General features: G+C 38.9%; 2 protein-coding genes across 4 annotated transcripts; one reads left to right on the forward strand and one right to left on the reverse strand.

Annotated features, from left to right (window-relative positions):
- Positions 1-3,429: 3,429 nt before the first annotated feature.
- On the forward strand, positions 3,430-22,488 carry LOC139737880 (uncharacterized). The gene is made up of 8 exons (XM_071648548.1): positions 3,430-3,764; positions 12,363-12,657; positions 14,133-14,295; positions 16,471-16,630; positions 17,686-17,836; positions 18,834-18,913; positions 19,809-19,868; positions 21,598-22,488. Exons 2-8 carry the CDS (start codon positions 12,618-12,620, stop codon positions 22,486-22,488), a joined length of 1,545 nt encoding a protein of 514 aa, XP_071504649.1. The 5' UTR covers positions 3,430-3,764; positions 12,363-12,617.
- Positions 22,489-29,234: 6,746 nt separating this feature from the next.
- LOC139737877 (uncharacterized) lies at positions 29,235-56,482 on the reverse strand. 3 transcript variants are annotated; one of them, XM_071648546.1, is made up of 8 exons: positions 56,466-56,482; positions 48,543-48,959; positions 34,501-34,672; positions 34,046-34,205; positions 32,910-33,078; positions 32,277-32,389; positions 31,857-31,916; positions 29,235-31,358 (listed from the first exon to the last, which is right to left on the reverse strand). In XM_071648546.1, exons 2-8 carry the CDS (start codon positions 48,598-48,600, stop codon positions 30,372-30,374), a joined length of 1,719 nt encoding a protein of 572 aa, XP_071504647.1. In that variant the 5' UTR covers positions 48,601-48,959; positions 56,466-56,482; the 3' UTR covers positions 29,235-30,371. The 3 variants fall into 3 exon arrangements, with proteins under 3 accessions (XP_071504647.1, XP_071504646.1, XP_071504645.1); XM_071648545.1 differs by having other exon boundaries at positions 56,461-56,482; XM_071648544.1 differs by lacking the exon at positions 56,466-56,482 and having other exon boundaries at positions 48,543-49,422.
- Positions 56,483-60,948: the final 4,466 nt, after the last annotated feature.

Consider the following 60,948-nt stretch of genomic DNA (forward strand, 5'->3'; position numbering starts at 1 on the left):
AAAAGAACAAATCTCTTTGACCGAATTGGGCCCCACATGGAAGTATAGCATATTAGTTAAATTGGATAATTCAAGTTAAGGCAGTTACAACATTCTGAAAGCAAGTCGTCTAATATGTTTTCTCGAAAGACGTGTAAAATACATGACCAAGAAGGCTATTTTAAGTCCCTGTTTAATAATATGTTGGACGTTCTGCCAACGTTGATAACGGTCATATTATTGTATACCTTTCGTAATGCTTGTTCCGTTTCGCAAACTGTTTCATTCATATTATCTTTCTTCTTCATAATTGTTTCTCTTCGGGATGCATTTCCACACAAGTCGAACTCATTGTGATGCTCTGGGCTCCTATACATCTTCCACAAACACAATCAGATACTTGGTCAAAAATATCTTGTCGTTTCTGAGACAGCATGTTGATCTTGATTGATGCATTTCAACCTGGGGCTAAGATATACTGTTTGTCACCCTTCCATTTATTTTATTTCTTTAAAGATAATAAAGTCAGTAGAATTACACTATTCCCGACGAAGATTGAGCCATTTTACAGCACGTTATGTGGTAGACACAGTAGGTTAATGCCCTCCACAAGGAAACGATAAGCGACGATTTGAGTTGCTAATCCTGCAGGAACGGTATTTTTTTAGTCCCGCCTATACCAAGTGCAGGCCAATTTAGTCAATGAGTGCATAATCCTTTAAGAGAAATTACTAAATAGGTTCGGGAAGCGGGGTATTATGGCCACTTACCATAGTAACAAACTTTTCGCCAATAACTTAAATGTGACAAAGGGGGTATACATAATATAGCACCGTCTGTTATTATGGGTTGTATAAGCTTCGGCACTGATTGGAAATTTGACCCATTTCTTGATTGGGGATTTTCAATTATGTAACCGTAAAAGATAGCTATACTGTACTGATCAGTGTAATATTATGGGGATTGATTGATTGATTGATTGATTGATTGATGTCTACCATAACAGTTTTAATCTATGCTGAAATTGGCCCATTTCCGAGACACCCACATTCCGACGAGTTGTTGAATAGAGCGACAACCGAAATCGACTCTAACTGCAGTTTTAATGGATGACTCATTCAAAGAGCAGAACTGTGACATGAACTGTCATATTCATCATCACACATTTCGTAAAGCTTTGAAGTTTGGAGACTACTCTTTTCGTTTCACAGTGACTCGCATGAGAAGTGTAAAAGATTTTCAAAAACACGAAAATAAATCCGATGAATATACTTTAATTTTGGTAGAGTACGTTGGTAGAGTAAATTACTCATATTTTGATATTCATCACACAGTTTAGTTCATATTTTCTTTTCGAGAAAGAAATCATATGGAACAAAATAGCAATAGATTGAATGTATAATTAGGCCATCAACAATCACATTAATATTTGATTTAATTCTCCCATAGGAAATCTGTTAACAATCTGTGCAAAAGGCAATCAGAAATTTTAAAGTTATTTCATTTTAAGATTTCCCCTGTTTTTTACTGATAGTGATGCTGTTAACAATCAAAATCAGCCACGGAAATTAATTATGATTATGTCATGCGATTGCTTTTTAAAGGGCAAATCTGATCGATATTCAAGTTAACTTGAAAAATCAAGTGAAAGAGACAAAGAGAATGTTGTGAGTTTTAAGATACTTTCAGTAGTCAGACATAAGATTAGAACACTCGGGGAATTCAAAATTTGTTCATGTTTCAACATGTTGCTTTGGTCACAACCACTTATGCAAATTTGACTGAAAGTGATGCACAGCTCTATCGTTTACCGGTACCAAATTGTTAAAAATCCTTTTTCATTTACATGAAATGAAAACGGTCCTGTACTAACCTAGCAACGATGGTTTTAAATGATGGGAAGTGTTGCAAGTGTTTTACACATTTGGATGTTTGCACGATATATCTCGGTTTTTATTTTTTTGTTTTGCAACTCTAATTAATCAGCTATTGGTCGACATTAACTTAAATACCTATATATTCTTCAAGTGTTTTAGCTGTTGGTGTTCCAATGCAATGCTGATTTATTTGTAAAATTCTTTTTAATATGTAATTCTAAGTTTTAAATTGCATCTCAGATTTCAATGTATGTAATTAGGGTATATAGAGGGTATACTTTTCCTTCTGTTAATGCTTGTTTTTTCTGTCGTTAGAATTGGTATTATTAATTTTCATGATTAGTTAATTGGTATTCACGATATTTCTTTTTCATTCATTTTCATAGTGTGGTATTTTTTGGGGGGGGGGGGGGGGGGGAGGGGGGGCTAACATGAAATATTTGTGTGTTAAATGTCAGCTTGGTGTCTTTTCCTTTTCTGTGTCCCCTTGCTGTAAAGGTGAATCATTAATTTTGGTTTCAAATTTGATGTAAACGAAACATTGCTAGTTTTCGGACTTCATTTGGTGTTTTTTAATCAAACCGAAATTGAATGGAATTGAATTGAATTGAACTGAATGGAACGGAACTGAATTGAATTGCATTGAATTATTCATCGATGTACTTTTGTGTCAAACCGGCGGGAGATTTGTTGAGGTGATGACATCATAATCTCAAGTAAATTTCCATATAATCTCATGGTCGCAAACAATATCATAGATTGGTGAAAGTACGCAAAACTTTGAACGTTCCTTAAATTCTCTTTACAGTTGGCTTGTTTAACGCTATTAGACATGATTTATTATGTAGTTCATTCAGTTAGCGTTTCGGGTAATTTGATTTGGAATAAGGTCCTATATACCCATTGTTTACTTATTTAAGTATTCATGTGGCTTTGCCAATATAAATGAAAGGAGAGACAAATTATTAGACGCAATTGCAAAATTAATTGAGCGTCATTCCACAACGAATTTGCAATCCTTATATCTATGGTAACTTTTCAAACTCTAGTATGCGACACCTTTACTCGCTCTGCATTCTTCGATGACTTATAAAGTTGCATGTATAGGTTGCCACTTTGGATTTTTCTTATTGACGTCAAATAGCAATTTCGCCATACGCGTTGTACCCATAGCCAGATACGAGTACGTGGCCAGGTTCTTTTAATAACTGGAGGGACACAGCACTTTCATGCCGCGCATGTTATGATTTCATATGAAATATTGTATACTTGATATGCAGTCAAGAAAAAAAAAATCGGGCTGTAGCGAAATTGGCGGCGTTCTCATTTTATGCATTCAAAGTGTATAGAGTCAAGCCACAGCGGTCAGAGAGCGGCGTGCGTGGAAGCGTATTGGTGCATCTTCAGTAATCGCAAGAGATCGGGCTAAATTATACCGGCGGCCAAGAAAACAAATGCGATTCTACGAGCGCTTACTTACCCCTGCCCTCGCATAAACAGCACACAGTGCGTCGATAGAGAATGGGGGTGTGTGTGACAATACTGTACGAACAGCAGTGTCAGCTGTGTGGGATTCTCAGCGCGGCGTCGACGAGCTAGCTGCAGCATCTGTAACCCTGAACACGTTCGATGTTCTTTTCTTTCCCCGTTTGGCGGCTGTGGGCGGATAATTTCATATTTTTCACACACTACCCGCTATTCCAGCGGGAAAAATATCAAAGTGAGGAGGAGAATACGAGGAATAGTCGATGCTAACTGATCTTGTGTTATTGGACTGTCTTTTGGCACATCAAGGTTGCCTCAACGTTAGCCGTGCGAGGACTCTACGGGAGTCACGCCAACACTCCTCCCCCGCCTCGGTTGCTCCTGTGAATACGCTACGAAAATGATAGTACGACTTCACTGATGGTATGATGAAGGATTTATTGTGAATTCTTGTCGCTACATTGCATTGTTGAGTATGATTTCATTTTCCCTACAATATTTCTTTACTTTAGTCATTGGCTATAATTCTTACCTGAACAGATCGAAGCGATAATGTACAAATGACTGCATAATAATAAGTATGTAAGAACGTAATAGACTTATGAAAATTACAGTTCTTCTCTAACATCCGTGAGTGCAGCAATCTAAACACGATATCTAGAATCTCAATATTGAAAGTTTTCCTGTTATTTCCGTTACCACTAAAAGACACAAGTCATCGTGAATGGGTAGATAAACATCGAACCTCTCTCTCCTTTACACTAACATTGCTGTATCCCGGAAGTACACATAGAAATATCATAATACCGATTGAAAGTAGACCCGTTTCAGCAGGTGGTTGTTTCTCACGCTTCGTACTTGCTGTGATGGATTTCTACAACATGCAGTCTTTTTTTTTTTTTTACCAGATTCTTAAACATTCGATCAACGTGGATACGTATTGATACACCACTTAAACCGTCCTGTGCCACTAGGTTTACAAAATGGGACAAAATTTATGCGTCATTCTGCCATTTTTGCGTTCTTCTGAATCACAGAGGGGAAAAAAGTATAAAAGGCACATAGGCCTATACACAATCTTGAATGCACGTGTTTAGAGGCTTAATTTTTTGGTCCCCCCCCCCCCCTCCCCCCCCCCAAAAAAAAAAATAGATGAATGAATAAAAATGGTTGGTTAGTCAATGTTTCGATTGTTAACAGATTATTTTATGTTATATACTTGATTAGAACTCATATAGGCCTACGTAGCGTTTCTTTCATACAATACATATAAATGGACTATTTTATAATGTGAAATCTCGCCATTTTTTCCTGGTCAGAAGACAAAGGCAAAAGCCATGTGAACGTCTAAATTTTTCACGTGTGTGCCTATCGAAGTACAGGGCTTTCATGACTCATTCATTGTTTCCTCTGTAACATTTTAAACGAACGAAAGAAACAAAAATATTGAAAATTGATTATTTTCTGCATCGCATATCATTTCTCTTGTGAAGCGATTATATGAATCTAAAGAAATTAAATGTTACACGCTCTGGAAAGGGTATATATACGTTTGTCACCAATGCATTAAGATAATATTGACACTTTGCTCGTTCGTGCATAGTCAGCGCATCGAGAAGGTTTCTTTTTATGGCTTGGGTTTGTTTGGGGCAAACGGCAAGATAACACATCCACAAATGGGAATGCATGCCACAAAAACAAATAAGTTATGCCGAGAGTGGGCAGGCACAAGAACTATAGCTGTTTAATTAGTCTCCACCCCAGGGCGCTTCTCGAATTGTTTGAGGATGCACTCGTGGCGCACCATCTCTCTCTCTCCCTTCGCATTTCGTTGTTGACTCCATAGGTGACGAACGTGAACTTGGCACACTGAAGTTCAAGTTTTCACTGTCACGCCTGGGTTGAAGTCTATAGAGACCCATCGGAGGTTGTTATTTTAGGCGAATCCAAAATCTCTGGCAAGCTATATTACATTCAGCATGATCTCTTTTTTTTCTCTCATCTCTTTTTGGAATGTCTTTTCCTGTCGACAATAAGGACTATCCAACACAGAATTTACCATGACGGTCTCTCACCTTTTAACTGTACATGTATTTCATTTCAACTGCATTATGGGGAAATTAATCTTTCCTCGGGCTTCCACGAAGACTATACTATACTTCTCCTCTTTTCTGTAATACGGAGTGTTGTTTGTCAAGATTCAAAAAAGATCTGGACTTTGACATCGCCCCCGATGAGACTCACTGTTTATGACGCCACCTCAAACGACCAGAATTGCAAGATCTTGTATGAGTGACTCTCTTGATAATGGTACGTACGTGTGGAATCAGGAGTTCTGTTTTGTCATACACGATAAGGGATTATCGCGCTCATGAACCAGCTATATCTCCTCTTGGGACCCGCTGCACTAGAATGTATTCGATGTTTCACATTGTGGAACATGACGTGAGCTTTTTTTGGGTCTCTAGACTCACGATGGCAACGATGAGATTTATGTTTCGAGGTGGAGAGAGAATGGTCCTCTGGAAAAATGTGTATGTCTTCCCTGGGTATCTTCCTTGAAGGAAGTTGCAAGTCCATGATCGAGGCGTCTTTTGAATATAAGATTAAACCCCTGAAATTAGAATTTAAGTAAACAACAGAATGGTGGAAGGTTTCATCGAAATCGGATAAATATCAAAGCCCCTAGCTAACATTTGCAGATGAAAAAAATATATATATATACACATATAGCTTTAGTGCTTCAAAATACTTCTAAATTATGAATTAGGGATAGAACAACCAACATGAAAATGTTAATCAGTGTTATCAATGTTAAGTGTTGTTAAATATACAAAATGTGACCAATAGTTTTATGGAAACCCATTTCTTAAATCAACCGTTACCATGACCGAGAACAATACTCCCAATATTGAATAAGCTGACAAAGTCAAATCAGCGGTCAGTATCTGACCGACTGTCAGAAAATCTTAAATTTATCGTTGCTCCAGGAGACAACACACTGCACTCGATTATTATGCATAAAATATTCAAGGAGGGTTGACTAATGAAAACATTAATTGCAGAAAGATATATGTATATACAAATATACATTATATATTTTATGGCTTTTATCAGGGGAAGACGCGGGTAGAGTTAAAGGGGATGTACGCGAGTCAATATTTTTTATTCTCCTTTCAAGTATTAAGCAGATACTTTATGCATAATGTCAACAATTACAACTTCTCGACGGTCCAAACAAACGCCTGCATATATAGCTCGCATCGAAACACTCCAACAGTCAAATCATTTCGGCTGTCGTGAAATGACACGTTCGATAAAAGGCTGTTAGAGTGTTATGTATTGTGACTATTCCATTCTCGTCAGCTGCTCGATTTCGTATTATTCTAAGCCCCTTCGAGCAAGAATCATAATATGTGTTAGTAATGCATACTAAACGAATTGAGGGGATGGCCTGAAAGGACGTGCATGATTATGCAGTTTGTTCTCGATCGTCCTCCTGAGCGCGTGCCACTCACATCTTTCTCCCGGCTTGTGCATAATTTCCCGGCAGTAATGACGTTTGCTTGGTTGAGACGGTCTCCATAGGGCTTCATTTCAGGTGACAGGAAAAAAAAGGTAATGATGGTAAGTGCAGACATTATACATGTGAGAAGTACCGATTGATCGCTTACTTATATGAACACCATGGCTTTATACACTGATAGTCAACCCTCCTTGAATCAATTTTATGCATGTATCGAGTGCAGTGTGTTGTTCCCGGGAGCAACGATAGATCAGGGAGGTGGAACCCTCCCTGGATAGATATAAGATTTTCTGACAGTCAGATGCTAACCCCTGATTCGACTTTGTCAGTTTAGTGACTTCTGTTCTCACTATTACATCAATGGTTGTTATTTTGTTATTATTACTGTAATACTATACGGTGTATTACCGTCATCATGATAATGATGATAATAATGATTATAAATATTATCATTATTATCTTTTTATTGTCGTTGCTGTTATAAGTGTTTTGTTATCTCTATTAGCATTAGTCCTCATAATCCTCATCTTCATCTTAAAACATTATGGTTACAATCACTGTGATTATGATAACTGTAACAATAATTGTTGCGAACCACTACCCTCCCCGTCATCATTGAAGCATAGTGATAGTATAGTCACTTCAAAGTAAGACAGACAATTGGGTGATGTTATCAATATACTTATTATATACTTATTATATACTTATCATATACTTATATTATATCAAGTATAATAATATAATATTAAGTATCATATACTTATATTGATTGTATACATTCCATTCGGTTTACTTGTATCAAAATGTATCAAATCTATATAGATCAATATATTACTTTTCTTGCTGGTGTCAATACTGCGTGTTTGTTCTCCGAGGGAATATCTCACTCTACATCAAGAAGGCGTATATAAGAATAAATAGATAAAGACAACATTATACGGGGGTTGCAGAATTTCTGTTCGGTAATTGCATTTATAACCGCCATCAGAGAGATGGGAGCATGTCTATACTTAATGGAGAGATATAATTACCCGGAATGTTAATGGCACATTAATCGCTTTTGGTTGGTCCTTGATAAACGTGAATGTCAAAGTGGTTATGACGGATGTCGAAGGGTGATTCACGGACTATGAATGTGTCAACAATGCGACTCGAGACTCAATGGACTTTGATAAGGCGCGTAATCGAAATAGTTATTCACTATACTTCTTACGTTTTAAAGAATGTATACACAGATAGTCAAAAAATGTCATGTTTGTCTAGCTGATTTACATACTCACATTGATAAGTGCTTTTATTTGGAAGCCTCATGCAGTATAACACTTCCTTAAAATCGTCAATTATGTACTATTCGCGTTTCCACAAATTTTTAACTACATGGCGATCAATGTGCTGGTACCGTATTCAGAGCGATCCTCATTCATCTTGAGAGTCAGACGTCATAATAGCGCTCAGAGAGAGAAGTTGGATTTGGAAACAACAACAATAACAACAACCCGATGACATTGTGGGTCATCATACCCCCTGTTCATTTCATACGCTTAACTCTATCATGGATAGGTCAGTATCCCGTTGTTACATAAATCGCACGATTTATAGCCAGGCGTGGAATGCTCAAGTTCATTCACTTTCTGTAGTCTTCTCCTCTATCTGTCGTTTAAAAGAGAGCAATTTCTGGCTCGAAAGCAGCTAAGATCATTATCACAGTCATGTGCAAGAGAGACCACATGAAGAGAAAATGAATTGTGACAAATTGTCCTGACGAATCCTGAGGTTGTTGTAAAACTGAAGTGTGGAGGAGCAGGCGATCATTACTAAGGATACTTTTCAGCCAGAAAATGACACATTTTCTTCTGGATTCACGGATTTTTGCAGTAGTGCATATTGTTAGTATTTACCACCTGTATCGCCTGAGTATACTTATGTTTTAATTAGCACATAATAATAAATGATAATAACAATACGTTACTTTTATTGCGCATATCACTACAATTATTGTGTGTCTATACACTTTAAGCAAGAGAAATAGGACAGAAAGATAATAATAAAAAAAAATAATAATGATAATAATGATAATAATAATAATAATGATAATGATAATAATAATGATTATAATGATAATAATGATAATGATTATAATAATAATAATAATAATAATAATAATAATAATAATAATAATAATAATAATGATGATGATGATGAAGATAATAATTGCATTTATATTGGGCTTGGTACGGGTGTTTTTATATAAGCGCACCGGCGCTATTATACAAGAAATCTAGAAAACACAAAACACAATAACATAAAGACAATGCCAAACCGAAATAACAGTAACGACAGGAGAAAAGATGCGATCAAAATAATGCAAACACAACTTATTCGAAATGCATTATGAGTAAATACTAGTATGCTTTCAGAACGATTCTAAACTTGGATGGAGAAGATGCGTTCTTTAGATAGGTTGGGGTACTTTTCTAAAGTGAATAATATATCATCATCGTACTTGGGATTGTGTAATCAAATATAAAGGACAATTTATGGTTATTGAAATGCATTTGTAGAATAATCTCATAAAGGGGCGAGACTCAGTTACCATCTGTGCTATTTTTGCGTGCTTACTTTTGTCGAATGCAACTTATAATTGTGATATGCGCTTATATTTTCAATTCATGTTTATGCTATAGTTCAAGTTCAAGCACTGAAGAAAGGATTTGGTAAACACAAAATCATGCATTCGTGAAATTGTCGTATAAACACTACTATTGATGGTTCTATCTGTAGCATCAGAGATGTAGATCATCCATTTATTGATGGATTTATGACAGTATCTGTTCTATCTTCAAGCAGCTCATTTTGACGATACAATTATAGATAATTCATGCCACGACGCATTGTAAATATAACGATAGGCCTGGTAGGAATACAAAATTTTACATTTACATTTATTGGGAAAGATATACAGTTGATTTGACGTTTACACTGCTTGATGTAGGACACGAAAAGCGAATTATTTTCTGTGTTTACATATATACCCCTCAAAAAGCATTTTATAGCGGCATATAAGTTCTAAACAAAATAATGATTTGTGTGGTCTTTCTCAATTCTGTCACGTTGTGAATGTTTTAAAAATCAATTCAAAGGCCGAAACAGAAAATGTAGCGTGGGACCCCGTTTGTGAAAGTAATGAACTAATAGAATGACCATCTATAGTATCATTATTGTCATCTTGTTGTTGTTGTTGTTGTTTACAGACAAACGTAATTATAAAATCTCACGCCCGTCGATGTTTTACCCCAGGCACTAATTCTCATAACGCAGATAATCGATATAACACGAAAAGGGTGTAAGTTTTGAAGCGCATTGTCCATTTCACCCAAGTTCAGCAGGTGTACAGCTCTCCCAATGCAGACTTGTGCAGTGCAGTGAATCTAGGTCGTAGTCCATCTTGCTTGGAAGGAAAACTTTTTAGACCATCGGGATGGGAGATGGTGGCATTGTAAAGTCATACACTCGCACTGTATAAAGTAATATGCCATGTTTTTGTGTACAGTGTATTCATTTTTCTACAGTTTTCCACAATCCGGTGATTGAAACCGGAAATGTCTATACATGTACTTCATGAGATGGTAATCCATGTTTAACAGCGGAGAGAGGCACACGTAAAAAAAAAAAAAAAAAAAAAAAAAAAAGTTCCACACTGCTAAACTCATGTGTAAAATAGACAGTTATTGTGACTGTGTCACAAACATGTTGACAATAATATGTTGTTAATTTCGCCCCTAGATTTCATTCAATAAAGTGATGCACACACAAAAAAAAAACATAATTCATTATGCTTCGCGTTTGCGTTTTTCTCACCTTACTTGATACATTATTGTACAATGTGGTTAAGTCCCCAAGTGCCGTCATTTTCAGCAAAATGGTCTCTTGTCGACTTTTGGCACTAAAAGTGTCGCGGTGAAAAATGTATAGGACAACTTCCTGTACCTTGCTGAGCAAAATAAGGATTGCAGGACTTCGCGGAATCCCTGATCTTCGCCCCTTATATTCACAGGGTTTACAGGGTCTCGTTAATTATCCGTTTTGTCATAAATAGTGACTTCGCAATAAAGTCTTGTGAATTGACGTTCGCCAAATGGGCTGTCGTTTTATCCCCATTATCAAGGCTACAACCTGTCAAAATCGGTCTCATCACTTTAAAATGAACCGAATTGAACTATTACGTCATTGAAATATTTCTGTCAGTGCGTCACCAGTTGCTTTTTTTTTTTGAGCGCTGCTCCCTTTAGCGAAGAAGTGAAAGGGCACTGCACGTATCTTCATTTTGTTGTCATATCAATCACATTATGTACTGGACTAAGAAAAGATTGTCATTATTATGCTTGTATGGATTCCCCTAGAATATATATCGACTTGTAGATACGTTTTGTGAAATTTATTTGAACCATTCAAAAAAAAAAGACAAGACAAAAAAAGAAACAAAAATCCCACTTGTCCTACTTTGGCTCTGGAATTTCATCATTCCAGAGTTGTATACGATAGTAATACGATAATCGCTATGATTTTGGTAGAGCCGCTATATTAGTCAGAAGTGAAGAGGGGAAATATCTTTCCGGCGTTATTTCTTTTTCTTGAGCTTATCATAACATACTCTTATCATTACGAATATCATCATTACTGCAAATTCCCTCTCTATGTCATAGCGATGTGAAGGGGGGGGGGGGGTTGCTGAAAGGTCCAAAACGGGCAACGCACACCTTGTCAATTTGCTCCAAAAGAGCGTTTTATAAATCCAATGTCAGTTGGAAGTTCGCCAGGATTTCATACGACGGAGAACATTCAATACCGGTTGCCGAGTTTGATTACTGAAGAACAATCTGTAACTAATCCTCCCGGTAAGATTATGATCTCTGAAAGAAGTGGATCGGCAGCCTCCTCGGGGGGATTACGGGGAACGAAACGTAAGCTGACATAATTATAATCGGCAGACGACGCAAGAGTCGTCGCATGATCGACGTGATCTGTCAAGTTGAATACTGATTGTGTTTCTGAAATGTATAGGCAGCGAAGATTTCGAAGAAAGAACTTATTCACAACTGCACAATCGTTTACGAGCATGTTATTATTGTGTGTTCTTGTAGTATATAGTGGAATCCCTGTTTGATCGTCTCTAAATGTCGTCGTTGAATAAGAAGCGGGCGATCTAACGTTGCTTTTTGCCTGCCATTTGTTATTATAGCTATTCGAAAGATATATGTCTCAATAGATGTGATCTCCAGGCACCATCATTATGCGACAATGATAAGCGAAGCCTACGTTCGCGACAGGTTCAGCTGATCAACACACTAACGTGTCTAACTTGACAATGGAGGAGACGAAATATGTAGGTTGACTTAACGGTTATCAGCCTTGGGATGTTACAGTAAATGACAACTCCTAAAGCTTGGAAATGTAGCGTATGACAGAACGTTTTTTGTCTGTTTCATCACATGCAGTGTAAGGACAAAGGACATAGGCCTGGCCCTGTAGGTTCGTCTGGATTGGGGGACATCATGGCTGAGCTCGAGGAGTAGCTCGCGGGCTCGACAATTTCACCGTAGTTCCCGCCATCTGTGGTCAAGTCGTCAGAGAGTGCCGTCGTCTGCGGCTGACGCGGAGGGAGGGCTGTAGGAGGACGTCAGCCGGTCAAAGGTCAGAAGGTTGCCAGGGGATACGGAGGCGAGGTCAACAGCTCCCATCATTTTCTCGACATGGAGGAGTCCCGACATCCCGACGAGCTCGAGAAAAGCTGTAAGCATTGAAACAAATCGATGTAAACACTTCTCTAGAGATTGAATGAGGGTTGGAGAAGGGGAACGCAAAAACAAAAACAAAAACAACACTGCACCTGTCGTTCGTTTCTCAGAAATATGATCTCAGAAATATGATATTGCCAATCATTTTATAGTCTTTTACACGACCGCTCGATTCCAATTGCTGGGGCCCGATAGCGGGCTATTGACAGCCACTATACTGACAAATATATTTGTCATTGCATATCATTCCACCTCTGTTTCCATCTCTTGTCATGAGCCAGATGAACCAGTGGTATCCAATCTTCGCGTAGTCTGATTTAGTAAAAGAAAATATCTCAGACTGGCGAAGGACAAAAACAAAACAAAACAAAACAAAAACACTAAACGTGTAATCTCCAAATTTCATTTTGTCAAGTACTCCTGAACAAAGTAAATTATCAAATCGCTTTTTGTCATGATACTGTTGAAAACAGCCAGAAAATAATTCTTTCTCTGTAGACGGGTGTAACCAGGTTGTTGGGGTGCAATGGGGGTGGGGTGGGGTAGCAGGAGTGGCACAATGATTTACAGAGGAGACAGAGACTGAGGGCGTGGAAGAGAAGATTTTAATCGTTTTGCCAGTCTCAGTGGTGACACGATTGGGGGCGACATTCGGCTCTTGTCATTTTTCATAGTTTCTCTTAACCGGTCTCCCTTGTCATGTAGGCCCCTATGCATATAAAATTATATATGAATACATACATGTATCTTTCTCACCCTCTCACTCTCCCTCTGTAACCTTCAGTCAATTGATCTCAACAAACTATTTGATCTACTTCTATTTATATCTCGTGTTTTGTGTGTGTGTGTGTGTGTGTGTGTGTGTGTGTGTGTGTGTGTGTGTGTGTGTGTGTGTGTGTTTGTGAGCCTGTCCGTCTTTCATAAATATCTATAAACTTATTCTCATTTCAGCCTCATTTTCTCAATGTCTCTGTCTATTCCATCCTTGGGGAAAAAGACAGAATGGTATCATTCACGAGGCTTTCCTTCGGCGCAATCTCATGTAAATCTTTTATCTAGAAAAGGATGGTATAGCATTTGAGGAGGGGGGGGGGGGGGGGGAGGTGGGTCACACTCAGCCAAAGCTCTGTAAGTAAATACAACAGACGTGTTGTCACTGAAAGATACGTGGTAACATCGTGATCAGTCTGTTGGGATTATGACGTCAGAGGTAGCGTACACCCAATGCTCATGATGTCAACGATCTCTCCAAAGATTACGATTTACCCCATTTGTAGAGGCCCACTATATCACGCATGTCCGCTGACCCAGCCTATTCTTGGTCGTGAAGCAGACGCCATTTTGATTATGTCATCCAAGGACTAATTAAAAACGACCAAACACCGACCCCGTCTTAATTAGTCAAATCTTCCTCGTACTGGGTCAATGTCGTCTAATTTCGTCATGGTTTGCTTGGAATTTCGTTTACAGCTCGCTGCACGGACTGCTGCGAGAGGGTGGCCTGGTCGTCCCTTCTTGCCACAACTTTGACTGTTGCAGGGGTTGTCCTGGTTGTGGTCATGGTAGCCCTGATCAGCCAAGTTGTAGATGAACTCTTCAGCAACTCTTACATCGAGGATTCCGTCGCTGTCTGGTGAGAAGGAAACCGTACAATTGTTTTAGTGAAAGTTGGGAGGGAACAAGACAAAAATACATTTCTTAGTGCTTCTCTTGATCACCCTCTCTTGAAGCACTACTGTGGATGTCGTCTGCTTAGTTTGTTTGTTTGATTGTTTTGGGGCGGGGTTCCCTCGTTTGGAATTTAGCTCATGCAGTATTGGTTTGGGAGACGATTCTGATAATAATGGTGCAATTAAAACAAAATCACAGTGTTAACATTAAATTGTATTTTAGCTCAAATGAAATTTTCATGATAATCATTTACATGACAGTATGTATTCATATCAATTACGCACTGCGGCTTTTGATGATATTTTCATGTGTGGATATAAAATACCCAATGCATGTAGATGTGTATGTTGTTTTTATAAGACAAATGTTCTCTGTTCCTCCCTTTTTGATTTAGCATTTATTTTCATTTTACTTATTCAAAAAAATTGTGTCGCTAGGAAATTGTAGGGTCCTATATTGGGGCATTTTGATTTGATTTCTTTGTGTCTCTAAAGTCACGAAAAGGCCATCCCTTTCTTTCCTGATTTCCTTTTATTTTTTTATTTTTATTCTTAATTTTTTTTTTTGGGGGGGGGGTAGTTTTTGGTGTGTGTGGGTTTTTTTTTTTTGGGGGGGGGAGGGGTAGAGGAGGCTGTTTGAATTAGTTGAAAAATGAGAATGCTATACAGATAGGGCTGTTTTGTATTATCTTCATGGGAATTTCATATGAACTGAGCCTTTACTGGAAGTCTTTTCATTATTTGGGTTCTTTCCCACATCTCTCCAAGAAAATGTAGACACCTTGCTCTCGTTAATTGTCCTTTAGAATGATGTGTAGATGTCCTTTTCCTTTAATGGTAATAGTTAACCTTCTTTGTCTTTATTCTGGTTACCTCAATGAATAGGAAACCATTTGTTTTCTTGAAATTCAACACATTTTACATTGTTATCGGTATCTGCAATATCATATCATATCACGTTGTTTTGATTTCATCAGGAGGGTTTGGAAGGATAGCCTGAGGATTACAATAATCACTGAAATGCAATTCAGGATAGCTTCAACCAGTAGAATAATACCAGACGAATAGAGTCGCAGCGTTGTCATCAAAATCGGATATAGTTATGGAATTTTAAAGTTTCACAGGTTTTCACAAATCAGTGATATTTATGTCGCAACCACAACACACTCAAAATGGCGGACGTGATGATGTCATCTTTTAACAAGTCTGTCATTGATTTTTGACGTGAAATCAATAACTATGTTAGATTATATATGATTCTTATCAAATAATCATAACTTGAAATAAGGATGACTTTGAGGGGAAAGAGGTTACAGTTGCTATAATTATGGACTTACAATGTGATCTAATAATTTATTAATTTAAGTTTTTGTACAAACCAACCAGAGGAGAGTTGTAAGGTGTTGGCATCATCACTTTATGATACTAATATGAATTAGAAATAAATTTGATTTGATAATAACAAACGCAATATTGAATTGAAGTGAGCTATGTATACTTAGCAGCAGCGATGGATGCGAGGGTATTTGTTACAACCCTTTATACTGACAGCTGTGTTTTGATGGATGGACTGTTTCTTATTTATGTGTATATCTAAGACACATGCCAATGATAAGTTGGGTAAAAACACCCGGCACTAACTACCAATAGTAAGTAGAGTAAAATAAATAGATAAACAAACAAACACACACACACACACACATACACAAATTCTTCCTCTCACGTATCTGAGGTATAAGTATGGCTTACAGGACCTGCAATCAGACTTCAGGTTGAAACATCTCCAATAAAAGTTTTTTTCTTAATTGCATTTAATTCTTCTCATTTATAGCCGCCACGTCGACATTATGGTTATGATGACGAATATCACATTTATTAAAAGAATACTTCTTAAAAGCATAGAACCTACGTGAACAAAATGTGAATACACAGATAACAGATGATGGTTCTGCAGTTAGTACATTGTCTTGTTAAGGGAGAGCTTTAATTCGAGAAGAAAAGATTTTCTCCGTCGGTATGTAACTTTAAAAAAAAAGATACAATAGGTGAACCGAGAGGATACTCGGATTACCTAAAAAGTCCTGCTCATTTATAAGTATTTCACTCATTTGTCACCTCGATGTCGGTCTCCGTGTCAGGTTCTTCTTTCTAGAAATAGCTGCCTACATCGGTCTCGTCGTCATGGTCGGTCTTATCATCCTACTGATGACGATGGGGTGCATGGCAACGGGCTACCAAAACGCCTCCTCCTGGTGCACCTTTGTCAAGGCGCAGACCGGCAGACGACAGCTGAGCGCGGTAAGCAAAATGTTTGCCTCTGGTAAGATACATAAATCCCCGCACGGAATCTAGAACGTACAGTATGTCCTCAAAAATATTACAAGAGCGGATTTCCGCACTGATATCCTTCAAAATGATTAAACAATCTGAATACTATTTCAGGGTATAAAGCTATAACTTCTTTCCTACATCTTGCAGAAAATCCCTTGCGATTTAGTTAAGAAGGTCACAGAGAAATGCTCATCGTTGAGAAGCATGTCATGGGTCCATTCTTCCAAGTTCAACACTTGGATGCTCTCAGCATTTTGTAAGGAGTGAGCGTAGTGGACTGAACTTGGAGGGAACGGATTCCTGACCATGCTCTACAAAGATCCAAATTTCTCCATGACCACTGAAGCAGATCTAGTGGGGTTTTCTGTAAGATGTACGTAATAAGTACGTTCATACCTACAAATTGCATCTTTATTGATTTCACCATTTTTAAAGTTATTATGGCAGAAAGTCTGATTGTATTTTTTTTTTTTTTGTGGGGGGGGGGAGGCACTCGGTACAAGCTCAATAAGCTTGTCATTTTGCAGTATAATTTTTCTTCTTACCCTGAAGTTAGAGTGTTGATATATTGTTATTGTTACTTTTGCAAAATACACTGTGCGATTGGTTCGGGCTACATCGTCTGTAGCTTTACCGCACACGCATGAAGATCAAATTCTAATGATCTTCTTGTGTCTTGTAATCCTTGTATAATCTGTTGTTACGGTTGATTGGTATTATTTCGCACCCTCGTAATGAGAGTTTTTGTGTTTCTCATAAGATCGCAAATGCGTAGAAATGGCGACAAAATTTGGTGAGAGAAACGCCTACACATCTCAACTCTTTGCTCAGTGAACTGTAAGTCTGTAACGATTTCCCTCTATTTTATCAGCTTGTCAGAACTGTCAAGTCGTGTTCTGATTTCTGTATACCAGGTATAAGACAACTTGCCATCCAGTCTCAGATTGCTGTGATATCTATGATAATATTCAGTACTTCAATGATAATAGTTATGCTGCAAACAATTATCTCTCCAAACACAGTTTATGTGCATAACATACGTCATCAACCTAGCGTGGTATGCAATCTTGGTCGGGGCCGCACTGCCAACGGTGTTCTTCTACATGTTGGATAGCGGTGTGTGCACCAACGAAGTCTTCACATCCCTAACCTGCTTAGACCTGAGACAGTTTGGTGAGACAAAGTTATCGTGACGGTCTCGAAGTAATCAAGTGAAGAATGATTGAAAGGGGAATTACCCCCACAATCAGGGTTTCGGGGGATACAGCAATATTAGCATCACCTATGATAGAACACATCGCCAAGTTTGAGGAAAGTCGGACAATCCGTTCAACAGTTATGAAATTTTTAAAGTTCGGTGCTACCATCGCTGGGCAAGAAAGCTACCACAGTTCGTAATGTCACATTAAGACAAATATATAGACAAAATGTTGAGAGAATTCCACAAATTTTAATCGATGACAGAGTGTATATTCCTTTCATTTGTTACCAACTTATGTTAAAGGTTCTATTGTTCCGTCTGCCCTCTGAAAGTGAGGTGCTCTTTCATTGCTTGAAAACTGAAACATGTTCAATTTTCGTTTTCCGTTATATAAATTATATCTGTAACAGAATAGTAGAAGTCTGCTCAAAATTAGACCTAATTTAGAAAGTGATTGAAATTCCACACATTTCACTAGATTATTTCCACCAATTAGTGATACATTAAATGCAAATTAGCTGAAGTGATTATAATTATGATCAATTCACAGCTCTCCCGTGGCTCATGCTGAAAGTATCACAAAATCACAATTAGTTAGGAAGCTTGTATCATCTTGTTTATTTGATTTTATTCTACTAAACGAAAGCCATCTCGAACATAGTGCAGAATTCATACACTCTTATAATTTCCAGTGGGAGAGTTGCCTTGCTTTATCCCGCCGTTTCATAATATTGTGAAAGCATACGATCACATTTCACTCATTTCCTGTTTCGAATCCCCCAAATCCTGGGGTCTGTGTTTTGTATTAACCCTTTTAACGCCATTGCTGCATGGAATCTTAATACGCATGCTTGATTCTTTCACCCACGACGTACATCACATTGCAACACTTATTGACAGACTTTTAAAATTTCTTTTGATTCCCCCCCCCCCCCCCCCGGTCCTCCCATTAACGGTCATTTTCTGCAGGCCTGGCACCGCAAGATCTTTCTGTTTCATCAAACAGGACATTAATCTGTGGACCTGAATTGGAGGCTATTTGCACCAGTGTAAGTTATGATTTAAGATACATATCAAATTTAAGTTTGAATGGATGATGCAACGGATCACAGACTGTTGTGATCACCACATAAATCTTATAAAGATAGTCCCTTCATATAATTAGAAAAACTAATGGGTATTGAAAGTTTTCAAAATAATAAAGAACTTCGAATTCAAGGATAGATAATCTATGTGCATATGATGACTGCAATGTGTGATCACTGATGATTCGAAAATGCATTCTGTAAAATGATTCTATGAAGATGATAAGGTCTGACCATCAGAAAAAGATACAGACAAAAATAATGCCGTCAATGACTAGATATTCTTTTCGAGATAAAATATGCTATCCTTGTCATGGTCAGGAAGGTTGAGATAGGGGTTTCACACGTTAACTTTTTGTGAGGTAATTAGAAACCACTTATAAAATATTAAAGAGCATACAATTTTTAGAGGAATTAAAAGTTTATTTGATGAATATCAGTTTTGATGGCTGAGATATTAAAAATCAAATAAAACAAAGTGGTCCTAATTAAAGGTCCCGCCTTTTCTTAGGACCTCGTTGCTTTTGGATATCTCAGACATTTCCAAAACCAATTTTCATTAAATAAACTTTGAATTCCTCTTAGAATTATAATATGCTCTTTCATGTTTTGTAAGACGTTTCTCATCTCACAAAAAAAAGTTAGAAACCTGAATTCCCACCTCAACCAAAACTATAAATACACGCCATGTTTCCCATGAGGAATTTTAGGTCGAACTGTTATATTTACATTTTCGTTTCTGTATTTGAAGTACGATTTACTAATTAATGACATCATCTCACTCTTATCACGTTGTTTACAACAATAGGTCAATAAGTTTTGTTGTCCTCTCATTCCTTTCAATGTTATTTTGTTGCAGGATCTTTTAATATTCTTCTTCCTGTCCCTGGTGGGTTGTATCTTCGTTCTCTTGGGCATGGTAAGCTTGTAGTCGACAATTTTCATGTTCATGTTTGTGTGTACGTGTGTGTGTGTGTGTCTGTCTGTGTGTCTGTGTGTCCGTATGTATGCAACGTATCAAATAACAGTTCAACATTTTTACAGTCGGAGAAATGTAACTAGTTGCGTTGTCTTGTAGAGCAACGTGACAATTTCGGCAGGTATACAACAAGGCATAATAGTCTGTATAAAAGCGCATGAAATCTTTTTACAAGTCTGAAATGCGCTGAGATAAAACTTGCTATTATTATTATTTTTTTTTATTACTATTATTATCATATTGTTTTGTTTGTTATTATCAATACCATTATTGTTGTTGATGTTATTGTAGCAGGAGGTTTATAACAAAGAAGTCTGAGCAAGCAGATACAAACTCATTTCGAGAATATGTGGAGAAAGGAGGGACGCACTATACAGGAATCGTGACATAATATCCCAGATTTGCAGATAATGTATTACCCTGGTAGCTCTATACTCGGCGTGCTGTCTGTTTACACAAAAGCCAGCTCAAGCAAAGTTAAAAATCTTGAGTATGGGTTTCCTGTTTGAGGCTCTCTGTTTTCTGGAAGTGTAGTTTTCCCCCTACACAGGAATAGTGATGAGACTTTTTAATACGAAAGACTTGCGACTTGATTCAATAGCAACGTCTAACTAATTTTAGAGCGGCCCTGAGTTTCATTTCCGTGTGTACATGAACTACCCAGTGTTTCATAGAGATATTATGGCGCCAGGGCTCAGAGTCTGTGCGGTTTTGCCAATACAAACTCTCCCGTAAGTCATGTCGTGACTTGAATAAACATTTTGAAATTACGATCTGCGAAAGATTAGAAGCAATCGCACCGCAGCTTCGGCGAAAACGTTAGCTCTCGTTTGGAAGATCGATGTTTGTAGGTTTCTCAAGCAGAAATGTATTCACTTTAAAGCAAAACGAACTCGCCGGCTGGAAAAGATAATTATACAACATTGTCTAATTTTGGAATTATGGTGATAATGTACTGGGTTCGCTTGTATTTTCTTTTTGGGGTAGGGGTGGGGTGGGGAGGAGTTGTTTTTGCTAGACGAATTGAGTTTTGTCATTTTGCCACCACAGTCACTAACCCATTGTGCCCCTTTTCTCCCCTTCAAAAAAGCGTATGCATGTACCATACTGCCATATATACATATTTCTGTTGTATATAAACGTGTATAAGTTGAAGAGAAGCGATAATACAAATCCCGATTCCGTCATGTAAGGCTCAAAATAATTCTAAATAAACCTTAGTCATACCAAGTAATGCAACAACGAGTAGAAATCCCAGAGACTTATCGGTTGGTTTGTTGTAAAAGTGATAAAGTTATCACGAGGTAGAACAATGGCATGTACGTTTTCATAATATGCAAGAGCGCTGAGACATGACTTTCATCTCTTTCTCGCTGTTTTGATAATAATGGTATTCCCGTCGCTTGATTCCTTTCGTGTAAGAAAATCTGATGTACTTGCTTCATGTGGATGACGAATTAATCTACTTCAAAGTGGATCAAGCGAGTGATGTTACACGTTCAGAAACCCAACAAGTAAGATGCTGTATTTCAAGTTTAGCATCCGTTGCTTTGACTGGATATGAACTTAACAATAATTGTCAAAAATACTATTCATCCCAAATATATTGAGGCGATATAAACTATCAGGGAATTTCACACACTTCTTTGTGACTTCTTCCTATATACAGAACCATTTCCTAATGAGCCTGGCGGGTAATTATAACTGGCTGAGGATACGAAAGCGGCGAAAGAAGCTAGCGGCGGGAAAGATGAGTCGACGCGCCGGCGCTTACGACCTCAACTCCCACAACGGCCTCCCGAGCCCCGATCGACAAGAGTCGCAGGACTCCAACGCCCACCTCAGGCGCGCTAACCTCCATTACGATGCTTCATCCAACATCATGGCGTCCAACTCGTCCATCCCCACCGTGGCAGCGCAGGTGTCTGCACCGTCGTCGCTCACCTTAATGACCACGGTGTCCACGGCAGCTCCCGCCAAGTCCGCGTCGTCATCGTCGATGTATTCGTCGAAGATCTCGAATCAGACGTACGGGTTTGACGACGGTGGCTTCGGACAGCAGCAAAGCGTAGCAGGCACGCGTACAAGATCGCCGATCGTTCCTACCAGCACTGCTAGCACGTTGGCATCTAAGCAGGACAGTATCGACTACGGTCGGAGAAGTCGTTACGATCATTACAATCCCGCATTTGACGAGAACTATTGGGACTACCCCAGCCCGTCGTCCAAGCAATCGGCGGAGAATGACGATTTCTTTGACCACGACGAGTATGAAGATGCAACAAGCGTCCCCCAGCAGTCGAATGGCAACGCGTTCGGCTACAACCAAACTCATGTGGGGAACTACAATCAGGGCTACTACAATTACGATTACGACACGACACATAACGAGGGATATGAAATACCGGTAAACTCCAGTCCCGCAAGATATAACATGAACTCCGTTCCCGCACGATACGAAATGGATCCAGTTCCCTCGTCGCCACACAGCCAGCATATTGTCTCGCCAGCTTCGAACCGCACATCGGTTGGTAACAAGTTCTTTGAATATCAACTCTAAACAGGAAAATATAAGACCCTTCGGTGTGCATCCCCTATTCGATTCCGTGCGCATGATGCGCATTGACTAAGTTTTATGTTGAGGTCTTGCAGCGCTCCGTTGAGCTGTGGGGTAATTCCTTTCTTCTCTCGTCTTCACCACTCCATGGTACCAGGGAGGTAACTCACCTCCCTGATGGTACTGAGATGCGCTCATTTCAATACACGGATGGAGAACATGATATCATTATGTGTACGTAGATGTTGTACGTCATTGTTTGGTCGATGGAACGTTTCAACACGTACATTTCTTCTTCTATGTTTCTTTTTTGATATGCTATTTGTATATTTAGAAGTATCTGAATTTTTTTAACATGCCATTTGTGTGGAGCAGAAACTCTGTGTAGTGTTGATTTTTGGTGTTATTAGCGATGGCAGAAGTATTCATAGAAAAGTGAAAAGATAATTTATGACAAGGAGTTTTTTTATCTGTTAGATAGAAAGGACATCTGAAATGATATCATGACAACCTATCAATCAAATAGGAATATTCCTGCGTTTGTAATTCAGTCTGTTTTGATGATACGTTGTATCCAGTTTATGTGGTAATAAAAAGTCAAAACACTTTTCGAGTGTGTTTCAGGCAGAATGAAAATTTAAAAAAAAACAAAAAAAAACGAGTACTTGCCGAACAACTATCGAAATTAGTTTAGTTACTTTAGCGACACATTAGCCTAAAGACATGGGCACTGAAATTACGCAATAAAAACTATGCTGCTTTTCTTTTTCTCATTGTCTGTATGAGCAAATGACACAGCTATACATTTGCGGTACACGCTGATTCGTCGACTAAACTACATCAAACTGGCGATAAGATAATGGCGCAATGTTTGAGAGTCTCTGTCATGCAGAAGGCACAGCGCAAACAGGGTTCAGCCAAAGAGGGCGCTCTGGCGTTAACAACTTTCTCGTCAACAGTTCACCTTCATAGACATGTGGGTTGAGTGAATGCAGCAATATTAGTAGAACACATCAGTGAGAGTTTGAGCAAAATCGGACAATCCGTTAAAAGGTTATGAATTTTTGAAGTTTCTGCTCAGTCACGGCTGGATGAAAAGACTACTATAGCTTGTGATGTCACATGAGTACAACGACATAAAGAAAGAATAAAGAAAATTCAACATATTTCCATTTTTCTCGCAAAACAAAAGAACACTCGACTTCTCTCTTTCAGAAGGCAGGGGGAATAATATTACCCTTAACATACGTCAGTAGCAAGTCGAAGAAATGTGCACTTTATTCAAAAAGTAAAGTTTTGTGAAATTCTCTTTTTATTTTCCTTATATAGTTGTACGCATTTGACATCATACACTGTAGTAGTCTTCTCTTCCAGCAGTGACTGCGCAGATACTTAAAATATTCGTAACTTTTGAACGGATTGTCCAATTTTCCTCAAACTTTCACTGATGTGTTCCACTAATATTGCTGCATTCTTTCAATCCTGATGTATATGAAGGTGGACTTGTCCTTTAAAATGTCGCTGAACAATATAATCACCTTAGAGACAGTAATTTTCACGCAACTTGCTGATTTGATCTTTTTCAAGGGCTGCACCACAAGGCTTCCAAATCTTTTACAGAATTTCCTTTGTACATTGATAAGCTCAGATTTCAGGACTTTGTAGTTTCATTGTGCAAGTCGTACTGCTGCAGATATATAAAGTCCTCCTCGGTTGTGTCAAATATATTATTTGCGAGTTTTCTTTCAGCGCAGTGTCATTGTAGTGGCATGGTGTGTGATAGATGCATGCCGTGGCTGTTAGCATGGGATTTGTTGTGACGAACCAATGTCCCATTGTGAAGTACATGGAAAACCCGGTATAAAGTGATCTGGTATAATAACTGATATCGCATTTTTGTTCCTTTGGTAACAAATGATTTAAGTCCTTCATTACCTTTGTTATACAGTTTGTACCAAGTTGTCGATAAAACGTCTGTCTCTTCCATACATCACAGAATACCATCGAGGTTTAGATATTATCTAGTAACATGAAAGTACATGTGTATGTGATGATATCATATTCATTTCATATCAATTCAAATTCGTGGCGCCTGGAAAAGACATCCATTACTTTAAATGATTTCTTTGTGTTAACTGAAACGAAATTCTTAAAAGAAAATCTCAAAATCTCAAACTCATGGTAAAATATGTCAACTTTAAACAGTAATGTCGTTACTGAAACCATGAAACAAACAACGCGTTCGTTTTTCATATTTCTCTCTGCGTTCAGTGTCCTCTATCAATTTTGTGTATCTGTTCTCTGTCTGTCATTCATTTGTGATTGGTTGAATAGGGAGTCACGTGACATACGTGACTTGCGCTATAGAGCACGGTCAGGCTAAAGTACTCTGAATGTTTGCATGGGGAATCTATGCTAAGAATACCTTTTATTCATTTATAGTAAATGACAATGCATGTAATTATTAATTATGATGCATAGAGTGCATAGTCACACCTTTGTGTGATTCTATTCCATTAAGGCTGATGAGACCTGGACGAAACAGCACTGCACTGAGCTATTCATACATCTGTCGTGCATATCCATAGGAGATCCTGCAATATTTTGCATAATATGTCAGTGTCACACATTACAAAACATTGCACAATTCCATCCCCTCTTCTGTAAAGTGAAATGCTATACTTCGAGTTCAAGCTGACCCTAATAAACAAAGCAAAATCACACAAATAAGACGCCACGAGTTTCATTAAAAGCAGAGTTAATACTATAAGTAGGCCCTGATAGCATTTCGCTATGCAATAATGTTGTTCCCTGCTCTTATTTGCATATATGATTTTCAACACTGAATTCGTGAATGCAAACTCTGAAACTACGACGCGTCATTTCAATGTCTGATTTTGATAAAACTCCAGCCTTTGCGTTTGTTTTATTTTACTCTCTTTATCGAAGGCAGTTCGAACTTGGATGGGTCTGCACCACCGTAAGAAAACTTATCATTTTGAAAGCCTAGCAAGTACTGTATGAAACTGCTTCTGGATCGTTAGTTCGAAAATTGGGATCATGGGCAGATTTATCGCTCGTTCAATGATTTCCCATACCCATATCAATTTTGGCACTTTATTGCGTACCATATCTTCGGCAAATCCATTCATTTCTATCTATCTATACTAACTAATTTCCATACATCCGTTGATTTATTTATTCATTTTTTCTATTCATTTGTGATTCTACGCTAAAGGAATTGTATAGTTTTGTTTAAGACCTAGCTTCAGGTTTCTAACATGTTTTTTTTTTTTTTTTTTGGGGGGGGGGGGGTTTGGTGTGTGTGTGTGAGATAATGAGAAACCTCTTATGAAATGATATTATGAAAGAGCATGTATAATTCCATGAGGAATTCAACATTTTTTTAAAATAAAAATTGGTTATGAAATGGCTGAGATATCCAAAACAGAGCGATCCTAATAAAATGTGTGACCCACCTTTCATTATGATCGCTTTCTTTTACTTTGTTTTTTGGATATGTCAGCCATTCCAAAACCGATTTTCATCAAATAAACGTTGAATTCCTCCTAGAATGGTATGGTCTGTATTATATACCTCATAAGTGAGATTCGTATCACTGATTGGTCAAAACTATATCAAGTGACAAGGTGTAGTCCCGTCTATCTTGCCTTAGGGTTTTCATGTAAGTGATAGAAAGGCAAAACCCTCGTGATAGAAAGGCAAAACCCTCGTGATAGTAAGTCAAAACCCTCGTGATAGAATTCGTAAACCCTCCGCGACTTTTGTACACATAACAAGTACACTAGACTTCGCGCACGGTGTCCGCAACCCCTCCAAGGACGTTCACTACGCGCATCGATACCACACATGCACAATCATCGCACTAGCGCACAGCAGGCATGTTTCAACATGGCATGATGATCGAGCGCTCCTCCGTGATTTCAAGTGAGCTCAATCAAAGATCGTACACTTTGTCTTTAGGATTTCTTAGGATCCCGAAGCAGAGACAAATCTCAACATGTTGGAAATATCGAATTAAAACACGAGCGACGGGAAACTGGATGTATACTGTAACCTTCTGCCAAGATTTTATGCAGGAGCTCACCGAAGGCCGTGTGACTTACTGTGAGTGATTACCGTGCGTTTTGGGTAGTCTACGAAATGCACGAAAACCATGCAAGCGAGCGTTGTGGCCTGATTTTAGGGCTAATGTTAGGCCTAACAGTTAGAATTTACTTCGTATTTATTGCCTAGCCCTAGATCTTGGTTATGTCTTAAAGGATGAGGTATATAAAACAAATATTAACTGCTCTGTATTCGGATGGTGGTGGAAATTATCACTCCCTCGGTGCTTTTCATACCGGCCCTTCCATCACCCCTCGGCTAACGCCTCGGGGTGATAGAAGGGTCGGTATGAAAAGCACCTTGGGCATGATAATTTCCACCATCATCCTCATGAGCAGTCAATATTTGTATACTATTTCATAAGTGCTTTCTTGGTAGCACGATCCTCATCTCCATCAATACTATAACTATCCTTTTAATTTGCATATTCCCCAAATCAAGAACATTATGAGAACTTCATGCCAAACAATTCATAACAAAATGCAGTGTATTCCGAAATGAATACTAGTACTTGCTACCGTTCTTACAGTGACAGTGATTAACGTACACTATTGTTTAGATACAACGAGCTCACACATAAGAAAAGATACTTAAGATCATGATACGTGATTGCGGTATCATCGTTGATCATTCGTGTATGTTTTTAATAAATGTTCAAAACTGTCCAAAAGCTATACATAAGTATCATTAATCACCGATGACTATCACGCGTAAGCTTGTACATTCCGTATCATCTTTTCCTCTCTCTCTCTCTCTCTCTTACCCACACGCACGCACACACACACACACATACATATGTATACATACACACTCTGTCTGTCTCTCTCATCGACATTTTTGTCACGAGTAATCAATATTTCAATACTTTAGTAATGAATATGTACATGCTGAAAACATCCGCCTTATATACAGACACTACACAGGCTGGCTATTACAGAAAGAACAGAGACTCGGTGCAATTAAAAAAAAATTAACGTACCCATATTCGCGTTTGCATTGTACAATGTACAAAAAGATTTTTTTTTCATTACAAAAGGAGATCGTTTCACACATAAAATGATGCAAATTGAAACTTTTCAGAACTTCGAACGGCAGTTACCTTCATCAACGATAACCAAAAACAAGCTTTGTTTCACAGATGTTTAGTTCCAAAAAAGTTGATTTTATACACATCAAGTTACGAAATGAAAAAAAAAAGAATCCCTTCATGTGCATTAAAACCACCAATTTATATCTGCGTTATCGTATGTCAGTGGTTCGAATCAAATTTGATGACATATTGTATTTGCTCGAGATTCCTATCTTACCGACGAATTTGTCCTCCTGCATCTTATATTCATATGTCATATATTAAACACTTGACTACATCCCAATAATGACGTCATCCTAAAGCGGTTTTCCAAGAACTGTGATTATAACACTTACTTTATGTGGCTATCTACTTCCTGACTCATTTGCTACGACATATCTTTTATGTAAAAAAAAGAAAAGAAAAAGAAAACAGAGCAATTGAAGATCGAGCCATCCGATTTGGCACGCGGTCGAAGCATAAGAACAACTGTATATTTCTGGAAGCGAAAGATAATCCTCGAGAATTTAAAGAGACTATCGTGTTAATACAAACGCTCTTGATGGCAAGATGATCATGAACGCATGGACCACAACATGTTACGATTTAACTTTGAATTTTTCCATCACACTACAAAATCTGACGTCCTTCAACATCATAACTCATGATGACACGCAAACAAAGCATCGATTAATCTTATACACAAAGCAGCATTTTAATTCAATTTTCATCCCAATTTGTTGCCATACCAAATCTACTAAAAACAAGCACATCATTTTGCTCACAAAGCAGCCCCCAAAACCTACTTGTTTAATTTTCAACTTTATCTCTTGTTTACAATATTATGCGCTTGCAGTAACTCACACTTTTGTATAACTGTGCATCAAACCTTAAACAACTCTACTAAAACTTGAGAAGTCATAGTCATACAAGGCACATTGCACCATGTAAACAGCATAAAAAGACGCGAGGAAATACATTGGCAAATCTGAGACAAACAGCAACCAGGGCCCCATTTCATAAAAGATGTTAGGATAGCAACTCTTGCTGGAATGACAACCTATCATAGCAACAGCCAATCAGGAGCTAGATTCTTGTCGTTTACCTTGACAATTGCCATTCCAGCAAGAGTTGCTATCAGATCCACTTTTTAATAAAAATGGGGCCCAAAAGATATTAAAAAGTAAACACACTGATACGTGTACTAAAACAACGATGCTCTTGTTGAAAGGAAAGGAGCAAGATGCGCACGGAAGCAGACTGAATGCTTTCTAGACTTACGAGAAAAACAAAAAGGTGCCTCATCAGAGCTATTACACTGCACCATATGAACATGACTACCAATGGAATTCACACGATAAAAACTCACATTAACTCTTTTGAAGTGTCGATGATCACTCACATAGTGTTATTAAAAAATGCAGAAAAAAAAGTTGTTCCGTAAGGCGAGACGAAATTCACAGTATTTACCTATTGGGCAAAAACGGACATACTACGGTTTCATAATATTACAATACCATATGCCGTTTGTATAGCAAAGTTAGTTGTCCTGTACCGCTTGACTATAATGTCGTAAATATCAACTGGGTATATACCATCTTCAAAGGAAATATTGGAACAATGCAGAAAAATATCGAGACTCTGCAGAATCATGAAATAAAGTAAAATAAAATCTTCGCGGATTTCCCGGTGTCCTTTGGCGATTCGTTTAGAAACAGGCACTTCTAGAGATGAAGGCGATTTAGGTCTTAACTTCAAGGTCGACTTTGTACCACAACACATTCCAATCAACATTGACACCCTTTAAATTTTCAATTACATAATTGATATCCTGCCAGAAATCATCGATGACAAATAAAGTTGTACATGAAGTCGGCTCGCTAAAATGAATCGACACGACATGACGCTTCTTTGTCGTTTCTGTCTTTGTTGCGGATGCTAGATAGGATTTATCATTATGTAAATATTCTATATGACATCTAACATCATGATTTTTTTTTCTTGATCAACTCGAGAAACGTAATTATGGAAGTGGGATTAGGTTCCTGAGTCAAATTCCTCAATACTTCGTAATCAATAGTATCAACAGAAAAAATTTCAACTGAGAACATACACTCCAACAGCTCCTAGGTCGCCTTTGCTACAGCAACATCATCTTGTCAGGAGATCTATACAGAAAGTTTTCTTTGATTTGTTATATCTGTATTCCACATTAAAACGGGTACAGAATACTTGGGATGGCGAACATTCATCTATTAAAGTCCTTGCTAGGATCCGACCGAATTGTTGAACGAGAAAGAGTAATGCAGCACCCCATGTGACATCACAACTTGGTCTCTGAAAGGTGACGTCATGCTCTATAATCAACTCAGAGCATGTCTTGTTGATCGGGCACTGGTGTGACGAAGTTAGCCGTACCAGGGAGGTGAGATGAAATTCGTCTCACCTCCCTGGCCGTACTGACACAGCGGTGGACGGCCAATTTCGTCACTGTGGAGAGAGGGGGAAGAGGGAGAGGGAAGAGGCTCGTCACCAGTCCAAGAACCTTCTACGGCCCTCACAGCATCGGAGCAGTACGAGGCGAAGCCGTCTCTTTTCTTGCCAATTATTGTTCTCCAATCCCTTTCACCTTCAGAAAGATCAAAATGTCACTCCCATGCTATTCAAGGGCGAATCCATCTCATCTCGATCAGATGAAATATTCGTGTTTATCTCTGGACGAGGAGTCTGTAGACTGCAGGGTAACGTACGGTTCCGCCAGCCCTCCGCCACTCTGGTTCGTGCTGCCCCCGCTGTTCCTGTTGGATCGACTCTGCCCGGTGCCACTGTAGCTGCTGTGCACGGGGAATTCGTTGGCTCTCTCGAATCCCTTATCACCTAGCTGGTGGTGACTCCCGTACTCTTTGGAGCCGAACGTGCCATTTCTATCGAGATTACTTCCGTAGCCGTCATTGTAGGCATCCCCTCTGCGCGACATGTTGTTGCTACCGTTGTACCCGAACGGTTCGGACGTGCCGCGCGCGTAGGCGCCGTTGTCACCAAAGGCGTCGTTGTTCATGTTGGACGAGACGTAGGGATCCACGACGTTTGCTTCGTATGACTGCTGGGTGGCGATGCGCTCTCGATCGCTGAACGACTCGTTCTGGTTGTCGAAGGCTTCCATGTATGCAGTCTTCAGCGCAGGCATCTCCTCGATATCTGCTTCCTGTGGTCTGTAGTCTTGCCCTCCCCCTCCCAAAGTGGAGCCACCAAACGTGCTACCGCCATAGTTGCTACCTGCGTAGTTGCTGCCAGCGTAGTTGCTACCACCATAATTGCTGGTAGTGTAGTTGCTGCCCCCGTAGCTGCTCCCTGGGCCCTCAGTCGGTTTCAGTTCCTGCATAGTATACAGATTTTCTCTGCTGGATTTCATGCCTTCGTTCTTGTAGGCGCTCTGCTTGATCATGGAAGCTGAGGTCGAGGTGGCAAGGGCACCGTTTGATGGACCACCGTTCAGATGACGGACCGAGGCGCGGCTACCACGGAGCGATGCTCTAGTCCCGGATAGCGACTTCTTACTGCCACGGAGGCTGGTGGTACGATGGATGTAAGTACCGGTGCGTTTGTCCACATAGCCATCCTTGAAGCGGTCACGCAGCTTGGCGTAGTTGGCCGAGAAGTTGAGAACGTAGTGAATCTGAATACAGAATAGTGATGAAATTACATAAAAAATAAATGAAAATATATAACAGAAGATATCTGTCAAAAAATAACAACAACTAAGCTTTGTTCTTGAGAGATTCTCATCTCCCACTGTATAAGCTTATGATGCTTTTATGAAGAATTCGCGATGACAGTTTCCATCAAAATGGTTATTATCTCACTCTTATGTATTTCTGCAGCCCCGATTCTTTCGAACTGCCCAAGCTTGTCATGGTTCGAGTCTTGTTTTTCAGGTCAAACTAATATTGGCCACAAGTGCTCTTTCTTCCTAACAGCACAAAATTCTTTTCTTTAGGATCTGTTTCCTTCATTTCCTATCATCGTATTGAGACAGTACATGTTACTTCAAAAAGATGTACGAATGACATGATGCCACGACGAAATGTACGATGACAACCAAGAAACGAAAGGAAATATCTAGTCTGGTGGGGAGGTGTCAATTCGGTTTCAACTCTGCAACCTGTTCACTCACCAACGCTATAACAGTAAGGATCACTCCAGCCAAAGTGATGCCGTAATAAATCAGGACATCCTACAAGGAAGAACAAGACACAAGCATTAACATTCAATCATAATTACCATGCTCGAAACAGGAGAAACAAGCACTGATTTCTGTCTTTTGAAATTCACTGCTAATTTGAGACTTAGTTATAAACTGAGAGATTAGGAAGCTTTTGAAAGATCTGTTACCGAAATAATTACATGTAAACAACAAAATACTCAAACGAAACATAACTTTTATACTGTGCCCTACGAAACACTAGTAAATAAATAGGAAAAGTTATATTGAACACACACAGCACCAAACCAGAGGATGGGGTTCCTTAATGGGTTACAGAATTCATCAATGATGTTACAGGAGAAGAGAAGAAGATGGCGAAGTGATACTCACGCTGTCACACATGTAGACGAGATCTTCGTTACACATGAAGAAATCCTCCTCCTCTGTGGACGGAAGTCTTGGGTCAGCCCAGCGAGAAGCATCCGGGTCATAGTTTATCAGACCTACAACAGCGCAATAACACGTACCATGGTTATACGGCAAAGTGGAGACCACCAATGACAATAGATTTATTGTTTCAACGTCAAGTTTAGGTCTGTTACACATCAGAAAATTGCAATAGCTACTACACTAACACACACAAAGAAAGGGCTGAAGGTAAGATTAAAAAGAAAAAAAAAGATTGCAGCATCACAGATGAGAAACGAAGTCTTTTCAACAATAATGCTACTTACTGCATACAACTATCAAGGAATCTTGCTCCAACTTACGGTTCAAATCAGAATAAGTATAATACCTCGTCGCAGATGTGACATTAAAATCTTAAAGATGTTAACAGAGTAGTTTCCGTCCTATATGCTTTCGCGTAAATACAAAACTTTTTTCGGCAACATTTTACACTTTAACATAATACAAGAAGAAAGTTATGTGACACCGAGGAAAATTGACATTTTAACAGACGCCCTCTAACACCAAGACCGAAAGACATTGATGATATTATTATATCGGAAACATGTATCGCACCCCACTGCCTGAGGTCCAAGCACTCGTAGAAGTAGCGCTCCTGGTTGAGTTGGTCCTTGGCTGACCGGCAGACGCCGCCGGCGTTGACGCTGAAGAAGAAGGTCGGGATGACGGTGATCACCATGATTATCACCCAGATGATCAGCAGAACATAGGCGATGGTCAGCACCTGGGACAAGAGGTGGGAGGGGGAGGAATACAAGGAAATATTCATCTCTTTGCCATCGTCCTTATGTCCATTGTCGCATAGAGTATTAAGTCATTTAACCCTAATTAGGCCGGGAGGGGGCGGAATCCGCCGCCCCCCCCCCCCCCCCCTTCTCGACGTTTTGCGCAATAATTCTGCACATTCTGCAATTCTCAATGCTTTTAATAAGTTTAATAAGATGTTGGGCTTAATTTGCATAATTAATTGATTAAAATTAGAAACTGATAATTGGAAAAAAAAATAAGACACTATCTTGTAGATTACGATGTGGGTGTCGCGCGTGCCAAATTTCGTCGCGATCGCGCCACTGATGGCCGAGATCATTCCCGGATATAGCATAGCCAAAAAAGCCTGGCCTGTTTAGGGTTAAAATGATACTTGTACTTTGGAATGTGTTCACAATAACAATGAGTCTTCATACACAGAGGGACTAAGATGACAATTACTGCAACATACTGTCTGTCGATACATTCGTACATGAATTACTTGATATCAAATCTATAGGCGTGCTCAAGGGCAGTTTGAGGAATAGGAAAATCCGGGGGTTTTTTTCATTCACTTATGTTTCACAAAGGGTAGCGTTATTACATGATATATGGCAAAATTTCAAGTTCAAGTTCAAATTTATTTCTTTTTTCCACGTTAAAATAATATACAAACATAAATCTCACTTTCTTCAGTGACAGAAATAATGCATGCATTATTGCAAATAATGCTTACAGTATGGATACATTGCAATGGTTGCTGAGGTAACAAAAGTGAAATAATTGTCAATATGCACTGTGTGAAAAAAAGGACATGTATAGTCATCATTTTTTATCAAAATGGTTTGGCTTAGAACAAAGAGCAATGATGACAAAACCGGGACATTTGACTGGGAATCAAGTCATAGGGTTAGCACCATCGTGAGCAGACGACGGCCCCTTACCATTCCTGTCTGACATCGGCCTTTGGCGCGCGTTCTGAAGCGGCACACGAACTCCTTCCGGGTCGCACCGGTGCCCAGGTAGGCAGTGGCCAGCATGAGAACACATAGGATGACCATGACAGCTGTGCCGACGGCCACTCCGATCTTCACGTAGAGTAGCCTGAAGCAAAATGGAGATAATTTCACCAAGATTTTCTTCTTTCTTTCTTTTTTTCTCATTTTTAGTACAGGGACACCATTAGCTCAGAACTTACCGCATAAGGCAACAGACAAGAATAATTATGATAGGATAACGTAGCAAGTTAACCTACTGAACATTAGGTTCAACTTGCATATAAAGAGGTATACAATCTATTGTGGTTTATTTCAGTAATCTGAACGACGTATGGGTATACTTGTCTTGTTTCGGTTCGGTTTCGGTTTCGGTTTTGGTTCGGTCTTGTTTGTAAACTCACCAGTCTGACATCACTCCTCGGAGCGTGTCATTCCAGAGGAAGATATTGACGGTCTCGTCGGAGGCGAGAACGACGCCGACACAGAAGGCGACCACGCCGATCAGGTAGACGATGGTCGTCAGGAGGTTGGGGCACGGACAGCGAAGACAGCATGTCTTGCAAGGCCCAGGAACTGCAGGACCAAGAAGAAACGGGTGGCAGCGATCATTACAAATTCAATATACAACCACAGTTTTACAGACAAACAAAATAAAAACACGGCTATTCTTACTTAGATTACTACGACTTCTACTAACATAACATCTATAACAAATTTAAGTGAAACTCCAAACTACTGCTGCTGCTACATCTAACTCTTATTGCTACCATTTGTATCAATTTACTGTAACTAAAAGTATAATCACAATAATTTAAACAATTTTGGGGTAAATTTTGATGAATAAGACAATGAATAGTGGGTTAGGAGTTAGTGGCTTTCATCCAATTTTATTATCTTTTATATACTGCCATCCTTGTTTGCACACCCTCGTGGAATACAAACCATCAATATACAAGAGTATAAGAGCTTTGAGTCTTGTAAATTGGGCACCAATGCACAGGTGGCACAAGATAGTGGACTTTGCTCTTTATAGAAATTGAAAGAGAGACAAAAATACCCTTCAGTAGCTGTTGCTTGAAAATACATTATTCATACAGAAAATAGACTTTGACCATCGTACGTGCACATTCTTCGTAGTGCGGCAGTAATATGTTTTTCTCGCACACACCCATAGACGGCCATCTCTTTGTGCAAAATGGACCCCTTTCGGGACCACCATCCTAAAATACAGTTGATACGTACATATAGACGCGTTGCCAACGAGACTGACGGGGTTAATGGTGTATTCTGTCTGTCCACAGAAGGGGGTTCAAAGTATGTTTACACTGCATGTCGAGACATTTACACTCAAGCGCACGAGTCTCCGTGCTGTAGAGATATGGACCATCGATTATGCATGCACTGCGTTATGGCTGTCCCTATAATATCTTTATTAATCTACTGTGCAGATTCTCCCGCGTACAATGCACCATTTGAACAAAACAAGAATGTATCAATAATTGCGGGTTACAGCATCTGTCAGTATACTATAAAAAAAAATCTAGATGTCACACGGAATTGTGGGTATTGTCTGTTTAAATTAAGTGTTTAGGTATACTTTCATTTTGCTTACATGCTATTAAGTTGCTATATTTTGAAAAATATACAAAAACGTAGGACTTCGTGTGTGATGTGGAAATGCAACATGGTCACATTGATGTTGATATCACTACTATGGAATTATTGCTACTATTATTACTACTACATTTAAAAATCAATATCTTTATCTGAATGAACATAATAATCGCAGTCATAATGAACATGAACGGAATGATGACATTCGTTTTTTCGTTACATATCTTTAGTTTAATCATTTTCTATTCACCGACCGGCTGTCTTGATCAAACGATGAGTTACTCTCCATGCTGATGGATTATTTTATGTCTTTGTAAGATGATTGTCAGACTTGAACCACGGTACGACGATTACTCAACGGACTACATGTACATGGTATCCATCTTAGAACAAATTTGCCCCTCCTTTGTGGGATCAAGGAGTTACCAGTGACTCCTTGGTGGGATTCATGGATTGTTTATACAAGAGTGAGTCAACTGTATATCGCACGCCATGCATGGAGTCATGTACATGTAGGCCCATGATGGAGTAAAGCAAAGATTTTTGTGTGAAAAATATTGCACCGATCACACTTCAGAGACCTTATACAGGCAGATGAAAAAAAAAAAAAGATGAACATGCTTTCGTGCAACTCCGTGATGCAGCGTGCATGTAATATGCATGAGAATCACACGCTTGGTGTTTCGGAATTCATCGCAACGCACGTAAGCACATAAACAAACAAGCAAACATATTTATTTGTATGACAATCAGGCGTGTCACTCACAATACAAAAGGTTCATTTTCATCTTATCGCTGCAACTTCCTCCCCCCCCCCCTCTCTCTCTCTCTCTCTCTCCCCTGAAAATGATAATTGCATACATACTGTAATCTGCGTTACATTTGAGTAAAAAAATGAAATATGATAATGCTGATATCATACTGTACACTATACAGACGTTATTGGCCACAGCATTACTATTATCAAGCATAATATCAGCTGCATATCTTGTTTCCCTCTGTCACATCATATCGATAAATTCATTTAAAGGTCACAAAAAGTAGTTTACATGTCTTCCTCTGCTTCGGGGCACGTTTTCATTTCTCAAATAAACAAAACCACTAGACGTTGTTCTAAATGTACTTCCCCGGATGTCGAGACTGGAGAAAAATAGAAGGAATTTCCCCAAAATATGTCTCGCGAAAAGTATAGGAAATCTGTTCTAAAACTCTAAATGGCAAGCGTACACACAATAAGGAGTGTCTAAATATATTTCTTGGCAAGCTATATGTATCGGCGATGGTGCCGGAACGTGTATGTCTGACGAGCAGTGCCTCTTACATTAATAACATTACAATGCATTCAGCTGTTTTGTTTTTGTTTTGTGCCGTTTTGTTTCGCTTTGTTTCGCTTGTTTGTTTGTTTTTTGTGTGTGTTTTGATTTTTGTTTGTTTGGTTGGTTTTTGTTTGTTTAGTTGGTTGGTTGGTTGATTGGTTGGTTGGTTGGTTGTTGTTGTTGTTGTTGTTTTGTGTGTGTGTTGTTTGTTTGGTTGGTTTTTCTTTTCTTTTTCTTTTTTTTTGGGGGGGGTAACTTGTAGAACGGCACTCCCTTCACTTACAGGCAAGTACAATTGTAGTATATACAGCTCACATTTTCAAGTTCAGCACGATCTTACTATTGGCAACGAAGAAAACGCACAAAACAGCGATTAACAGTCATTTTATATGTTTGAATCATTGCAGCACGTGTTAGATAAGGTAATGTTACATTGATTTCGGGGGAGACTCAAGAAAGAATAATTACATAGGCCTATTTATATCATACTGGCGAATGCACATTAGCTTGGTCATTGACGGTAAAATAGTATGTAGACAATGCATCTCTTACAGTGATACTGTTTATGATAATTAATTGCAAGCAGACATATGAGAACAGTTCTTCTTCTTTTTTTCCAAGTGACATTACCCATTCTGTGTAAACTTCGTTCACATTTTTGTTGATGGTTTGCATTTTTCTTTCTTCAAAGAGAATGACATTTTCCGCGAGGCATGATGTCGACATTCCATGATACAAGAAACATAGTCCTCCTTAGTGCTGTCAAGAAAATACACTCTTATCAGTTTCTATCGGTAATGCGATGAAGCCAGACTATAATTATCTTTATCTATCCGCCCCATCGAGGAAGCATACGTTTTTTGCTCATTTCCATCATATCTCCGCGCTTTTTTTTGAAATGCGTCGCCTTCTCTGACAGTATGGGGTGCATCTACTTTCATTTTCGCTCCGCAAGAGTGGGCGATGCCAAGACACGCTCTTATGTTGGTACTAGTATACTCTGTATAGCACGGATGACGTACTGGAACTCGGCTGATAATGTCGATTTGAGTGTGTCAGAGCTACCGTAGGAGCTTCTCGAAACTCCTTGGTCAGAGCAATCGGAAAATGTATAACTGTGATGTGATGTCATGAAAACCGCCTGAGGAAAGTAATAGACTGGTGCTATCATGCTGCATGGAAGAGATACAGGGCTAGCTCGGAGCGTTCCACCCGCTCTCCTCTCCCTTCTTCTTCTTAGCCTTGAGATCTATTCCTGTGAATGAACACTCACGGATATCATTGGCGGGCAAAATAGTCTCAAGTGGAGAACTACTGACTCAATTCGCCTTCTTTTCATGTCCTATTGGGTTTTCTTCGTGATTACAATGTTCCTCCTGCTAGTAGGACAAACACGATTTGGCGTGGCCATCGGTGACTTCAGTAAGGCAGTTTACTCGAAAACATCACAAAATCTATCCACGACTGTGGTTTGCTTTTATATTCAAGATTAGCCAGCTTGATGGAATTATGTTTTCGCTGAAGACCCTTTCAATTTGCTTTCCAGTGAAAAGGGTAGCGCTATGGACAAATTATTACTGTCTTAGAATCTCGATATTTGTATCGTATGAAGATATACATTGTACAGTAACGTTTCCTTTCGAGCCCCTTTTCACCACTGCAGGACCATAAGCTCCACGTTTTGTTGTCGTTAACTAACACTTCCTCATTCTTGAAATTCGTAACGTATGATTGGCGACAACTCGCCAAATGAAAACACCAGAGCAAAATCCTACATGCAGAAATTATGTTTATTAGCACCCCTGTTACTGACAATATTTCCAGCTGCATGGAATAAATCGTTGCTGGTTCTTCTTAAAGGGGATTCATGTTTATATTGCACAAGCTACCTTCCCACACTATTGGCTCATATACCTCCAATTCGCCTTGAGATTACCATTGTTCGTTTCTGACAGGCAAATTCTACTCCAACTGTAACCTGCATTTCATAGTCACATTTCTGTTATCTTCCAACATAACAATACGTGATTTATAGAATACAATTTGAACGGATAAGCTTTATCGATTCATATTCAGAACCCATGCCAGTCGAAATGAGAGCAGTAATGTGTCAGAGAGAATGATTGGCGTTACGCTCAGGCTTCAGGCTGCCATGAACGACCACAACCGTTCGCGGCGTAGTTCAAGTGCATGCACTTACCGCGTGCTTTTAAATTTGAGCCCAAATAAAACATGCACCAACGTTTTCCTTTGATACTAAAAGTAAGGCGTCTTTCTGTCTTCATGCAGCCTACGAGAGCTGGTACGATCTGCCGTAAATATCAGTTGGATTTTCTTGCTATAATTACGTATGACAGATGTACACTCTTTTTCTTTTCGAGTGAAATAGTAACTACCGAAACAACGTTTTGAAACGCAGCCTAGCGAAAGCAAACAGGAGCTTGCAGAGGTCAAACGGGTCGTATTTACGGCTGAACCTGAATCCATGTCCTTTCGTCTCATGCTGAGATAAAATTGTATTCATTGACAACTACAGGTCACATGACATCTTCGGCACCCTCACACAACCCGTAGTCTCGCGTCAATACGTTTTCATTTCCACTCCTCCATTAAACGGGCATTCCGGACGATTTTCATAATTTCACATCATGAAGTACATAAATCAACAGCTCCATGTATAGATTCGCGGAATTTATTGTGGTCCTTGAGCAGAGAAACCAATAAATTGAAAATCTTAAACAAATTACACTGAACAGTGTTGATGACATCAGAGCCTCATATATTTCATAAATGTAGCAGTGTAATTCCATTACAATACCAATTGCTCAACAAGTTCACCTGTGAAAAATCTATGCATGCCTTCTTCTTTTGTTCTGCTTCCTTGAGCCCCAACTCATGCATTCTTATCATGCGTATGGTGAGGCTGGCATGTCATCATCCTTGTTCATTGCAATTTGTTATAAATTTTGAAAACATTCTCATTCTTTATCCCAATCACTATAGATTATGAAACTCTGTACTCAGTTTAAGTGATTCAAAGCTGTTCAAATGTAAAAGTCTGAAAATCATCCGGAGGTCCCCTTTAAGGTACTTTTCAGTCCTTCAGAGCAGTTTCCTTCTTTTGAAGCTCCTTGGAGAAAGCAACCAGCGTCTGAATTTGAAGTCGAATTCTGCAAAAAATCTTTCTTTTTGGGGCGGAGGAGGGGGAGGGGGATGAAATCACTTACACTGTCTATGCAGAGCAAATGAGGGTTATATAACCTTGATGACATCATAATCACGTGGCTATGGCGGATATCCTGAGATATCTATAGGACATCGTGTTTGTTGACTCCCTAATATTCAAATAATTTTCGTGTTCTTGACATTTTTCCTGATTTCGCCAAAATATTAATCATTCAGCTTCTTCTGTTACACCATTTTCAGTGAAAATATTTTTCCCTGGGATAGATCATCTTGTGTTGACTCCCCTCCCCCTTGAAGAAAAAAAAAAAGTTCCCAGGTCATATTGTTGGCCTTTCATTCTTTCTTGTATCTAGAGTGTTTTATCTGTTACAATTTTTCCCCTCATGAACACACTTCTTCAAATCATTGAAATATACCTCGTCGAATGAAGTTTTCCATGCAGGCATTCTGTGATCAAAACCGTGTTTGACGCAGAAAATCATTGTGAGAATATCTTTTATTGCACCTTGTCTGGTCTCTATTGGAAGATCACAGTGTGCCTTCTATGATGGCTATGGCGGAATCTTGTCGTTTTATTTTGGCTTCATACTTCTCTTCTCCAGTATTCTGAGTCAAGCTATTAACGGAGCACTTCACCTGGTACAGAGTCGGGCAATGAAATGTCGCAAGATTAATGATTGATTGAATGCTTTGTTGACAGACAGCGTTCAGCAGAGCGCGATTTAGTAGGCAGGCAACGATCAGTACCCCTCCCCTTACAAAATGAGAGAAAATGATAATCTAATCATTATGATTGCCAACGATTATATAGCGCGTAACATGCACTATTTATATATAGTGTATCCGTACGCGTTCAAGAAAAGGAAAGACAATCTTTGCTTTTTGATATCATAGATGAAAACAGTACACTTGTATATTGGATCGCTTTGAAAAATCATTTAGGGCCTATAATGTATTGCTCTGCGTGACTGGCTTGCCAAAACGCTGGAACGGATATGTAATTGGGACATTGCATTTCATTTGTTTTGCAGTGTTTTATTATACGCTGTTTTGTTGTATATGATGTTAATAAGATACACTGGTAGAAAATGTAGATAATCATAATGATAGCACTGCAAAAACAAACAAACAAACAAACAAAATATACTAATGACATTCATCCATGTAATTATAATCGGATAATGATGATAAAAGAGTAAAGTGATATCAGCAACAATAATGATATTCCAAATTAAAATCCTTAAATTTCGTTTCAACACTGTTCTTCCACTGCCTCCAGACATCCCTGCCACAAAATATGACCTCGTTTTGCAAAGTTAGAGCCAGACTGTCGAACAAAACATTTCTTCCATTGATTACAAAGAAATTACGATTTTTATGACGACGGCAATTAAAGCATCACTATAAATTTTATTAGTGTAATCATCATTGTCACCTGGGTGACTATCACTACTTACTCATCCTATTTCTTCACTGCTTCTACTTCACTAATATACTACTACTACTGCTGCTGCTGCTGCTGCTGTACTTATACATGTACAGGCGACCTATTATATAGTACTGCTGTAACTACTCTATACTCTAACTACTTCTACTACACGTTATCATCATATGTGATTATACAATATAAACTGATATCATTATATATGACCTCTAACGCAGAAAGTAGGAAAGAAAGGAAACGGCAAGTGGAAGTTCAGTGACATTTTTGCGATTATAAACAAAGCCTTGTCCAAGGCTTTATATGCAAGGTCAACCGTAAAGTTTACTTCTGACGACAACACGCAGTCAACCAACCCCCTCAAAAGATAACTTTTGACTTTTGGGTCCATCCTTGACAGCACGTCAAAAATCGGAGACAAAGAGGATGTTATATGCTACCCATGGTTTCCTGATTCACATAAATATTACAGGAGTGCTTGATCTAATCAGCTTGGAATGTATATTATAATTCTCTTCCCGCTGAGGTCTAATTCATGGTCAGGGCAAAAAGGTCATTCTACAACCAAATCTGAGATTACCCCGTGTTTGCGTAGTAAAATCTGCAAACGCACATGTCAATCCTGTTCGTCACGCACTTTCATTCATAATGTTTGACGATAATATTTCGTTGAAACAATTGCAGTGCAAATATTTTTGCGTATAATTTCCCTCATAATCTTCACAATTAACACATTTTTATCACATTGCCATCATTTTCCAATTTCTTAATATACTACATTATGTAGTAATTAAATTCATCGGTATGAACTCAATTGGCTGGGTATTTCCTCATTCAATCTGTTACGTAATGACCTTTAAGAGTGTTTGACAACAGATTTTATAGGATTTCAAAAGCGTTGAAGAATGTCCGTTCATGTAAATTAAATCTAAAAGAAAAGCAATAAACAGTGTAACATCACACCTCCTCGGTATCATAATATAGGCCTAACAGTTACATGATACGACAATGTCCGTTGATAACATGTTACACGACATCCCCATGTGTCATAGAAATGTCATCTTTCGTGAAATTTCTCTAAGAAAACAAAGAAAATGGATATAGGTATTGTTTTAATCATCGTATAATGTACTGGAACGCGCCGTCATCTACTAATAATAGTTCCAAAACAGTGATATAACTTGCTTAAAAAGGAACAAGACCTTGATGGAAGTAGGCCTATTTATTGCCGGTTCGCAGGCAAAGGATGTCTTCGAAACCCAGGGGATACCTCATGGAAGCCCTGAAGGGACGTCACAAAACACATTTCTCACTCAAGGTTCACCAAAATTTGACAATTATTTCACAATATATATTCACAGATCCACACAGACAGGAACTGTCATTTACATTGCTTTCCCGTTATATCGAAGACGGTCATAACTAAATTCTCGTTGCAACGAAGTAAAACTAAGGTCCCAAATTCATCATTACTTTTTATACATCTTCACATGCCCTTAACTGTTCAGCTATAACGAAATTTCGATAGAACGAAAGAAAATTGCCGGTCCCGAGGACTTCGTCATAACGATAGTCGCCTGCATATCATAATCTTCTCACCCAGTTCTCTCGATACACTGCATCGTGTATTTCATCACTTCGCGTCCTCTTATTGGGCATCGGAGATTACGCCAAATCTCTTGGCTCTCTATCTCGGACTAGAAATCAACCGCGTTTAATATGAGACTAAACTGTAGATCCATACGACTTAGGCGGGAAGTGTTCTGATTGCTTGAACCTTCGGGCTACGGACGTTGTGGACAAACATTTCTCAGGATAAGATCACCATGCCAAGTGATGACACTCGGTTATCGTCTGGTGTTTCATCAGCCATCCCACTTTTAATCTTTCTGAGTTTAACTCGGTAGCCTGATGACCAGTATAGAGATGAGATTTTCTGCATCCGTTGGAATCAAAATATAACAGCAGTTTTATTCATCCATTATTTTATATCATGATACAAAGAGAATAACATGTAAACAGCAAATTATATGCACACACAATCATTTCAGATATCTAAAGGGTCGCACCTAACTAACTGATTTTTTTTTCACACTGAGAAAGTGCTTACAAAATGATTGCCCTTACTACCTGTACATCCTCTTTGCCTGTTTCACTTATTTAAGAACGTTCAGGCATACGAAAATTATATAGGGAGTTCATTCAATTGCAGTTATTACGTGGCATGATAAAGGTAAGTGCACAAGAAACGATTCTGCATTTGACTGCAGTTTTGTTTTTCTTGCCCGTTATCGTTTACACTGGATGAACTTGCTGTCGTTTGGAGTTTCCAAACGATGAGCAATACTAGTACACGACCAATGACACAATATGTTGTTCCTTCCTCCTGGCACTTTGGGGGAACGAAACGTTCCCGCGGGAAATTAGCGCGCACAACTCGGTGGAAAGCCTTATCATCAGTATGAATTAATTTCTTCCTCCCACTAGGCCCGTGGTGCTTGTACATGAGCATGACTCCAGTTGACGTGAAATTAGGGTGCAGGGAGTGGTGGAAGAGCCGTCTGGATCAGTACGGTTGCCATCTCACAGGCAAAAAGAAAAAAAGAAAAAAATACTTTTTAGATTATCAATGCAGACCTAATTATTCTCTGCAACTTCAAACCCCACAACGACTGTATTTTGAGCGAAACCGTCTAAATTTGGCTTGGAGGGCATACTCAGGCAGCCAAATTTAAACCTCGCATACTATTATAAGTATAGGTAGTTTGGTGGACCAGTCATAAGTTTACGAAGTCACACACATTTATAACTTTGAATGATTACGGGACATGTCAATCACCAACGAAATCGGTATGTAGGATTACGTAAAGGTGTTACAAGTGCATCCTCTTTCATTGCTTGCCTTATGTACAGAACTGTAATGAATTCATGCTATTTGATTTCTTCAATATCAACCATTATGAAATTCGAGATGGAGTCTTGTTTTCTAACACAAGGATCGTGTGCGTGAAAAGGACCGAGGTTTCTTCTCAATAAACAGGGCGGTGAAATTAATTAAACACACACGCACACACACACACAATCAAAGTTGATCCCTTTGGAATGTCCGTAGTTTTCATATTATCATCATTATTCATGAGTGCTTTTCACCAACTGAAGTGGCAAGCGACTTACACTTTTATCTATGAGGTGCCTAATCCCATTAAGCTTGTTGATACTTTTTACTGGATGACATCAGTACCTTGCTGATCTTCAGAGCTTACTGTTTGCATTACGTCAGTAATGATGAGTTAGTCTAGCCACCTTCTAATATGAGTTAATGAACCCTTCCTCGCAGTAATTAGCCAAAATGAGGACGTGTTTTTAACGGTCCCTACTTGCGCTGACCATGTATAAAGGTGCTGAACTTTTCCTATATTAATATACGTACGTCATTATATGCTTCCTTTGAAGTGTTTTGGAAGATGGTGCTCGCATAATATTCCTTCATCATCTTGCTACAGTGAGTTGTCACCACCTAGTACATAAGTCGCTTTGTGGTTTGTTGTTAAACATAATTATGTTTAGGTTCACGAAGATAACGAACGAAAATACAAATTCGCATTATTTCTATTTTAGTCTGCAGAAATCTACGGCCAAAATCTTCGCTGAGTTCGTCAATTCTTTTTCATTACAGCCACTCACAAGAATAATCTTCGATCTGTGTTCTCTCTCTCACCCCTTGACCTTGGTTATGTTTGTCTTTGTTCATTGTTATCGGTTATCAATTCATTGTAATCATGTTGCCATTTTGTTTGTCCGTCTATGACTTGTGTTATTTATAACACATCGTATTTCTCCTCCCATTGCTTTCATGCTTGAATACAGAAATATGAATAACTGTTGATAACTGAACATTTTTGTGGAGTGATTCAGGGTCCAAAAATCTTTACCTCCGAAAAAAATCTATACATTGTTTTTATTGACGCAATAGTCGTCAACTCTTTAGATGAACTTTATAGGAACTTGTTAGAGCAAACGGATCTCCATTACTAATATAAATGCTGAACGCCATAGCTGAATTATATTGTCTCCAAGAAATCGCTAATACATTAGTATACCCTGTTAGAATACTGACTTCCGCAAGTCGTGTACCTTCCCGTCCGCGCTAATTTTGTAGCTGTAATTCAGTTGACTCAATAAAGACAAGATTATTCTAACATATCAAAATCAGATCAAATTATAACTATGTCAAGTTTACGAGCGCTAGCGGTGTAATCTATTGCCATGAAATCCATGGAATTCTCATACACTTTAAAATAACACAACTACATCATGTAGATAGATTTAATCTCGCAAGGCAGATAAAAGTTAAACAATATTTATATTGAATTTCACATCTACAACTTGTGATACATCGGCATATGACATTCACGTAAAGGCATCCAACAACGGGAAATTGGCCCAAGTTATTAAATTTCCTTCAAGACACGCCTCACGTTCGGACGAACAAGCGAGGATCGGGGCGATACTAAACAGCACACCCGAGGACACTCGATTCTCATCGGCCTCGTTCTATTTAGGCACATTATGCATTTAACTATTATAGTGCATAAGCGAGACTAGAAAGCCACAGTGAACATCTCTGTTTCCTCGAGATGAAGTTGTTTATAACTTTCGTGTTTTTAGTGCATGGTCTGTAACCATGGCAATAAAGCCAGTGATTCCCTGACGCACGGATGTAGGTTATCCTCTGACATCAATATTGGCAAAATCATACAAACCCGATGATAAACGCATTTACCAACGGATTTAACAATAATGCCGATTCGAAAAATGCACCTGGCGACAAACTGATTTTCGATACTATGGACCCGCATGAGGGTCCAAGGAGGTAGACCGAAGCGTACAGTAGTTGATTAGCTTCTCAAAGACAGGTGCCTATAGTGGACTGTGAGTTATCATTATGATAATTCCTTGGGGTAAAGAAAAAAAAAAGTTTTCTTGGTTCAATGGATTTCCCTCACACTTTTTCTTTATCTCTTCGCAGCGTGATATCTTTATATCTATCTTTCTGTCTATCTATCTATCGATCTATCTATCTATCTATATCTCTTTCATCTCCTTCTCTTTTTCATACACATTTATATATATATATATATATATATATATTCATATATTATAATGCCATACATGATGTCTACGAAGATAGTAGAGAAGATACACCTGTCTAGAGAGGATATGTGTGTGTGAGAGACGCAGAGAGAATACGTTGTACGGTTTGGTGTTTTTTAAAGATCGGAATAGGTGAGATTATCATCTTGATGAATCATGTCAAGCATTTTCAGCACCACAAGAATCGCCTGGCTTCCAGATCTTCCCTTGGTGCTTCTCCTAACGGATCACCGTATGACAGGCTTACACCAAATACACGGGGCCTTATCAGCAGCAGAGGGGCTTCTCTTCTCCTCCATCTCTCTATAACTTCATGCGTTGCCATGGCGACAGGGTTTTATCTACCCTTCATCAAGGCGAGGAAGTCAATACTAGTAAGAATAGATTTGTTTCTCTTCTGTATATAATTATACAGAGAAAATGTTCGCAAGACTGGAGAGGTTTGTTTCACAGGCCCCGCGCTGAGCCATTTCAACACCCCGGCGCCTGCCTATCTCACCGTTTAATCTTACGATGACGAAAGATATGGAAGAGATGACGAATCAAAACAGATTATCAAACTATATTTGTGTCTTTCCTGTGTATCGTAAACAAATTTATTTTCATCCACATTCCGATGCTTTGTTTGGCATTTGGTTTGAAAAAGGAGACGTCAATATTCAGCACTGACATGGTTCCCAGAGGTAGGTTACCTCCATTCTTTCGATTAAGACCTTTTTTTTTTCTCTCTCTCTCTCCTAGCCTGTTTTTGGCTGTATAAGATGAATGAATCATTGTAGGAAATGTTAGCGAAAGCAGCGCAAATGAAATTGTCATTTCTAACGTTGAGTGATGAATGAATGTTTTGTCAACAAATTTAGCATTACATGATATTTAAAACTAATGGGAAAGGAGGACATGAATGAATAGATTAACAAACCGATAGATACAATGTTGGAAATGGGAAAAAAAATAATCAACTGAACTGAACTGAAATGAAATGAAATGAAAAGATAGATTATGAAATGTAGATAGAAAAAAAAAATGAATAAGTACATGAATGACACCAAAGTAGATAAAAAAAACCTAGGATAATATGGCTGATATGCTTTTCACAGTCTGTTCAGATCGATCATTCCACCATAATGCAAATACATAGTATTTGCAGGCACTAATGTTGACAACCATTTATCGCCATTTATCATTTTTCGCTTTTCCCAAAGTAATGTCGCAATACGTGTCCCTGTTCCCTTCATATACATTGTACAATGAGATTAGCACCAGGCCCAACTATTCACATAATCATACAGGGGATTCAGCAGTCGATTACAATATATTATGCCTACACAAGGAATGGCTATATACTATTCACCGTTTGTGTTCTTTGCATCTAATTGACGTCGACTAAATTACGTTATTTATTGTGTGTACAATCGTATTCTCAACGTCAATTTGTTTCTATGCTCTTTTTCACTTCTGGTTGCATATTGTATGAACCATGCGTTACGCGATTATTGGGGACGTTCAAACCGCCATTTCTTTGACTTATGTGTATTGCCAGCTATTATACCAGCGAACAAAGCTACAATGTACAGCAACATTGCACGACAATGCGTCATGACAAATCGATAAGTCTTCGAATCAATCTCTCTTCTTCGCCTTTGACTTATGATGGAAACATCAGTGCAGTTCATATTTTAGTCCATGTTTAAGCTACACAATCATGCAAACATATACACACTTCTGTACCAACCTGTGTATGGTTCCTCATAGTAGACGGATTCCGCCATAGAAAACCCCGCGATAGACATCCCGGTGTAGTCGTATTCCGACCTGTTATCCGTGATGAAAATTTACTCGGGTCTCTTCAGAGTGAAAGATACAAATCGCGATCGCCTGCCGCCTGTCCGTGTCCTACTTGACCAGTGATGGCTCTCGAAACTGTGATGGGAGGTCGCAGGTTGAAGGTCAAGGGTCAAAAAAGATGAATGGAGGAAGACGACATGATGAGGAGGGCGATCATCGACACAGTCTCTCCTTCCGCCTCGCCTCGACTCAGCTTTCGACGAGCTTAAAAACAGTCTGGAATCAGGTGGTGATCAGCTCCGCGACTGAAGCAACAGTCAGTGGCGACTTCGCTATGCTCCTCACTCAGTCACGTTCGGAAAGGCTGTAACGAAATGATCAGTAATGATGTTTAATCAAGATCATTCTTTTTGTCTTCCAAAATCAAAAAGATTTCTTTCCTGTCTTGCCAAGAAACGGATGAAGACATAACATTCAAATACGGTGTTGGTTTCTTCTTTGCAGGTGTGTCGGTTCCTACACGTATAATGGGTAAGGTACATGGACCACTTATAGGGAGAGCATTGTGCTTTTTTGGATTACTGTAACACACTCAGCTGCGTTGTCCGCACTGCATCCTGGGAGCTACAGTGTTGTGTGTGTGTGTCTATGTGTGTGTGTAAATGTGTATTGTTTGGTTCATCGGCCATAGACCATCAACGGACTCAACAATAAAAGGCGACGTACCCGATTATTTATCATGCAAATAAATCTATGGCAAATAGAAGCGGCTGACTAATGCTGCCATTTTAAAGCATGTAAGACGCAGTCAGCTGCATTACAGTGTGTTCGACTGAAGTCCGAACTGTTAAAACGTTGCCGATTTGCAAACAGCAATAATAACGTACTCCAGTTCATGAAATATATTACCGATTAATGTGCTTTAGTATGACTTGTGTGTTTATGTGTATGTGTATATAATAAAATGTATGTGTATTTTAGTGTGTACATTCGTTTATTCAGATTCAGTCCAGTATACTACCATCACCTCTTTCAAGGTAAACATGTCAATAGTTTGGTCATCAACAATACAAAGAGGAGAACATTGTTTCGGTATTACTGGAGTCAGCAGTATAAGAAAAGACAAGAATGCGACATTTTACTCTAACTTTTGTAAATACACATTCATAATTATGTAACGCGAATATAACAGTATAGGATATGAGTATAGCTAGTAATGCAGCTAAGTTTTTCAATGAGTAGGCCTACAGACGCTGTAAAAGATAGCCAGATATTTGGAGAGTGCGTGTGCATAAAAATGGCAACGCTGAAAACATAGTGAGGGGCATAACAGCATATTTTTTTTTTACATGATACTTTTCGGGTGTTTATAGGCGACAGAGAACAGATGAGTTGATTTCTTCGTCCATAATAACGAAATATCATAATTTTTCTGTGTCCGTAAGAGCTGAGCATTTTCTACGAGGACACGTGACCAAATGGAGCGCTTTGCAGTCTTGACAGGTCGCTATTTGAAAAGTACTTCATCCTGATGCTCCTGCATGCTCCTGCAACAATATTGCTCCCATGAAATTTCTACACGCTAAGCCAAACGTTATTCTACCCACAAACATAACTCAAACCCTAATCCTAATCCTCGCACCAAACTTAATCAAACCTAAAACCCTATCACTACCCTAACCCTTATGACCCTAAGTCCGAGGAGAAAATAATCTTGACCGGAGCAATTGTCGCATGCAGAAGCATAATGTCGTGTCACCACTGACGTTACACTCTTCGCACCCGTCCGATTACGTTGAAAATTTCGCATAAGCCCAAACAGCCACTTTTAATAGGCATGATTTCCACATTACACAAAATCGTTTATTTCAGTGAATGTAAATCAGTGATGAGCTCTTAAATAAACGAGAGACGAGACGAGTTTGTGGTGAAATTCTTTTAGATGAGAAATGGAATGCTTTATCTACTATAGAAGAAGAAGGAAAGCTGTGGACTGAAAGGGTAGGCCTACAATCTCCGGTTTATAAATTCTGATTACCAAACAAGCAAATTAGTATATGAGGATTTAACTATAATCGGTCATCTATTCAAATATTGGCCTAAACTTAGTTCGATCTGAATGTACAAAGTGACGCATTTACAAAATATAAATATATACAAATCATGATTCACATCATTTGGTTATCTATACATTGAATTATAAACGTTTAAGCATGATTAATGTCTACCTCATTCCTCGCAAGGCGTTCAGGCACGTTACCTTTAAATGTCATTATAATCACGCGCAGTGGCAACAAAGCAAGCGATCGCAAGCTTTATTTTCAGGCAGCTATAAATGCCGACGATTAAAAAGGTTAAACGAAGAAAACATTGAACTCTGGGATCAACCTGGGAAGGAGAAGATGGATTTTAATCAGATTTATCTGACGTCATTGATGATATATCTTGAAGTTATGATTAAGCAGCCGACAAAGAGTGGTCGCGTGGATTTGTCCTCCCAATCGTAGGTGATTGATGAAATTAGCGTCGCAAAGGCGTGGACCAAGGCGATAAGGTCCCAGCTGAAAGTCTTCTAAGCGTCCATGATGATACATGTCACGGTCGTAAATTTCCCGCCATAATGCTAGACTGATACCAGAGCTTATTGCAGGCTGGGTTCGCTCACTTGTCTCTGCTCATTGCTGTGAACGTATTAAGAGTGAGACTTCAGAGAGAGTATTCGAAGGAAAATGCTCTTGGCACGTGGCGGCAGTGTTGCCTGGCAGTGCAGTTTGTAGCTGTCACTGATACTTAGTAGTTCTGTCGAGGGGACGCAAAACATTCGTGCCCTCGCAGCTGTCATGCTCCCCACCCCCTTGCATCCCCGACTTTTGTTTGCCTTCATCAAAAATGATTATTAATTTCGAGTGGTGCTTTGCGCATTCACGGAGACGGAATGACGAAAGTAAAGACGTGAATGCCTCTAGAGGTTACTGGAACTTAATCAACGCATCACAGTAAAGCAGCAATCACATCAAAGTATATAAAAGTATTCTCCAAAGCGAGAACAAACCGACGTACACAACGTTGTTGCCGAATTGGGATAAACAGCATTTCTGATCAGTAGGCCTAATGACGTGCCGAATCAATGTTACCCTCAATTCAAACATAAAGTCTGTTAAGAAAGAGCCGTATCTTACAAGTACAAGAGTAAAAATCAGATCAAAATCGGCTAAAAATTATCTAGAGAAGTTATGATATTGTGAAGTTTCGCGAATTTCTGCGGAACAGTTCTGGTACAGTTGATGACAACATGCAAATGAGTGAGCTGATGATGTCATCATCTCACAATCTTCCATTGATAGTATAATTTATAATTATATATAATACATATATATATATATATGCATATATATATATATATATATATATATATATATATATTTATATATGAAAATTAAAATTTTCTCTTATAAGTGTAAACAGTAACGTTCACGTCAAAATAATTGTCAGCCAGATATATCAGGATTTGAGCCTGGGGCATAATTGCGTTTAGACGAAAAACTGGAAATTTCAACATTACTATAATATGGCAAGTTGTGAGGGAATGACATGATCTCTTCACTATTTGCATATTCATAATGACTGTTTCAAGAACTGTTTCGGAAATAATAGCGAAATTTCAAAATTTCATAACATCCTTATTTCTTTATCCGATTTTGTTCAAATTTTCATTGTTGAGTACAATAAATTACACAATTACTTTCGATTTCTGCGCCGATCTCCTATCCACGATCGTATCATACAGGCCAGAATTTCTGTTCACATTCATCAATGATCCGTGGTTCCGTTTATTCATTTTGAGAGATCATGGACATGCCACAAAAAAAAAAAATAAAAAATACGTTATACCATAACGTTTATACTACGCATTATCTTAAATCCTGTCATTAATATCGACCTGGAGCCGACGAAGAAATGTTAGAAAGGAGTTTATAACCAACGCCAATATCGCATTCGTATTGTAGTGGGGCTTTGCGACAAAAACAAAAAAACGGGACAAAACAGGGGCGGATCCAGGAATTCCGTAAAGAGGGGACACCTTTACAAAATTAAAGGGGGCGCACGTGCCCCCCATCCCATTTTCCTTTTTATTTCTTTTGTTTTAACAAAGAATAAAGGGGGTGCGCGCCCGGTGTGCTCCCCCCTGTATCCGCCACTGCAAAACACAGAATAAAAAGAGAAAGGGGGGGGGGGGAGGAGGGAGAGGTAGTACACATGATTAATCTGTCTAGCTGTTTCAACATCACTCCAAATAAATTACCGCAGGATTTCGCTGAAGTGACTTTGCAATTTATTGGTAATTTTTCACTTTCTTAGTAACTGTTCCCTTTCTTGGTAAATGTTCCCTTTTTTTTTATAATTTCCCCTTTTCTCACGTGTTCCCCAGTCTTACCTTGTGGGTCTCACAGGACTTTTTGTTCCCTCAAGAATTGCGTCTGCGTTTTTATTGCTTGACATCCGTATGACTGCAGTGCATGAATTTGCACGTTAGTTATAATACTTGTATTTATACTTGTTCAATATCAATATCGATCGAAGGTTGGCTTTGTTCGTGATCCGTCCACCTAATCGTTCAATGTGGATCAGACCAGTGAGGTGTACCTCCCTGATCAGACGTTGCACTTCTTCGCAATAATATGCAATGGCATGCACGCCATGTTCAATTTGGCTTTATAAAATAAAACTTGAAACAAACAAACAAACAAACACTTAATGTTGAAGGTCTAATGCACAATTTTAGCGAAAAGTTTATATTTTCTTTAATAATTACCCAATTCATTGAAGTCAACGTGAGAAAGGAGTGGAGTTTTATATCAAAAACAAACTGAACATGAATAAGCTTTACTGGAACTTAATTTCCATTAGTATAAGGGAGACAAGCACTTCTCCTCGAAAGCAACATTGATCCACGTTCTTGATAGCATGGCCCAAATTGCCTCCAGCCATGGGTTGGGATAATCCCTCGAGGGTTGTCAACCACTCAATACAATGGGAATCTTGACTTTTGCCCCATATTACTGCTCGAATAGCGCAGTGGTGAAATGTCACCACACATTAAAAATAGCTTTCCATTTTCGTCTGCGAATAAATTACACCTGCCGTACGGTCTCACAGAAAAGACATGACAACAAGGAGTTATAATCTACCCTTCCCAACCTTTTCTCCCAGCTAGAACGAATTATCGAATGCGAAACAGCTGTTGTACATTGATATATGTGAAGAGGGAAAAACAACAATGATATTGTCGATTTAAAGTGCTTACAACGGAATTGAGAATAGTCACAGGAAAAAGTCGTGATCGTACTATCTTTATCGTGGTCACTGCCATCAGATTACTCGCTAGGTGATGTATCCATATTGTCGTCATCTTGACCACCCAGCGACGTCAACGACGTCGGACAATCATCAATCTCTTTTCATCTCTATCATATCGACACACTTTAGTAAGTCGCTCTGTCACAAATCCGATTTCCGATACTATACCATCAATTCCAAAGCGGGCCAACTGCCAGTGCTATAGCAGAAGTTGGCAGATGGCCATTCGGCGAATTTCGAACGAGTTACAAATACGTTTCGAACACAATCACTCTTTTCACAATACCTTGAAGGTTTTTGCCTATACATTTGCGAATGTCAGCTGCAGTAGCTCAGTGGGCATGACCACAGACTGATGGCAAGTACTCAGTATAAGATGTCCCTGCAAGGTTCGAGTCTCTATTGGCTACACAGCGATTATGCTCCTATTCATTGTCTTCATTGTCAGTCCCCCCCCCCCCCCCGGGGGGAGGGGGGGGGGGAGGAGGGGGACTTGATAGAATGATTACGGTAATCATACACGCGTCGATCCCGTAGAATACAGGTGCTTGCTCAAAAACACCCATTGCTTTCTTTGGGCCTAGGGACATCGTAAAAACAAAATGATAATAATCAATAATAATCAATTTTGATTTTTTAAAGAAATCATACTATAATGCAGAAAGAAATGAAGTGGACTTGAACTCATGGGCATTTATTTACAGATAACCAGTGACGACGTTTTTGTTTTTTTGTTTTGTTTTGTTTTGTTTTGTTTTGTTTTTTTTCAGACGGAACTTGACTTCTCAATTTTGACCTCTTCTGGCAGCCTATCACACGACACACGGCTTGGCAATCTGCGGCGGCTTGTAAACTGCCTCCACCGTACGAGTTGACGGATCTTGGTGCCCTGAAAGGGAGAGCGAGTGCGTCGATGACGAGTAGGCATACCACTGATGCATATAGGAATGTGGTATTTCTGACCGCATATAATGTATCTAGTGTAGTAGTAGTAGTGGTTGATCGAAAGATCAGTCTGTATCTGGGGATAATGTTCCGACGAGGCTGCGTCTGGCTTCACGAAATCCCTTCCCGATAAAGTCAAAAAATGATAAAAGACCCTCCGGACAGACAGATTTTTCTGTCTATAGTAGTAGAAGCAGCAGCAGACGCAGCAGCAGCAGTAGTAGCGTAGTAGTATATAGTAGGAGTAAGAGTATATATATGTCATAGTCTAGTGATAGTAGCTTACATGGTAGCAGTGGAGGTGGTATAGTAGTAGTAGTATAGTAGTAGCTGCAGTGTTAAGCACTATAGTATATGCCTATTATAATATATTACATCCAACTGGACCCCATGGAAGACCAGCTTAACGTAGCTGAATATGGGCTATCCAGCCATCTTCTTAGATGGAAATGAACAAACAAACAAACAACAATACTACTACATATACCTAATAATAGTAAATCAACGGAAGTTCTATACTGCTACTATATTACTATCGTACAAGTATTACTACGACGAATAATAATAATAATAATAATAATAATAACAACAATAATAATCATAATACTTATAGGAAGAAGAAGAAGAAAAATAGTACTGACAATCTTATAATCATTGAATCATCACTCATACCGTACTTTAACCATGGTATCATAATACTCTCTAATAATAATTCTTCTATATTCATTTAGATGTATATTTTACATTTCATTATACACCTTGTTTTCATTACTAAAAGAGTGCACTATTTCCAAAAAAAAAAGTATCACCGTATATACACAAACATCAAAATATCTGCTATGAAAAAAATACACAATAAAACTATTCAACGCTAGAGAATAAACACAAACGATTACTGACTTAACACGCTCTCCATAAAATATTAGGCCTATAAGATGTAACGTAAGTGCGTTGTAAACGTATGGACGGGTTTGGACGATTTTGATCTTTCAAGTTTAAGAACATTGAAAGTGTTACGTGGACCCTATAAGGAAATACAATGTATCGTCAAGGAAAGAAAAGTTCATGTCAAGAGAAGAATTACAGGAACCAGCAAAAATACCAAACAACAAAGTTATAAACACCAACTATAGTGACACATTGTAGTGGCGCGTGTGGTTATACAGGTGTAAACCAGCAAAACACCAAACATAAAAGTTATTAACACCAATTAATACATTGGATTGGCGCGTGTGGTTATACAGGACTGGTGCAAATCAGCAAAACACCAAACAACAAAGTATACTAGTAAACACCAACTTGTGACACATTGTAGTGGCGCGTACTAAAGGTTATAATGTTTTATACTTACAGGTGTAAACCAGCAAAACCCCAAACAACAAACAACAAAGTTATAGACTACAGTGATACATTGTAGTGGCGCGTGTGATTATAACAAAGAGTATACCTCCTTGGTTATAGTACAGGTTTACCAGTGTACACAAGCTCTGTTGTTGCGGCATGTAGCTTGTATATATACACAGAGGTTGTCCGAGGTTTGCCGCAATTTCAGTCTCACTGACCTCACCTCACGGATGATGCAGGCCTACAGGGCGCAGAGGGCCAGTGAAACAGCCACTCCTTGTATTCCCCCTCAGAGATGTCGTAGCGAAGTACCGTTCACCTCGATGTCAACCCGGATGTCAACAGACCTGCGAACAATGTGAAAGTTATATCTTCTCCTTATATACAGGATCAACAATTGCTTCACACATCAAAGAAGACTAAAAGATGCCACACGTTCGTAAATGTCTGAATGCAAGCATCTGCTTGATTTGAAAACACAGAACGGTAGCCCGCCAGGAGAGGTAGGAAGCTCTGCATGTAAGCAAGGAGCTCCTTGATGTAAGAGGAGGCGCTATGGTAGCAGGCGGGTAGCGTCACTGTGAGTTCAGTGCTCTGCTGAGAGATTTGGAGCTGAGGTTTTGGTTACAGTGGCACTAGTCTCAGACTACCAGACTCCAAAGAGTGTGTCAGTGCATTGACCTCGGCGAGTCAGACAAAGAAAAGGCGTGGCAAAAGGTTGGACCCAGAAGAAAAAAAAAAATATAGAAAAATTATATATCCAAGGGTTTCATTTTCCCTCTTTTTGTTTCTGTCATGTTATGTTTTGTTATGTGTTGTTATGCCTATTCTGCCCTACTTCGGCAAAAGGAAGCAAGTGACATACCATCCGAATTTGAGTTATTGATGTTTTCATAATTCACATAATGAGCTCTTCTTCCAGGCCAAATTTCATGCAGAAACACTCATCCGATACTAAGAGATATGTTAGATAAGACATCATGATAGTCCATTGACGTCAGCGTAAAATGACAGACACATTTTGCTCTTTTATGAGAATTAATGTCACTTTTGTCACTTGCTCCTTTTGCCAAAGTAGGGCAGTATTATGCTCTGCTCTCTAAACTTTAAGTACTATTAAGTCGTTGGACAACATCCCGATTTCGATGATGAACCTAATCAATCATCATTCTACAATCCCACACAAATAAACTGATTCCTATAACCGGCGTGACACTGCCTCAATATAGAATAATAACTTTAAACTACTTCATGTACTAGTATCTAAGCCGCATTCAACCCCTGCCAAATAAATATTGTAGAATAAGTAGGCCTAATATAGGGGTATTCGTGTCGACTACAATTTTTGATCAATAAAGATATTCTTTATTGATAACAATGATGGTAGGAAAATGTTTTTAACTTGAAACAAAATAACGTTGAAAACATTATTTAGGATAATTTGGTTCACTATACAATGAATCATTTAACAACGAACCTTGCATGTCATTTATTAGTTTAATCGGCAGGGCACCAAGGGTGGTTTCAGGAAATCTTGTTTACATCATGGACTTCTCATGACTTCAGTGGTCAACAATCATGTTTTGAACAAAACGCTTTTAAAGTAAGAGAACACAAATTATAGAACCTTCTCTTCTGAGTCAATATATTATGACGTAGTGATTTAAAAAAAAAAGGTTAATGATCCACAATTGAGATTCACTTGCGGCAGTTCGGCTTGAATGTATTTACTCCTAAGTAGACAACAACAGGAGATCAATAACACAGCCTCCAAAACGGCACGACTTGGAGAAACCAAGCACTCTGTTGCAGGCGCGCCGGAAGCAGTTTTGGATTGGGGGGGGGGGGGCAAACATTGGAGGGGGCTCAAGATTAGGCCATGCATATGTTACACAAGATACACATACACACACACACACACACACACACACAGACGCACACACATCTATTATATATATATACATATATATATATATATATGTATATATATATATATATATATATATATATATATATATATATGTAAAGTGGCGTACGGTGGGTCGAAACATGGGGGGAACCATAAAGTAATTATGACGGTCTGTATGCTTGTGCGTGTGTGCGTGAGCAATAATGGGACTATACATATTAACGGAATGTGATACATTCAACAACGCAGTCATTGAGGAACATTGTAAGTTTCCCTTACATGGATTATGGAATAACGGTGTGAAACGATCGACAAATTATATACTGTCAGCAACATAAGGTGAATGGCATAACAATAAAATGCGAGCGAGCGAAGCGAGCGAGCTTGAAAATTTTGATATTCTACAGTTCCAAAACTGGAGTTTTAATTGTAGCTACATATTTCGCTTTGAAATAAATGGGGGCGCATCGGGCGCAACTGCTGGCAATTATTGGCAGCAACATTAGGAGAATGGCATAACGATTCAATGCGAGCGAGCAAAGCGAGCGAGTTTGAGAATTTTGACATTTTACAGTCCAAAAACTCCCGTTTGTAGCTATATCTTTCGCTTTGGAAATTAGGAGGGGGGGGGCATCGGACGCAACTGCTGGCAATTACTGGCAGCAACATTAGGAGAATGGCATAACGATTCAATGCGAGCGAGCAAAGCGAGCGAGCTTGAGAATTTTGACATTTTACAGTCCAAAAACTCCCGTTTGTAGCTATATCTTTCGCTTTGGAAATTAAGGGGGGGGGGCATCGGACGCAACTGCTGGCAATTACTGTCAGCAACATTAGGAGAGTGGCATAACGATTCAATGCGAGCGAGCTTTAAAATGTTGACATTTCACAGTCCCAAAACTCCCGTTTGTAGCTATATTTATCTTTCGCTTTGGAAATTAAGGGGTGGGGGCATCGGGCGCAACTACTGGCAATTACTGTCAGCAACATTAGGAGAATGGCATAACGATTCAATGCGAGCGAGCTTGAAAATTTTGACATTCTAGAGTCCAACAACTGCCGTCGTAGCTATGTTTTTCGCTTTAGAAATTAAGGGGGAGGCGCACCGGGCTCAACTGCTGGATGCGAGCGAGCGAAGCGAGCGACCTTGAAAATTTTGACATTTTAGAGTCCAAAAGCTGCCGTTTGTAGCCATATTTTTCCCCTTTTATTCATATATATACATATTTATTTTATTTTCTTTGTTTATTCATTTATTTTCATTATCATTATTATAATTTTTTTTTTTTTTGGGGGGGGGCTTTTTGGGGGGCAAAAATGCGTTTTGCCCCCCCCCCCCCCCACTTTTTGGATGGGGGGGGGGGGGGGCGGCCGCCACCCCTGCCCCCCCCCCCCCACTTCCGGCGCCTATGCTCTGTTGCGTCTCCGATCAAGTTTTGGAACATGAATACCATATTCCTCACTATGATGGTAACGGTCCCAAAAGGTTCTCATTAATAAGCTAAGAAATGAAAACCCAATCATCTTGTGCGTTCCATGCATCTGCACAAAACAAAACGTTCTTCTTCTTCTTCTTTTTTTTGTCAGTGTAAAACGCAGGCATCGGAGAAAGGATGATTTTCTCTCTCAACAGATGGAAAGCTCCTTAAGATGAAGAATGGGGAAATTTGAAAGGAGAGGTAAGTCAAAGGATGCATTTCTACAGAAGAAGAAGGAAAGAAACATTAAGGTTCAAGTTCCTTCAATATACAATGTATGTAAGGATCTCGGTGGGTATATTAATGACATAATTTTACATAACAAGATCTGTGGCAAGAATGCAAACCGGTCTGTGGATGGAAGTCGAGCGCCCTCAGTGTTCATTTCAGGGAAGCAGCTGAACGCTCGCCTTCAGTGTCGATCATCATCCGATGTGGTGTGCACTCTCATTGAGATCTTATAAAACAAGTATGCTCTATGTATGTAAAATATACTTTGCAAAACAAAAGAACAGAAAAGAAAGAAAACAAACGAAGCGAACATAATCATTAAAAGGGTTGTTTGAAATATGCATTAAGCGTCATACTCTTACTATGCATCAGCATAATATTATTCAATGAAGAAATCCAACACTATAATGACTTGGGTTTGCAAGGAAACTTTATACATGATGGGTTTGCAAGGAAATTACTTTATACATGTACTTAATTCCTGATTAGATGTGTCATAGTGTTTACATACCTCGGTATGATAACCCGAGAAATTGATGAGCAGTGATAAATAGGGCCTACCATCATTTTCCTTGGCAAACGCGTATGCATTTTAGTGTTAGAGTGATTGCTTTTCTTCTATTTATACAGTTTGATACATCATACAATCACAATAGATATAGAAAGAAATTCGGAAAGGAAAATCAATGATATACGCATAGCAATTATGCCCTTTTTAACACAAATTGCTTTTGTTTTAGCTGTTGTAAATTGTAAACTGTTCATTCTGCTGAGTTTGGAATCAATTAAAAACTATCGAAATGATAAATATCCAGATATCTTTCTGATGGCTTTTGCCCTTTATGCGGTTTTCATGTGACATGTATATGCCTTCGAATGCATGCATTGGTTTGACACATTCTCTGATGATCAATGACGACTGTGACGGTTTATACAATAAAACCATTATTACACTGTAGAAGTGACAGTAAATATAGCGAATTATGACATTGGTACAGGCGAAGATATAGGGGGAGGGGGAAGTGTCACCCCTCTATATTTTCTTCCTTTTTTTTTCTTCCGCCCATCCTCAATTTTCAAAGCGTAAT

Source organism: Diadema antillarum, unplaced genomic scaffold, assembly GCF_040938485.1.
Source record: "Diadema antillarum isolate AM-2024a unplaced genomic scaffold, OU_Dant_1.0 seq00000712_RagTag, whole genome shotgun sequence".
NCBI lineage: Eukaryota > Metazoa > Echinodermata > Echinoidea > Diadematoida > Diadematidae > Diadema > Diadema antillarum.

Coding starts and splice junctions, on each gene's coding strand:
- LOC139737880 (XM_071648548.1), top strand. CDS start 12,618: ATGGAGGAGTCCCGACATCCCGACGAGCTCGAGAAAAGCT. Junction 16,631..17,685: donor GCAGACGACAGCTGAGCGCG/GTAAGCAAAATG, acceptor CTCCAAACACAG/TTTATGTGCATAACATACGT. Junction 18,914..19,808: donor TGGAGGCTATTTGCACCAGT/GTAAGTTATGAT, acceptor ATTTTGTTGCAG/GATCTTTTAATATTCTTCTT.
- LOC139737877 (XM_071648546.1), bottom strand. CDS start 48,600: ATGTCTATCGCGGGGTTTTCTATGGCGGAATCCGTCTACTATGAGGAA. Junction 33,079..34,045: donor GCCGATGTCAGACAGGAATG/GTAAGGGGCCGT, acceptor CTCTTGTCCCAG/GTGCTGACCATCGCCTATGT. Junction 31,917..32,276: donor TCGTCTACATGTGTGACAGC/GTGAGTATCACT, acceptor TCTTCCTTGTAG/GATGTCCTGATTTATTACGG.